Genomic DNA, 71046 nt, shown 5'->3' on the forward strand with positions numbered 1-71046 from the left:
AATGGTGAATGAAAAAAGGACTGGAAATGTCTGACTTATTTCCATCCGAACTCTGTTCGCCAGCCATGAAAAAACAACGATACAGAAGAAAAAAAATGCAGAGAAAAAAAATGTAACGGGAAGAAACTAGGGTCTGCTTGGATTTCCCTAGCTCTATGATACCATATCAAGAATGGTATAAAAGATTTTTTTTGTATTTTGATTGATCAGAAATCTACACAAGCTTTAAGTGAATATAAAAGGGGGAATGAGTTAAAGCACTACACGTGCAACTCCTGAATTTAAGCTTTTGTAAGGCTATACAAGATCCCTTGAATGAAGGGGACCACATGACATTCCTTGATAGAGGGCTTCACCGACTACCATTAGGGTTCTTATATTATTATTTCAACAAGAACCATATTGACCCACAATTTAAAGATGAAAAAGACATTTCCAGGCGGAAAAAGATCCTCGCCGGACCATCTTTACGAGTATTCGAGAGATTTTGTAATCATGTCCGTTCATCGTATATCGTGCGGTCATAAATTATTTAAATTTTAAAATTTTAAATTGATTATAAATATTACTTAACGAAAACTGATCGCACAATGTACAATGAACAGACATAATTACAAGATCCTCGTAATCTTCACAAAATGAATCCGGCAAGAATCATTTTCCAGATAATAAATTCAGAAATTTTGATTTCCCAATAAGAAAAAAGTAGACGGATAACATTTTTTTATTTCTTATTTTTATCAACAAAAATGATCGAGTAATCAAGGAAGAACCGAAGAAGTACATAAGAACAAGTGTGATACTGGTAAAACTCTCACAAACACAGAGAACTATGGAGGCGGCAGCTATAGTTTTATATCCATCACCACCAATTGGCCACTTGATCGCCATGGTAGAGCTAGGCAAGCTCATACTCACCCGCCAACCTTCTCTGTGCATTCACATCCTCATCACCACCCCGCCCTACCGCGCCGACGACACCGCCTCATACATCACCTCCGTCTCCGCCGCCACCCCTTCCCTCATCTTCCACCACCTCCCCACCATCTCCCTCCCTCCCTCCCTCACCTCCTCCCGCAACCACGAAACCCTAACCTTCGAACTCGTCCCCCTCAACAACCCTTACGTCCACCAAGCCCTCCTCTCCATCTCCCACAGCTTCTCCATCAAAGCTTTTGTCATGGACTTCTTCTGCGCTCTCGGGCTCTCCGTCGCCACCGAGCTGAACATCCCCAGCTTCTTCTTCTTCACATCCGGCGCTGCCTTCCTCGCCAGCTTCCTCTACCTCCCCACCATTCACAACATCACTGACAAAAGCCTCAAAGACCTAAATACCCTTCTCAACATTCCAGGAGTCCCGCCGATGCCTTCCTCCGATATGGCGAAACCGACTCTTGACCGAAGCGACAAGGCGTACGAACATTTCCTAGCAAGCTCAAGCCAGTTCCCCAAATCAGCTGGGATCATCGTAAACACGTTTGAATCTCTCGAATCTAGAACTCTCAGAGCAATATCGGACGGTCTGTGCTTGACCGAGAACATTCCCACGCCGCCGGTCTACCCCATCGGACCGCTGATTGTTTCCCACGGCGGTGGAGGCCGCGGGGCCGAGTGTTTGAAATGGCTGGACTCACAGCCAAGTGGAAGCGTGGTGTTCCTCTGTTTCGGGAGCTTGGGATTGTTTTCAAAGGAGCAGTTGAAGGAAATTGCGATTGGGTTGGAGAACAGTGGCCACAGATTTTTGTGGGTGGTCCGTAATCCGCCAGCCCAAAATCAAATTAAGGTGGCCATTACAGGCCAGTCCGATCGGGAATTGAAATCTCTACTCCCGGACGGGTTCTTGGATCGGACCAAGGACCGGGGGCTCGTGGTCAAGTCGTGGGCCCCGCAAGTGGCGGTGTTGAATCACGACTCAGTGGGTGGGTTTGTGAGTCATTGCGGGTGGAACTCGGTGTTGGAATCGGTGTGTGCCGGTGTGCCGATTGTGGCTTGGCCGCTCTACGCCGAGCAGAGATTCAATCGAGTGGTTTTGGTGGAGGAGATTAAGATTGCTTTGCCGATGAACGAGTCAGAAGATGGGTTTGTGAGAGCGGCGGAGGTGGAGAAGCGAGTTACGGAGTTGATGGACTCGGAGGAAGGCGAGGTGATGAGGAAGCGTACAAAGGCTATGCAAAACGAAGCACATGCGGCGTTGGGTGAGACCGGGTCGTCTGGGTTTGCATTGACTAAACTACTTGAAATGTGGGGCACAACTGGCTCGAGCAGTTCCACGAAAGCCCCCAGGCAATTCACTGTTTAATTCATTTAATGATCAGTAACTGTTCTTAATGAACAGTAATTAGCTTTTACATCTTCACCTCTACATTGAATAGTCTTGATAATAAACAATAAAATATTAATATTTTATTTATTTATAAAATAATACAAAATAACGATTAACGCGTTCACACTTATATGCTTGTCGATGTCGTGTGTCAATGTGGGTGACCACTATATATATCCCTCCATCACCTTCTCACTAATAGTAGGTGCAAATATTTTAATATCCCAAATCAAATAAAATTTGCACTTTTTTACCTTTCTTCTTCAATCTCTTTCTTTTTGCATATCAAAATCAAAAACCCAAATTTTCAAATCCAATCCAACTGAAAAACGGGTTCCAAATTTTGTCAATTGTGGGTTTTGGAGAAACAAAGAAAAAGAGACATAATAAAGGAACCCAGAAGAAAAAAGGTCAGAAATTTTACAAGATATGTCGTCTGTATGTCCATCCTCGTCACCGGCGCAGCCGGTTTCGTCGGAACCCATGTCTCCCTGGCCCTCAAAAAGCGTGGAGACGGCATCATCGGAATTGACAACTTCAACAGCTACTACGATTCGTCGTTGAAGAAGGCTCGTCGGTTGCTCCTCAAGACCCACAACGTTTTCATCACTGAGGGTGACATAAACGACAATCGCCTTCCAAACAAGCTGTTTGATGCAGTGGCGTTCACCCATGTGATGCACTTGGCGGCTCAGGCTGGCGTCCGGTACGCCATGGAGAACCCCCACTCTTACGTCCACAGCAACATCGCCTGCCTCGTGACGCTTCTCGAAGTCTGCAAATCGGCCAATCCTCAGATGTCCATTATTTGGGACTTGTCTAGCTCTGTCTACGGCCTAACACAAAAAATATAAAAAACGTGGTTGAAGTCGTCCTGACATCAGCCCATGTCAGACTGCCTTCGGGTGCTCGGGCCGGCACAAATCCACGGGCCTCTCCCTTGGGCCTGCTCGAACTCACTTGCCAGCCAACGTTGGGCTTCCTCCCCCGAGCAATCAAGCCCTGTTTCGCAACCTGTCCCTCGAGCACAAGCTCCCGCTGGAGCTGCTCTTAGACTCCAGGCTGTTGGTTTATGACTTTGTAATTGTATTTCCTACCATGATTTTCTTCTTGTCGGATTTTATCAACGGAATCTCCAATTACAAATAATAATAAGTTCATGTCAATGTTAATTGTATTTCTGACCATGGTTGTCTTATTATTTTTTGTTTTAATAAATTTGGTTTGCAACATGTTAAGAGGAAAAAAAATCATTTTTATCATAAATAATTTCTCAAATTAACCCCCTCTATCGAGATGGAACATGAAATAAAAAATGGATCAATATAGTATCTGAAAATGAGTGTCGTAAATCAATATGAATCTTCCGTCACAATTCTGTTAAAAATTCTGCTATGCAGTATTGGCACATAACTAGTCCCACAAATCTAATTAAATATTGCCATGTAGGTTAAAAATATTTTTATTTTTGTATAATTAAAAACTTAGGAAAAAAAAGAAGAGGCATCTTCTCCTCCTCTCACCCTCCCAATACCTGATACTCATCTCTTTTTTCTTTCTTTCTTAAAAACTAGCATTTGCCTACACACTTGATGTGTATGAACACATTTTTTTAGAAAATGAGGAGAGAGAGAACGTGTGACATCCCACATTGCCCAGGGAAGTGATCCTTATATGTATATTCCCATCCCTACCTAGCACGAGGCCTTTTGGGAGCTCACTGGCTTCGAGTTCCGTAGGAACTCTGAAGTTAAGCGAGAAGGGGGCTAGAGCAATCCCATGATGGGTGACCCACTGGGAAGTTGCTCGTGAGTTCCCAAAAACAAAACCGTGAGGGAATGGTAAGCCTAAAGCGGACAATATCGTGCTACGGTGGTGGAACGGGCCCGGGAAGTGGTCCCACCCGGGCCGGGATGTGACAATTTGGTATCAGAGCCTAACCTTGGTCGCGTGTGTGCCGACGAGGACGTCGGGCCCCTAAAGGGGGTGGATTGTGACATCCCACATCGCCCAGGGAAGTGATCCTTATATGTATATTCCCATCCCTACCTAGCACGAGGCCTTTTGGGAGCTCACTGGCTTCGAGTTCCGTAGGAACTCTGAAGTTAAGCGAGAAGGGAGCTAGACCAATCCCATGATGGGTGACCCACTGGGAAGTTGCTCGTGAGTTCCCAAAAACAAAACCGTGAGGGAATGGTAAGCCTAAAGCGGACAATATCGTGTTACGGTGGTAGAACGGGCCCGGGAAGTGGTCCCACCCGGGCCGGGATGTGACAGAACGTGTTTGTTTTTGGTTTATTTTTTTATTTTTTTATTTTAAATATTAGAGATATTTTAACATCACCTGTAAGTGAGGTTTCAATAAAAAAGTAAAATTTGGACCTGTGAAATTACATTATTGCCCATCTTTTTTTTTTTTTTTTTTTGTGATAGAAGCAAAAGAGAGTTTCATTAATTAATACAAATTTAAACATTCCCCTCCCACCACCAGTGCTTGGGTGGGAGTTCATCATCTTCTTCCTTTCCTTTTTTTTTTATTTATTTTATTTTTAAATTTATAAAGAAAATTATTTTTTATTATTTAAATATTTTTAATCCACACACTACTACAATATATGCTATCACCGGCGGAGGACAAACCGACGAGAAATCAAATTTCTGTCGAAAATTTGGCACAAATCCGACATTAAACAATGTAATGTCGCTTTTCAATAGCGACACTATTGCTAGCGTCACGAAAAGGCTTCAGTGTCGCTTTTTGAGCTTAATCCGCCACTACACAGTGTCGCTTTAAAGCGACACTAACATTAACGTCGGTTTAAAGCGACGCATACTTACACGTGCATCAGGTATTTAATTATAAAGTATGCAGTATACTGTCGCTTTAAAGCGACATTATATTAAAATTAAATAAATAAAATATTCCTTAAACCGACGTTAGATAACAATTAAATAAATAAAATATAAAATCTAGTAACGGTCTTAACCGACACTATATTTGTTAATAATAATAAAAATAGATGGACAACTGCATGCAATTTCAATTAATTCCAACTTAAGTAAATTATATAATCAAAATTATAAATTTTAAGATCTAAATAAACATTAATGAAAATAAATAACAAAAACAATAGTGCCAAACTGTACATCTAACATTTCACATAAAATCCAAAAAGTCGTCCGTCGTAACAAACATTAAATCCGACATTACAAACATAACATAAAAAAACAAAAAGATAGACCAATTATACTGTAGTATTTAACCGACAAGAAAAAGAACCAATTAAACTACCCAACCGAATCTGCGCCTGAACGTCGTCCAGATCCTTCTGCTTGAGATCCTCCATCTGATCCAAAAATCCTCGACAAGTCCACATCAAATCCAACACCTGCAAGCATTCCAGAAAACCCCCCAACTGGAACTTCAGGAAAAGATCCACTAGGAGCAGCCATCTCAGGTCGATATACTGGCACTTGATAAGGTGGCTGCTGCATGTATGGCATGGGCTGCGCAGGCATCGGATACACAGGATATGGAGGTTGCTGATTATGGCCAGCACACGGATATGCAGGGGGAGGCTGACTTTGGCCCGACTGTTGAGGAGGTTGACTCTGGCCTGATTGTTGGGTTCCCGGGCTATACGGTGGTTGTGGCTGAAATCTTTGAAAAAACCATGCAAACAACTGATTTTGCTTGTTCTCTAGGTCCGAAATCCGTTTATTATTATTTTCGTCCCTCATTTTCAACTCATTATTTTGAGTCATCAGCAACGCCATTGAACTCTTAGATGATCTCCTGGAGGAAATTGATGTAGAAGATGAAGAAGATGCATAAGACACCATATCAGGAGTCACACCATGACCGTATCCTCTGACTCTATTATACCTCTCAGGACCCATAGTATCAACATAAACTTGGGTCCTAAGATCTTCATTATCGTCTTGGCCCGACTCAATCAATGTTTGCACGTTGCTCTCCATTGTTGACTTGCATTACAATTTTTAAAAACAAAAATTCAATTGTAAAACAGAAAAATAAGCTATAGATAATAAATACTAATAAAATCAAATACTAACACGAAAAAATCAATTACCCCTGTACGCTCCGATGTTTCATCAATCCATGTTTTATCTTTTCGTGTATGACATTCACGAAAAAAGGTTACAGGATCTGCTTCTTTCCCATGCTTCTTCCGCTTTATCAAAAATAAAATTTCATACAAACAAATTAAGCAAACCTCATACTAAAAATAAATATAATTATTTAAAATTAATCATCTCTTCAAAATGTACAATCCATACATATTCTTCCCGCACTCTTGCAAAGGATTTTGTACCAGTAGTATGGTTCATTGATTTCAATCCCCGATTAATCTTATTTTTTTCAGCAACCTCCTGAAAAAAAACGAACGAAAAAAAAAAAGATTATATTAGGCAACTTTAAAGTTATAACGAAATAAATCGTGTAAGGTTTACCTTTGTTTTGTCTCTATTCCAATATGCCAACAAATCATCCCACTGGGCAGGAATCACATCAGGAGGAGGCTCGCTGCGCACCTCTTCTGCTCTTTTAGTATAATACTTTTTTTTTAACTTATTTCTAAACTCTTTGTGCGCATGCTCCGCAATCTTAAGCGTCATATGACGGATCAAAGGCATTTTTACTATATCTGCATCTTCAAAAAAAATATTTCCCTACATACATAAAAACAAAAAACAAAAAAAATCACGCTAGTCAAATATTATTACAATCATTGACCTATTCTTCTATTTTCAACTAAAAATAAAAACATCTATATATACCTTTATTCTATTCCAGAAAGCTTCCTTATCTTCTTCCGTAACCTTACGCCAATCTTTCTCCAACGGCAGATTTCTATAGTCCCTAACCTCCGCTGCTACATGTTTTGAAAAAGCACTAGCATTATCACTAATGCATTTTCCGGACGAATCAAACGAACAAAGTTGTTTCGTCCATTTAGGAATTGAGGGTCCACGCCTCCGTTGAGATGTACCTTGTTAATACAAACACACAATTAAAAACTAGGAAACAAATGTATATTTTCAGATTAGCAATAATAATAGTTCAAACACACAAAAAAAAAAAAAAAAAAAAAAAAACTGACACTAATAACAATTCAAAAAAGAACCAGCATCACCCTCGTCCTCTTCCAAATGAAGTTCCTCAGAACGTTGATCTTCACGGGAATTATCCATTGCAAAACTTAATGGAAGGAGAAGGAAGATGGCTGAAATGGGGGAAAGAGGAAGCCAGAAATGGGGGATAGAGACGAGAGACAGAAGTGGAACACGGAAGTGAAGGGAGACAAAGAAGATTAAATATGGATAACAACTTAGTGTCGAAATATGAACACATTACGTCGCTTAAAACCGACAGAATAACTGACTAAACCTCCCCACACGTAACCTGACATACTTTTGACAGAAAGCCTGCTATACTTGTCAGTGCAAGCCTATTGCGTCGCTTTAAACCGACGTTATCTTGCATAGCGTCGAAATAAGGGCCTAGTGCGTCGTTTAAAACTAACGTTAGTTTGCATAGCGTCGAAATAAGCACAGGTTTGTGTCGCTTAAAACCGCCACTATATCTGATTTGACCTATATTATAGCCTGACATAGTTTTGACAGCTAGTCTGACATAGTTTTCAGTCATAGGTCACTTTGCGTCGAAATAAGGTCACATTGCGTCGGTTTTAACCGACGTTAGCCTGACAGGTTTTCATAACGTCGAAATAAGAGCAAGTTTGTGTCGAAATATGAAAACATTTGCTTCGAAATAAGAATTGTCTGACAGAAAATTAGTCTTGAAAGTGTATAATTTTGCATCGGTTAAAACCAGTCCAAGCATGAGTTGACATGCCAATCACTGACAAAATCTTCCAACCCATTCCCTGCAAAAAAACCGGGAAACCTCCCGCCCAACATAAAAATAAAATTTTAACTTCCCAAAAAAAAAAGGAACAAGGATAAAAACAAAAACAAAAAAAAAATAAAAAAGTTTAACCCAAAATTAAAAAATAATTAGTTATGTTATCTCATATAATATTTTAATAAACAAATTTATTAAGTTGAATCAATTTTTTTTGCACTGTAATTGTTATTTTAATTTGTTGTTATTTTGATAATTTTTTGTTGTTATTTACTAGAATGGATTAGATGAACATAATTTGAGTTGTTATGAGAAAATGGAATGAATAATATTTATAAGCATTTATGTTAAATTAACAATATTAAATATAACCTAAACTTATAATATTTAGGAATATAAGAATATATTATGTTAAATTAATTTTTTTTGCACTCTAATTGTTATTTTAATTTGTTGTTATTTTGATAACTTTGATAACATTTGGTTGTTATTTACTAGAATGGATTAAACACCATTGAACCCAAATCAAAGTTGGAAGTGTGGTGATATGTAGAGTTGCTCCACATCGGAAAGTTAATTACCCTAGATAGCTTAGAAGAGTTGAGTCACTCTCTTGTTACTTATCGCTTCAACTTTATTCATAATATTAGAGCATAATAGTGACTTGGCGTACAAGTAAACTAAGGTCATAGGGAATACGAAAAATCTAACCCAAGAAGACTTGGAATCCTAATCAGATTCTCCTATGTACACTAACGTTGATCAATTGCTTTTGGAGCTTCCCAAAGAAACCTCCTATTTAAATTACGGTTGCCATTGTAATTAATATAGTTGATAATAACTAATATATATATATATATATATATATATATATAGTGGTTGTTGAAGCCTTGATCGAAACTGGAAGGTAGCACATGCAATGAGGAAATGTACTTGATCATGACTAATTAAAGAGGGCAAATGAAACATACTCGGAGTGGGTGATGCATGGAACATTATAAAACCAGTTTAATCGTTGTCTGCATATCTCGAGACATATTATTACATGCATGTTATAAAGGCGTGCGTATATTGATCAAGTGCAATGTAACATTCAGGAAACGCAGCCTATTCATTTGTACTAAATATGTTATTGTTAATTATTTTATAAGATATATGTAAGATAAGATGTCTACCTAAAGCACATGTTTACCTTATAGAACTCCACTGATCATAAAATACTTGTTGTATCAGTTTTTAATCAAGTTAATTAATTAACTCAAAGATTGTCAGGGTCATGAACTTGTAACATTTTGACCACGTACGTATATATAATTGTGTGCAACCGAATTAATTATAAGATGAGGACCTCAGGACATGAACGCAAAGGTGGAAGACAGAAATGTTGTTATCTTACATATAAAAACGCACCGTTTTTGTCCAAAAATGGAGATAGTAAGCCAGTTTGCATTGTGATGGCTGACAATGATATCATAGTAGAGATTATGCGACCAAGTTAAATGTATTTAGAGAATTTCTCAATATTTACATAAGTAACTACAGAAAATTTAGTTATAGTGGGACTACATAACCGTCGAAATTTTTTGTCCCGTTATTTCATCCCATAATGTTTGTTTATTGCGATTTTTTTCGTATACGATCTCGAATTATATACAAACATGTTTGACGGTTGGATCGTTGAAATTAGTTTTGTAGAATGCGTATCCTATCAAAACGATAGATTCACTAACACTTAAGAGTTCATTCATATTTTCATTAAGTATAACTTAAGATTTTGTGGTATCCACTAGTATAAATATTTTAATTTGAAGATCGAATTCATTCATTGTATTCATATAGGGGTGTAAAACAATTAAATTAATAAATAATTATATATAATTATTGTAGTTTTTAGGGGTGTAAAACAGTTAAATTAATATATAATTATTATATAATTATTATAGTTTTTAGGGGTGTAAAACAGTTAAATTAATATATAATAATTATTATTAGGGGTATAAAACTGCAAATAATAAAAAATAATTATATATAATTATTATTATTAGGGTGTAAAACATTCATTGTATTCGTATAGGGGTGTAAAACAGTTAAATTAATATATAATTATTATAGTTTTTAGGGGTGTAAAACAGTTAAATTAATATATAATTATTATTATTAAGGCTATAAAACTGCAAATAATAAAAAATAATTATATATAATAATTATTATTAGGGGTAATGCATATGATTGACAACAAGTATCTTGCGTCGAAATAGTCTCATATTGCGTCGAAATAGGCTAGGGTTGCGTCGGTTAAAACCGACGCCAAGTCTGACCCACACCATTAAATTAACATTGCGTCGAAGTAGTGTCATATTGCGTCGGTTAAAACCGACGCCAATTCTGACATACCTGAAATATGCCGTCGGTTAAAAGCGACAGAAAACAAGGAAAAAAAAAAAAAAACAGAAATATAATTTTATGATACGATATCATAGCATACAAAATAAAACAAAGTCTAATTAATACAAAAAGTAATTAATATATTTATTCCCTGTCATCATCTGTTAGCTCTTCGTCGGTATTGGCATGATTAACGAACCCGGTAGGCAACGCTAATGATTCAAGAAAGGGAGTCTCTTCCACGCCAACCCTTGTATGAAAATTTTCATTATCAAGAATTCGATCATCCAAGTTCGGCGTGGCATAATCATCAATAGCATCATTATCCTCTAATACGTCAAATAAATCTCTTGGCTGAGTTCGAACAACTACGTGCCAATCTTTTTCAATCGTGTCCTCCACGTAAAATGCCTGTAATGCTTGTGATGCTAGTATGAAAGGATCCTCTTTAAATCCCAATTGATTGAAATTCACCATAGTAAATCCATATTGATCAGTCTTCATTCCTCGTGGACTTTCACTATTAACCCATTCGCACTTAAATAACATCACAGCTCGACCCCTATCTCCTGCTTCAGTAGGACCACAATATTTGACCTCGAACATATCTACAACTCTGCCATAACAATTTACTTGCCCAATTGCTCCAGGAACATTTGCAGGTACAAAGACACCACAGTTTTGATTCTTATGCTTATCATCCACAGATTTTATACGAAATCTAAATCCATGAACAATGTGACTTTTGTATCTGCTCACAACCCTACTAGGATAATTAGCTAGCCAATGCAAGTCTTGAGATATCAATGTGTCATTAGCATCATATCTTGAATTCATCTGTAATAAGTATGAAGATAAAAATTGACAGAATAACTATAAACATGTTATAATTAAAATGCAAAACAATAAATAAATAATATGATTATTATATCAACTCACATGTTGCTTGAACCATTCTGGAAATTCTTTCTTGCTTAGCTCTTTAATTTGTCGCATAGTTAACCTTTCTCGACGATATTTAGTTTTCAAGAATTCTTCATGCTGCCTACACAATTATGTCCAATTTAGATAATTATTTTTTCAAAGTTAAGAAAACCAATAAAACATTAAGACGTATGATTAAACGTTCTTACCTTCTAAATGGGCTAACTTCATCACAATTATTTAGAATGTATTTATGGCACTGATCAAGAACATTTAGATTGAGCTCCACATTTTCTCCTGAACCCATATAACATCCTTTCGAGTCAAAAATTGATAACCCACCAGATACTCCACGTCCAATACCATCTTCATTTCGGCCTCTACGGGTACGACGAGATTCAACGTCTCTAAGATACATGGAACAAAATGACAAACACTCATCCACCAAATATGCTTCAGCAATAGAACCTTCAGGATGACCCTTATTACGAACATAGCGCTTCAGTGTTTGCAAATACCTACAATTATAAAACGAAATACAAATTATTATAATTATTAATTAAAGTTATGACTACAATTGTAAAAAAATTATAAAAATTTATTCATTACCGTTCAATTGGATACATCCATCTATATTGAACAGGCCCTGCAAGCGCTGCTTCATCTGCCAAGTGAACTGGGAGGTGCACCATTATATCAAAAAATGCAGGAGGGAATATTTTCTCAAGTTGACATAATGTCAAGGCAATTCTTGAATTCAGTTGCTTAAATCCTTCCTCAGACTCCTTCTTACTACATAACTGTCTGAAAATTGCACTCAACTCTAATAAAACCATAGTAACAGCTTTAGGCAAAACCGGGCGTATTGCAAGCGGGAGTAACTGCTGCATTAAAACATGGCAATCATGACTTTTCAACCCATGTATTTTTCGTTCATTCACGTGCACACATCGCGACAGATTTGATGAATATCCATCTGGGACCCGAATAGTAGACAATACTTTACAAAACGCAGTTTTTTCTTCTCTTTTCAATGTGAACAATGCTGGAGGTCGAAATGTTCTATTTCCTTCTCTACGTGGGTGTTGACTATGTCTTATGTTCAAGAATTCAAGATCTGCACGTGCCGCCAATCCATCTTTAGACTTTTCTATATCTAGCAATGTTCCCACCACACTGTCACATATATTCTTCTCGATATGCATAACATCAAGATTGTGTCTAATCAACAGATGCCTCCAATAAGGTAGTTCATACAAAATCGATTTCTTCTTCCACTGACTGTTACTACTTGTACTGCTCGAAGCTCTTCTTCTGCGTTGCCCAACTGAAGCATCCTTGTTTGGTTTTCCAAAAGTAAATCTCAATGTAGAAAGTTCTTCGAGACATTGTAAACCAGTCCACTGCCTTGGTGCACTACGATGCTCTCGACGACCATTAAAAGTGATGGTTTGCCTTCGAAACCTATGATTATCTTCAAGAAATCGTCGATGCCCCATATAACAAATCTTGCGACTCGCTGGCAAGTAAATAGATTCTTTATCATGCATGCAATGTGGACAAGCTTTATAGCCATGTGTACTCCATCCTGACAACATTCCATAAGCCGGAAAATCACTTATAGTCCATAACACGGCAGCCTTCATCGTAAAACTTTGGTTGGAAAACGCATCATAAGTGGGAATGCCCACCTCCCACAACTCATTCAGCTCGTCAATCAATGGACGCATGTATACATCAATCTCTTTACCAGGACTGCGCGGTCCTGGTATTAACAAAGACAATAACAAATTTGGTTGCTTCATGCACATCCAAGGTGGCAAATTATAAACAGAAAGCACCACAGGCCATGTGCTATGATCATTCCTCATTTTCCCAAAAGGATTAAATCCATCACTGGCTAACCCTAATCGGACATTTCGAATTTCTGACGCAAAATCCGGATATAAATTATCCAAATGCTTCCATGCGGGAGAATCTGAAGGATGTCTCATAAACTCATCCTTAGGACATTCAGTTGCATGCCATCTCATATGTTCAGCCATATGCTTCGACATAAAAAATCGTTGCAATCGTGGTTTTAAAGGAAAATACCACATAACCTTAGCTGCGACCTTTTTCCTCGAGCTATCCTCTGCATTGGTAATTTTATATCTTGATTTACCACAAACTGAGCACACGGTCAACTCTGAAGTATCTTTCCAATAGATCATGCAATCATTGGGACATGCATCAATTTTCACATACGACAGCCCCAAGTCATTTATAAGTTTTTTTGCTTTATAACAGGATTCAGGCAAACAATCCCCTTCAGGTAACATTCTTTTAATTAACTCCAGTAAAGTGGTGAAGATCTCGTCAGGCATTCCCGCTAAACACTTGATCTGATACAATCTTACAACTGCTTCCAATTTCTTAAACTCCTTACAACCTGGCCACAAATCTTGATCTGCCTCTTCAAGCAACTTAAAAAAAGTCTGCACCTCTTCTGGACGCCCTTCCCCAATAGGGGGTTCAGTAGATGGCCCAACACCTTCTTCTGTTAATGGTTGGACAAATACATCATTAAGAAAATCATGCATGCCAATCACCTCATCTCCTGTTTCTTCTTCTCCAATTCCCACATTTTGCTCTCCAATGTTTTGCTCGCCATGATGTCACCAACAAGCGTTTTTATAATCTTTATCCATATCATACAATATGAGATGTTCAACAATGGTGTTCCTAACAAAAGAATATCGATTACAACATCTTTTGCAAGGACATCTAAACTTATCAGGACCAACACCATTTGCAACTGCTTGATCCAAAAACAAATTAATTCCAGTTGTATACGCTTCAAAATTTCGGGGTATTGTCAACCAACTCTTGTCCATATTTTACCACTTTACGAAGGTAAAATATTACGTTGACACTAAGATGCCTACAATCTTTCAATCCCTATCATGTAGGCATAACTATCAAAATTTTCAATTTCTATCTTTCACCCCTCGAACTCTATCACGATTGCAATCTTTTAATTTTCAACACCTATTATAGTAAAAACAAATTAAAATAACAACAAAAAGTTATCAAAATTATGCTCATCTAATCCATTCTAATAAATAACAACCAAAAGTTATCAAACTTATCAAAATAACAACAAATTCAAATAACAATTAGAGTGCAAAAAAAATTAATTAATATATTCTTATATTCCTAAATATTATAAGTTTAGGTTATATTCTTATATGAAAGGTTATATTCTTATATGAAAGGATATTCTTATATTATAAGTTTAGGTTATATTCTTATATGAAAGGTTATATTCTTATATGAAAGGATATTCTTATATTATAAGTTTAGGTTATATTCTTATATGAAAGGATATTCTTATATTATAAGTTTAGGTTATATTCTTATGAAAGGTTATATTCTTATATTCTTATATTCCTAAATATTATAAGTTTAGGTTATATTCTTATTAGAGTGCAAAAAAAAAAAAAATTAACATAATATATTCTTATATTACTCAATATTATAAGTTTATGTTATATTTAATATTGTTAATTTAACATAAATGCTTATAAATATTATTCATTCCATTTTCTCATAACAATTCAAATTATGTTCATCTAATCCATTCTAGTAAATAACAACAAAAAATTATCAAAATAACAACAAATTAAAATAACAATTAGCGTGTAAAAAAAAAAAATTAACATAATATATTCTTATATTACTCAATATTATAAGTTTATGTTATATTTAATATTGTTAATTTAACATAAATGCTTATAAATATTATTCATTCCATTTTCTCATAACAATTCAAATTATGTTCATCTAATCCATTCTAGTAAATAACAACAAAAAATTATCAAAATAACAACAAATTAAAATAACAATTAGCGTGTAAAAAAAAAAATTAACATAATATATTCTTATATTACTCAATATTATAAGTTTATGTTATATTTAATATTGTTAATTTAACATAAATGCTTATAAATATTATTCATTCCATTTTCTCATAACAATTCGAATTATGTTCATCTAATCCATTCTAGTAAATAACAACAAAAAATTATCAAAATAACAACAAATTAAAATAACACTTAGAGTGCAAAAAAAAAAAAATTAACATAATATATTCTTATATTACTCAATATTATAAGTTTATGTTATATTTAATATTGTTAATTTAACATAAATGCTTATAAATATTATTCATTCCATTTTCTCATAACAATTCAAATTATGTTCATCTAATCCATTCTAGTAAATAACAACAAAAAATTATCAAAATAACAACAAATTAAAATAACAATTAGAGTGACAAAATTAATTAATTCGACTAAGTTTTTATTAATTTAACAAAAATAGTAGAATTTTATCTAAGTGCTTAAATTATAATTTTTAAATAAATAAACTTGTGTATTATACAATTTAAAAATTAAAGAAGTTAGGGATACAAACCTGATTTGTTGAAGAATTTCGACGTCAACAATTCTTTATGTACTCAACCAACTCCAATAAATTTCCTACAAAAATAAATTGTAACTAAAAATTAAACATAAGAAGAGAAAATAAAAATATTATAAGCAAGAAAAACTTACTGTTGTGAAGAGGAACAAATGAATTTTGAAAACCAAAGGAGAAAGCTGAAAGAGAGAACAGAGGAACAAATGAAGTTTGAAAACCAAAGGAGAAAGCTGAAAGAGAGAGAACACGGGAGACTTTGTAAAACTTGGAAGAACGAATAAGAAAAGTGCAAGAGAAGAAAAAGAAAACACGGGGGAATAAAGAGCAACAATGTGTCGCTTACAACCGACACTGGTTTTCAAAATATATGTCGCTCAAAACCGACGCAGGATTTAAAATATTAGAATTAGTGTCGCCTAGAAGCGACACCCATAGTTTATGTCGCTTAAAAGCGACACTATTTTATTTAAAGCGACGCCAGCACTTAAAAATATTAAAATATATGTCGGTTATAAGCGACACTAAATTTTTACGTCGGTTTAAAAGCGACATAGAAATTTTATGACGCTTATAAGCGACAGTAAATACGACGTCATCTTCAGTGAGTGTCGCAAATCTCTTTTTCGCCACTATATAATATTAAACCGACGCAACAACTGACACTATTAGGTCCTTTTGTAGTAGTGACATGTCAACATTTAATTAGATTTGTGGGACTCAATTATGTGTCACATCAACACCGTTTATAATTGTGATGGAAAAACGACATTGATTTAAGACACCCGTTTTCAAGAACCACATTAATCGATTTCCAAGAATCGCATTAATCGATTTTCAATTTGAGGCATCATCTTGATGGGGTAGATCAATTTCAGGACTAGGGTCAGCCCAGTGCAAGTAGGGCGATTATCTGGGGCCTTGGAAAATCAGGGGCACCAAAAATAGATGGCGGTATATTTAAATATGTTTTCATAAGAATATAAAATTACAAAATTTTGTTAAATGATGAAGAAGTTTAACAAGAAGGGGAGGTTTCTGCTTCTTAAAATAAGGAGGAAGTCGTGGGTTCAAAATCATTAGTGTGTTTTTTTACTTTCCAATTTTGATTAATTTCTTTTTATAAGAGTACGAATTACAAAATTTGGTCAAATGATCAAGAAGTTTAACCATAAGTGGTGGTTTCTGCTATTTAAAATTAATGAGGAGATCATGTGTTCGAAATGGCATGTGTGATTTTTTTTCTTACCAATTTTTACAAATTTCTGTTTGGTTGTTAATATTTTATTACGTCCCCTTCGATTATAATCACTAGTTATTAGCTATGTGGGTTGCAATTTTTAGACATTTATTCCAATTTAAGTTTAACCTTTAACAAAGAGTATGCTAGGTTGAACAAATTGTTAGACCACATTTGCAAACCATATGACATGGCACCAGAAGAAAATAAGCACGTTAATCAATACTTAAGTAATAATCAGTAACCACATCATATGGTTTACCAAATTTGATTTAAAAATTTAATCTTCCTAGCATTAGCCTTCAATAAATTAATGTATGTATGTCTTTACCAAAAACTAGGTTTAATTCGGTGCTCATTCATTGGTTATACTTATACATATCACTTAAAGACTCGAAAATATGTATTTTCAGTCTCATATTGACACTGTTAGTAAATAAGGAAAAATCTTTGATCTTTTAAACCTTTGAGCATTTCTAAGCAACTTATTCTACCTCAACAACAAGAAGAAAGCCTTCACCTTGAATCTCAAAAATCTCAAGATAGATCATGTCAAAGACCATTTGTGATAAAAACTTTAGCGGATGGTCGTGCTAAACTAAGTCATTCATTTATTCCCGGCTGTACACCAAAAAGATTCAAACTAAGCCATTCATTTATTCCCGGCTGTACGCCACAAAGATTCATGTTGTTAGTCACCACATACCTTAAAACGCACGTAAGCCATGGCGTCAACAAATTCATCGATGGCGGACATAGTTTTAACCTTTTCCTTTAATGGTTGAAGGACTGCGTATTGCTGTTTAATCTGTAGGACATACATCTTTGGAAAATTTACGTAGGACATATATTGGTAGTTGGAAAATAAGTATGGTTTTAAATAATATTTTCAACAGTTACCGAATGGGAATTGTTATATTGACACTTCAAAAAAAATTATGACGTTTTCACATAACAATGGATAATTGGTTTTGTATAACGTCATTCTGGCACCGAGAGACATGGAAGTTATTCTCTTGGCATGGACATAGTATATATCTCTGACTTGTTTTGTACATAACAATGGATAATTGGCTTTGTATAACGTTCTGGCACCGAGAGACATGGAAGTTATTCTCTTGGCATGGACATAGTATATATCTCTGACTTGTTTTGTACTATGTGTAACACCCTAGAAATTTTATATGGAAATTAACTACGGTGATAGGTTCAAAAATGTCATAGTTATCCTTTATATTATTAACCATACTAACATTTCTCTCTTTGACGATTTTCCACTAATATTTAATCTCGATTATTTTATGGCTGCATCTAACTTCTCGTTAGACTGTCTATGTATCATTCAGAAGGATCAAGCCAATCGTAGTTCACAACTAAATAAGAAAAGTAACAATTTGAAATCTTCTTTCTTACCCGTAAGGTAGAGAACCAGCTAAGAGTTTTCCTTAAATTTGAAATAAAACTAATTAGGCCACTAGACTACCTGCTTGTTGTACCGATGGTGCCATTAGTACAACAGCTCCCTTTTCCATCTTAATTAGACTTGCTACTCCTCACCATCACCAGCGAACGACGTCCAAATATCAATTCTCTCCTTAACTCTCATCTATCATCTTTCATCATCTTTTTCGTATCCCCTTTCTTTCCACGCTTCTCTCCATCTCTGCATAATCCAAACTTCAGACTCCAAACAGCAATTCTCTTCCCTTGCAATGGTAAGTAGCCCACCTCCCGTGGTAGCAATGGCAGCGTTACACATCTTCAAACCTTTAGCTTTCTGCAAAGAACAGGGAAATCTCTCCCTTCTGCACTGTCGTGACCCGTTTTACTTTCTCCGGTTTCCCTCTGCACCGATGGTGCATGTTGCTCCTGTTCCATATATCAGAATGACAGCAAAACAACACATCCTATTGGATGAATTGGTAGCCCGCACACATTTCATCTCAATGTGGACAAATGTTTACCTCCACTCCCCAACTCATGCCACGACTTACCTACATATCCCATTTGCATGTAACTTTATTAACACCTCCTAACTTAATCGGCCAGCAAGCTAAGGACATAGCTTAGTCATCTCCAATTCCACAAGGATTGATATCACATTTATATTTTAAAATTTTCAAGGTATTACACTATGCCTCTTGGTACTCTACTTTTTAATCTCACTTCGCCTTTGAAACTCAAATTACACCATTATGCCTCCTAAAACTTAATTTTTGCATCACTTTTCCATATTATGTCAATTTCATTAAAAAACATGTTTAGTCTCTAATTTTACGTGGCATGGGCCAAGTTGTTGAAGTAGGATTCTCTCCTCTCTAATTCTCCTACCTTTTCCTCCCCTCCTTTCTTACTTTTTTTTTTTTTTCTGACGTGAATTAATCGTGATCATTTAAATAGGAGAAGAAGGAAAAAGAGGGAAATTTGAAGAGGAGATAATTATACTCGTAAGTCCTAACATGTTTCTATTGTGATTGCCATGTGGTACACAGAAAATTTAAAAAATATCTTGATATTCTGAAAACTAAAAAAATATAAAAACGTGCAAACTCTTCCCTTCCCATTCCGTCACCGCCGCACCTTCCCTGTCTTAATCCAAACCACCCACCCAACTCAAATCGAAATCCACAACTCTGGCAACTTTCCAAAAAAATAAAAAATAAAAATCGATCTCTGGATTTAAAAACTAGGCACAAACCTCTAGCTAAATGAACTCCGTATTGCTACGTTACATTTTAGTTTGTTCGAAGATATTGATTTAAAGCTAAGGTTAGGAAGATCAAATTTTTAAACTAAAATATGTTGTAAACATCGAAATTTCGGTAAAATAAATGTTAACCAATGCATTAAAATTACAACCTTCACTCATTTCACCTAGATCATTCACTTAATTCACCTACAACGTCCACTCATTTCACCTACATCATCCACTTACTTCACCTACAACATCCACTTACTTCACCTATAACCACCACTCACTTCACCACGAAAATTTGTGGTGGTGATTCATTCTCAAAACCTATAAATAGGCTTCTCCATCAAGGTATCAAGGATCCGAAAATCAAGGAATTCACAAATACATTTCTCTACTCCCAAATTGGAAGAGAATTCTCCAAATCCTTGAAGCTTTGAAACTCCAAAGCTCTCAAGCATCCAAATTCCCAAGTATTCTAAAGGATCGAGAAAGCTCTCTTCGTTCTTCGCCAAATCCTTAAGGCCCACCTTCAAGATCAAGCCCCGAAGGCCCTTGAAGAAACTTCCATCATCCTTCAAGATCAAGCTCAATGACCATTGAAGAAACTTCCATCAAAACTTCAAGATCAAGCCCTGAAGGCCCTTGAAGAAACTTCCATCAACCTTTAAGATCAAGCCCAATGGCCCTTGAAGAAACTTCCATCAAACTTCAAGATCAAAGCCCCGAAGGCCCTTGAAGAAACTTCCAACCGTTCATCCAAGATCAAGCCTCAACGGCCCTTGGATCAACAAATCTACATCTTACGGAGATCGTATCTGAGGATCAAATTTGAAAGAGATCGTAACCCCAAAATCATTAAACACAAATATTATTTTTGTACACGTGTTCTTTTTTCAAGAATTTTTCGTGTTTACATATGCAAATCAAGATTTGGCTATTGATGATTTAATTATGGGTAATGCTAAAGAGACTAAATTTGTAAACTAAGTGTTGGAAACTAAAGGACATGAAAGTTGATAATTGGTTTATTACTTAAGCGTTGATAAACGTGTTCATTCATATTGGTGACATATCATTTAGTTTGCAAATTTAGTCTCCCTAGCATTACCCTTGAATTAGTGATTTACTGTCGATTAACGTGCTTCTTTTCTATTGGTGATACATCATTTAGTTTGCAAATTTGATATAAAAATTTGGTCTCCGTAACATTATCCTTAGCTTTATATCTTCACATGGTTGATGGTTTTTTAAGGTATGCAATTATCAATTTAGAACTTGAAGTCGAAACTCTTAAAATTTATTTGTTACTGTAAATAAACAACTCTTTGTGTCTTTAGAATATTAGAATCTCTCAATAATAGAGTAGTTCAATAGTGTTTGTGCATGGAATTGCGAAATGCTACATGGTTGACCGGCCAACAGTGACAAAATGACGAGAATGCGTTGAGCTGGTCACGGGGTAACGTCAAGAAATTAAACTAAGAGAAACTCATGACCGTGACATTGCACCGATTCATTAGAAAGGCAAACAAACTTTCCTTGTCTTTATTTTCAACTTCTTTCGGATTCAGATTCTCCTCGGATCCCTTCTATCTGTACCTTTTGGACCCTCAATTCTAGAGCTGGAGAGAGAGATAGAAAAGAGGGAAGAAGATGAACATGAAAAGATGGTCAGGAAAGAATTCCTAGTGGTTCAATTTCAGTTGAACGGACATGATTGAAAGTTCTTGAGAATTCGGATGAAAGGATCCATAGAGGATCCTATTCCAACTTCTTCGTGACTCCTTCAACTTCACCACCCGACAACCAAACCTCTCTTATCAGAATATACATGTTTAAGGCTGTGACGATCTTGGATTCTTCCCTCTCCTCTCTCACAATCTCGATGCACTGCGCATCATTTCGCTTCCTGAAGGGACCCGTGACACAAGATGTAGGGTCTCTGCTGATTAAATATTGTTCTAACTTCTACCATTCTACACAACAACCCACTCCCTGACCAATCAGCATCTTCATCATTTCACTCAATTCACTACGTACGGCTCCCATGATATATTCAGTTTTTATGCATGTGGTGTGCTTGATTTAGATCTCAATGATCAATTCAAACAATGAGACAATGATATGTTAAATTCTATCATCTATAATTTTGCAAGTCTAAATTTATAAAACGCCAATTCAATAATATTCAATTTTTTTACAATAATTTGTAGTTCAAATGATTAAAAATATTGTGTTTATAAGCGAGATTTTATGAATGAATTTTTTACCTTGGTATGGCTTGTATCAAAAGAAAAACCTAATTTTTGCTTTAAACTAAAATGAACAAACGAATATTCACTTTCAACCTATTTCATATAGTATTTATCGATCGACATCAACAATTATATACATCAAGCTCAAGAAGCTATACCTTTTATTTGTCCATACATATGGAGGGGGCTATTACAGTAGCCAGCTTCAGTTTTTTGGCAATTAAGCAAATAAAAATCAAGAACACAAGCATATATACTAATTTATTGTACGGTTTATACCTTAATATTTAACTGTAATTTTCCCACCTTCACTACTTTGATCTCGAAACCCTTCTGGTCAAGACTATCAAACAAAGAACACGATATAACACGAAAAACCCTAGCAGGATGTGAATATTAGTCCACCTCTGCCCTTCATGCAGCCCTCTCTTCTGCAACACGTCGCCCCCCGTAACCATGCAAACTTTACTATCACTCTTACTCTCTTGGTACCATATCAAACACTTTGACACAAGGCAGCCGTACTCGTTGATTAGAAGAGCATCGAGGGCATATTTGTACATGGAGAAAAAGTGCATGAAGAGCCAGTACTTAGGCATGTTATGTTGAGAGATGAAGTAGCCGGAGAAGAGAAAAAAACCACCTAAAAGTATTGTCACGAGCGAAGTTCCGGCGATGTAATTGGGGGCTAAAGAGCTCAAGAACAAGACGAACGAGTTCGCCATTAGAAGAATGATCCATATGACAAGAACAAAATAAGCAAACGTTTGCCAAGAACCGCAAAGACCCACCAAGAAATAGACTGAAACGGAGTATATGATCGCGATGGTAAGCAAGTACGGCAAGAAAACGAGAGTGTTGGCGATGAGGTAGGAGGAGAGCCGGTAGATTCCACCGGACGTTTCTCGGAGGAAGATCGGCCTTTCGTTGATGAAGATCGGAAGGGTTTCGGTGGTGGAGGAGAGGAGGAATGTAAGAGTGAAGGCGAAGAGGCCGAATCGCTTTTCGATTCCTTGCTTGTCGACTCCAATGTTGATGTAAATAGTTCCCAAAATAAGACCTACAAGAAGTGCTTCAAGAGTGTTAGTAAAAAAAAGCTGCCTTGTTCTGTAGATGATTTTCCAAAACCGGTTGTATAGAGCCAATATCTCTTGAATTCTAGAGCTTTTGTATCTAATGACTTGCCTAATTGCCTGCTTATCATGTTTCATAGGATCATTAGGAGGTGATGATGTGGTTGTTGTAGATGTGATGGGAGGGAGACGGTTCAGAATTTCCATGGTGTATTCCAAAGCATTGAGTTGTGGAGGGACAGTGAAGCCATTGGAGAGCAGAAAAGCTTCGAGAGAAGAAAGGGTTCCATGGTGGACAATTGACCCTTTTGATAGCAAGAGGATTCTATCAACGGTGGAGAGGATTTTGAAGCTGGGTTGGTGGATTGATAAGATCACAGTGCGATGACGTGAGGTGCAGATGGAATTTAGGGTTTGGATTACGTTGAAAGCGGAGGTGCTGTCGAGACCTGAGGTGGGTTCGTCGAGAAGGAGGATAGCAGGGTCGTGGAGAAGGCTCAGGCCTATTGAGACACGCCTGCTTTCGCCTCCTGATAGGCCTTGGCCGAGGCGGGTGTTGGACAAATGTGTGAGCCGGAGCTCGGTTAGAAGAGAGGAGACAATAGCGGCAATGTTTTTAGGATTAGGGTTGGGGACGAGGAGGCTTGCGGCAAAAGCAAAGGTTTCAAAGACAGTGAGGAGGGGAAGGCATGCGTCGTGCTGAGGGACATAGGCTGAGAGCTTGCGGAATGAGGAAGGGTTGACGGGGGAAGAGTTCAGGAGGAGATAGCCGCCTGTGGGTGACCTCCGGGCGGCTAAGATGTCTAGGAGGGTTGATTTTCCGGCACCGCTAGGGCCTACAATGGCGAGGATTTCGGACGGGTAGGCGGTGAGCGAGATGTCTTTGAGAATGTAGGTGGGGGTGGGGAGGACGCATTGCTTGAAGAGGAGGTGAAATGGGGAGAAGGTGGTGGTGGCTGTGGTTGGTTTGGTGTAGGATATGGAAGAGGCTGTTAATTCATAGGTTTTAGAGGGTGGTTGAGGTGGTGGTGCATCTGATTCCATGGAGTTTTAGCTGGTGGGGTTGGATATGGAGAAGAAAGAAAAGTTGGAATATTACTTGAAGAAGTGAGGAAGAGAGAGGGATGCATGTATACAGTTGAAAATTATTGTGTGACGATGATATTTTTTTTTTTTCGTTGAGTTTGGCATGTAATGTTGGTGGAGTACTATGAGTTAAAAGGCCAAAATTAATTAAATAGGTTGGGGATTGAAGATATGGATGAAGTCAAGTTGGCTAGCAAAGGTAATGTTTGTGTTTCTTCTGCACTAAGTTTGATTTTTTTGTTATTTAAATTAATCAAATTCAATTAGTAATTTCGCTCGTATAAAGGAATTTGAAAATTTTTTCGTTCAACTTCTCATTTTATTATGATGATTGAAGTTTTAATCTTATAAGTTATAACTATTGATATTGAACTAAAACTAGGAATTAGACATGCATGGAACTTGCTTTTTCATCTCACTGAATAAGAAAAAAAAAGGTTAAAATATAAAGTAATCTAAGTAAGTGCAAGTAAAAGAAATTTTGAGTAGTTGTGGAAGTCAAGTTGGAAAATTGGCCAATGTGTTGCATGAATCAGCATGTGAGCAATCCTTTTTTTTTTTTTTTTTTGTATATCACTCCAAACTCACAAGCCTACTTCTGTGCTCTCAATCTGTCATATGCTTTTGTCTGAGAATATAGTATCGAGGTTTGGATAAAGCATATCAGTGGGCTGCCTTCACTTGACAACATGCTTTGTATTAAATAACTGCACGTCCGTGAGTGCTACAATCCTACATGAAATGATATGCACTTGCATAATAATATATACTAGTTATTAGTTTGCTTCATGCATGAGGCTTTATATTATTTCCTTTTTTGTCAGTTGGAGCCTTGGAGCATGAGACATTATTGAAGGATGCGGATGGAAGAGATCCAGAGGATCTTGTTTTCCAAAGTTACGCAGTATGTGTGTGTGTGTGTATATATATATGTCACATCCCGGTCCGGGGCCGACCACTTCTCGGGCCCGCTCCACCACCGTAGCACGATATTGTCCGCTTTGGGCCCCGACCACACCCTCACTGTTTTGTTTTTGGGAACTCACACAAGAACTTCCCAATGGGTCACCTATCCTGGGAATGGTCTCGCGCGCTACTCGCTTAACTTCGGAGTTCCTACAGAACTCGAAGCCAGTGAGCTCCCAAAAGGCCTCGTGCTAGGTAGGGATGGGAATACATATAGGTACCGTTTGGTACGTGGGATGGGACGGAACAGAGTGGGACAAGGCGTTCTGTCCCACGTTTGGTGCGCCTAAAACGAGTGGAATGAGCTATTCCACGGGACTAGTTTTGGGTGAATTTTCGTTCCACCTCACCCCTCTGGAACGACTCGTTCCACATCCGTGGAACACAAAATTATAACATCTCCGTCTCCTTCTTCTTCCTCCTTGTTTCCATCTGAGGGCATCTTTGCTCCCACTCCGTTCCGTTTTGTCCTGTCCCGTCCCGTCTCGTCCCATTCCATTCCGTCTCGTCCCATCTGCATACCAAACGATACCATAAGGATCACTCCCCTGAGTGATGTGGGATGTCCCAATCCACCCCCCCTTAGGTGCCCGACGTCCTCGTCGGCACACCACGGCCAGGGTTAGGCTCTGATACCAAATTGTCACATCCCGGCCTGGGGCGGACCACTTCCCGGCCCCGCTCCACCACCGTAGCACGATATTGTCCGCTTTGGACCCCAACCACGCCCTCACGATTTTGTTTTTGGGAACTCACACAAGAACTTCCCGATGGTTCACCCATCCTGGGAATGCTCTCGCGCACTAAAATCAAAAGAAGGAAAGAAAAAATAAAAGAGATTAGGTTGTAAAAATTAATTACATTTTCAATATAAAATCAAGTGTACTTATTACTTAATGGAGCGAATCTGTGACATAATTGTTTTTACACAACTTTGACACAAGTTTTATGCGATCTACTTCGTAATGTATTTTGACGATTTGAACCGTCTATTTTTTAGAACATCATTCATAAATCATCTTTGCAAAAAATTAGATAAATCTAAAATCATTAAGATATTTATTGATAGTGAATAAAATAAACGAATATGGTTCTACAAAAAACCATAAACCCTTAATCCAACGACCATATGATTTTAGATTTGGATGATTTTTGAGACATGATCTTTGGGATAAGACATAAAAGATAGACGGTTCGGTTTATTGAAATAAATTATGAATAAATTATAGTTTTGAGTATAAGCACACAGTTTTTTTTTAGGAAAACAAAAATCGACAAAGGATCCAAAATATTTGAAAGTGGTAAGAATATCTCACTGTGAGTTGCGCTTTGATTTCTTCACTAGATAGTAAAGGATGTCCATTTGCATCTTTGGGTGGAATTATTTTTCCATTTTTATAATGTATTTACACGCACCCTCCAGCAAATTATCAAGCTTATATCTAAACCCAACCTAATAAACTTCAACAAAACTTCCCCAGAATCCACAATTTATCCCGTACGTCAAGCTCAAAAATCTATAGCAGGCAGGGCTTACAAATCCATGAAGGTCAAATATTTGATTGAAATACTGAAATATCAAATAACCTGGTTGGCGACCTTGATGGATATTTTGGCTTAAAATATAACTTAGCTCTTTTGCATCGTTGGATGGATTTAATGATCCATCCCAGAAAGATTTTCATGTAGTTGTAACTGGTAAGAGAGTTTATGAAACATCATTGCCTTCTGCGTGAAATATTATATATAACACAAAATTAAAGGATAACTCACACACATAAGAAGCTTCTATAATTTGTCTAACAAAGTTTAGTTTATCCTAAATAAGCTAAACATATTTAGAACAAAATGAAAAAAGAAAAAAAAAAGTTTGGGCAACTCAGCTGGAAAAGGTATAAACAACTAGCATGTAAATTTCATGTACGGCCATCATTCAAAATAGGAAACTGTTATTAGCGCAGAAAAAAATCTCATGTTGCAATCTCAAAAGTGTATTTTTCTTTCTAGTTATAGAAAATTTAGAGTGCAAAATGAGATTTTAGAGTGCCAATAATGATTCTTCTAAAATATAAGAAAAAAACTACAAGGTCCACAACCCTGTTATAAATAAATACACTTACCTTCTTGAAGTAAACCACACCACCTTCAAACCAAACCTACAACAAAAAGAAAGCCTCTACTTCCCATTCTCAATCTAAACCAGTTCCAGAACCATTACAACAATGACAACCGGAACCGAAGATTCTTGCCGGAAGCGAAATAGGCGCTTGATGTGCATAACCGCGGGATCAGATTTGTGTCTTTTAATTTGATCTATCTACTCTGGCATCTCATCTATATTATAAGGACCCTCACAAAATTAAAGAACATACTGTAATGTACAAAGTGATCCAATAGTGGAAGCCCAAAAACAAAAACCGTTGATGAGGTAATCAGAATTATAAGTCCATTTTCCAAATGGTGAGAATAGTAATTGCATTCACTCAAGTCTGATGAGACGAGAATGCCATGGGCCTAAAATCTGCTTACCAATTTCTATTATTTTTTTTTAATCAAAGTCCAGCACATGCCAAATCATATATATGCAGATTTCATTCTCTGTAGATAAGCATTGGTCGACCCACAAACAAGACACCGCAGAAGACAGCACATTATGCCGAGAGTTTTTCAGTGAAACAACACGGTCTTGTATTCCAAGTATCATAATACAAGTGTTTAAATACTTAAAAAATCACTTCTAAGTACTTGTATTATGACACTTGGAATACCCAGCCCTATTCCCGATACACTAGAAAATAGATAATGCTTGGAAACAAAATTTTGGAAACTAAAGAACATAGAAGTTAATGATTGATTTATTACTTAAGCATTGATAAACGAGTTCATTCTTACTGGTGACACATAATTTAGTTTACAAATTTTGTTTCTAAATTTAGTCTCCCTAACATTACCCGAGGAAAATTTCTCTTTGATGCCCCCCTTGTCAGTTGTGTTGAGAATTCATGGAATTATGCGAGGTCATACATTTGCCTTAATATTTTTATCCATATTTTGTAGTTTATACAAGCGAAGAATAAACCCTAATCTCCCCAAGCTAGCGCCCCCTCACCCCCAACGTCCTTCCAATTTTTTTTGCTCTTTATTTGGATTAATTTGGACCTTCTTCTTGATACGCATCTTTAATTTGACGATTTATATATGACATTATTGGTTTAGGAGTTAAGAAAGTCTGTCAATGTCAATTAAGTAGCAGGATTATCACTAATCATATATTTTGCCAGAATGCAAAAGCACATGGGCATCTTCAAGTTCAACCAAGAAGGCATCAGATTGGGAGAAGTGTTCGCTTCGACAACGACGACAAGTACAGTTGGACTGGACAAGACAAGAAAAATGGATTAAGATACAAGTTGGGAGCTAGGATCACCTCAAAAGAGAAGAATAGAAAAAGAAAAAAACAGCCCATGAAGGCTTTTGTAACAAAACAAAAAGTATGTGTAAAAAACTGAACCTGGTTTGTGACTGATCCAAACTTGATTTACCTCAAAATTTCCTAATTCAAGAAGAAAACTTTTTGGGGATTCTCAAGTTATATATGTTACATCTTAATGTTAAGACTTGTTTGAAAATATTTTAACATAATTGAAATTGTTTTCAAAACACAAAAAAATGCTTATGACAATGTTTGACAAAAAAAAGTTAAAAACGTTTCGCTTGAAGTGCTTTACATTTCAAATTAATACTTTTTTAAGAAACACTTGCGTTTATATTAAAATTTCAATATGCTTGTCATGGAAGCATTTATAACCGTCCTACATTATCTGTGTTTTTCTTTGTAATTTGGAGGATTAATTAAATTATATAGAGCTAAAACTTCATGGAAGATAACTCAGAAATGCACTTCATTGACCTTTAACATATTCATTCAACAATAATCATATAAAAATATCAAACAATAATTATAATATTCGGCATAATTGAAAAGATCAATCACGAACACGTCTTGGATCTCTTTCTCTGTATTTGCAAAAATTGATAAACATTTATTCACACGTCTTGGATCTCAAGAAACAAAGAGCCGATGGTGGTAGATTCTATATTGTGTAAAAATTAGCAAATATCTGCGTGCAATTCACTGTTATAAGAATATTGTTCCCCAGATACTTTATTTATATCATGAAGCTTAGCATCGAATATTACGTTCATGGTAGGGACCAATTCGCCGCCGTAGAAGACCAGCCACCAAAGGCCGATTGATTAAGTCAAATAATCCCAATTAATGTGATAACGATTGAAAATGACTGAAAATAACAACTAGGCTTTAGTATTTTACCATTTAAATTGTTAAAATATATTAGTAAGTAAATCTTATAAAAATATGTGTAAAAAATTATGTAAAAAAAATAATATCATGGATCTGTTCCCAATGTACATTATGATAATATTTGATATATGCTACCTTGGTGCGCCTGGAAATTGTGTCCTTGTTCGGATATTATAATTAGTTAGCTAGACTGGCCAGGGTGGTACTCTACCATACAAAGTTTCCTGAATTAAATATTGCCTAGTTGACGATTTTTTATGGACATTTTGGCTTTAAAAAAGAGAACCGAGTTGTTTCGCATCGTTGGATGAATTTAATCCATCCTAGAAGGATCTTCATGTATTTGTAACTTGTAAGAGAGTTTATATCAAACATGAGTTTTATTCATGATATATAAATGAGTTTTAAATTTAATCACTTAGTCCATCTAATTTCGTATTACTTCATCAGCATCGGCTCGTTGAAATTTGATACAAAGTAAATCTATAACGAGTTCCCTGATAAAAATGTAAATCACTTTGGCCTCTAAACATATAATAGGACCTTTTTGTTTTCCCAGTATCACGGGAAGCTTGTCATCCCTTCAAACTGCGAATATTTCAAACTTGAGCCAAGCAATTTCGTCCTAGTAATACCTGATGCATCATGCCTTCTACGTGAAGTATTACAGATTCACAAAATGTGACATTTCAAACTCATTTATCTGATTCTCTGTCTCACTTTGAGCTCAACACACACTGTCATTTGACTTAGTTGCCCAATAGGAATTAGGTTAGGTAATTGCTATATACTTTTGATTGCTAACTCACACCACGCCTTGCGATATCTAAAACCATAATTCTGAATCGAACTCCTCTCATTTTTATTAATTTACAGTATGTTTATTTATTTGGAATAACGTGATGGTGAATGGCTTTGAATATAAATCATTCTTTATCGTTATCTCTTACAATTTGTTTTTCAAGTATATCACAAATAAAATCCTTATGGCTCACTTTTTTATTGTATTTTATTTGATTGTTAGTAAAAAAAGAAAAAAAAAAGAACAAAAATACTCATTTCGTGCAAGTAATTATTACGAACGCTTTTCAAACATTAGAAGCTTTTATACTTTGTCTTACAAATTTTAGTTTATCCTAAATAAGCTAAAGATTTGAAGAAAAATGGAAAACGGAAAAAAAACACGTTAGGGCAACTCAGCTGGAAAAGGTGTAAACAACTAGCATATATCTTTATGCAGGGCCAACATCCAAAATATAGCAAAAAAAAAAAAAAAATTCAAGGTCCACAACCCTATTATAAATAAATACACTTTCCCTCTTGCAGTAAACCACAACACCTTCAAACCAAACCAACAACAAAAAGAAAGCCTCTACTTCCCATTCTCAATCTAAACCAGATCTAGAATCATTATGACAACCGGAACCGAAGATTCTCGCCGGAAGCGAAACAGGTGCTTGCTGTGCATAGCCGCTGGCATCATAGCACAAACCATCATCATAGTCCTTTTTGTGGTTTTCGTCCTCCGAGTCAAAACTCCCAAAGTCCGCTTAGACTCGGTTGCAGTCGACTCACTCGCCACAAACTCCAGCTCCTCTTCTCCTTCCTTCAAGGTTGAAATCAATGCCGTTGTTGCGGTAAAAAACAACAACTTTGGACACTACAAGTTCGAGAGCAGCAAGGCAACTTTCTCGTACAAAGGCACCGACGTCGGCGAGGGAACCATAGCTAAGGAAAAAGCTAAGGCTAAGAAAACAAAGAGGATTAATGTTGTAGTGTCGTTGAGTTCGAACAAGGTTTCGAGCCACTCTGAGTTGAGTAGCGATCTGAGGTCTGGGAATTTGACTTTGACAGCGTACGCTAAGTTGGATGGGAAGGTTCATCTGTTGAACGTTCTCAAGAAGAAGAAGTCTGCTGACATGAACTGCACCATAAATCTTGATACTAAAGCCAAAATGGTCCGCGTATTGAATTGCAAGTGATCAAATTATTTAATCCTTGACTTTTTTTTTTTCTTTCTTCTTTTCTTTTATTGCGTTTTCTTGGGAATTTTTAATTTCATCTTGATGGGTTTGGAGTTTCGTTGTTGTTGAATATTAATTTGTATTTCTAATTTTTTTATATGGAGGGGAAATATATATGTATGTTCTGTGCATGGGAGATTAATTTCATCTTTTGCACATTCTTTGTATAATATTGGTTTGAATTTTTGAGATGTACAATATTTGCTTGCAACGAATTTTTCATTAACTTTTCAACCTCTTGATAAGAAAAATATTATGCTCTCCTCTCTACATTCAAGGTCGATTTTTTTTTTTTCATAGTTTGATAAAGTTTGGAATAGATAATTATAAGGAGATTATGTTAACCAAATGAAAAAAAGATTATGTTAACCACATTAACATGTAACGTCAGATGGCCCGTTTGGCAGTAATTGCCTATGAAATATTGTCGCATACAAAAGTTAGACATGTTCAAGTGCATATATATATATATATATATATATATATATATATATATCATTATCAAACTTAAGAAGGGGGTTCTAATTTTTTATATACAAATTTATATATATATATATATATATATATATCATTATCAAACTTAAGAACGGGTTTCTAATTTTTTATATACAAATTTCTGTTGAAGAAACGGGTGGTACTATCCACACACACTTTTTTTAACCTTCCATACACATCTCTCATTTTTGGTTGTCGTATCGAATGAATTGAAAAGTTTCAAATGACAAAAATTAATAGGAGGTGTATGGAAAATAAAAAGAGGTAGGTAACCATCCGAAAGAAATTATGATACTGAAAAGTTGCGTGAATTTGATAAAAGTATTTAACTGTTTTAGCATTTCACATAACCAAACACACTTGGATTTCATGACCCATTTATAAATAAAAAAATAATATAAAAAAATATAAAACAAAAAACAAAAAAAAACTAGTTTTTGCAGGCTTATATATTTTAAACTTAAAAAGCAACTTACATAGAATAAATTAACAACAGTTATAAATGTCTTAGTTCAATAATACAATATCACGTAGAATAAAACATAGCATTATTGGATCCGAATTTCCTGACCACGATAAATTATTCTCCTTAAGTTGCTTCCATTGGAGCATAATTCCATAGTGGAAGCAATCATCTCAAGCTTTACATGTCCTACTATTCGGTACTTTATCAACGAATACGACACGCCTGTGGCTAATTTCCTTGGTAGTTATCACCGAGACATATGTACAAATTCTATGTCTTCTATGCAGTTTGGACCCATATCATGGGAGTTTTGAGGATTTAGTATTTCATGTAAGGCAATTAAATTATAAAAAGAAAGGTGAAGAAAGAGTACTTCTCAATCTCATTAAGAAATTTATTGGCCTCAAATACTGCCATTTTCCTCTTTGTCTAAAGCTATCTAAGGCAGATAATCAGGCTGCATAAATTTATCCTTTAAGTCCCCTCTAAAATAAGCACTCCTACAAAGAAGATGATACTTTATAATTAATATATGAATACCTGTTTTGGTTAAATATATGATCAATTTCAGCTCAAAAAGTTGATGATTTATGCCAGATCTGGACTGACTGGCTGCCATACCTTGCTTACTCTTCACCTCAAGCATCTTCAAAAAGCTCTTGCTTCATCAACACAAAGGGAAGAGTCAAGTTGATAAAACAATCATATGTAGGACCCTAATCTTTCCCACGGCTTCAATTTGACTGTTTGAATTGGATTTGAATTTCAACCTCCATATATCAAATAGTTCGCTCTAACAAAAAATACAAACATGGAAAATTGCACTAGTGGGTTGATCGTCTTCAACTCAGAGAGAAATTTTTATAAGCACTGATAACACAAATTATGTGGTGTCATTTAATGAGTTATACGTTAAGTGAAAAAATAATACTCTATAGGTCTGTAACTATATTCTAGGTACACCAAAAAATCACTCGGATCAAGAGCAATGCTAGTTAGGAAAACTAAATTTTTAAACCAAATGATGTGGTTGCTACGATTGGATTATTATTTAAATGTTGATTAATGTGCTTATTTCTTATTTTGGTGACATATTATTTGATTTGCAAATTTAATTTAAAAATTTAGTTTACCTGGCTTTACCTCGGATCAATATGATTTGCCTTATGTTAAAAGATATCTAAAAAGGCGGTGGATTTTCATTTTTTTTTTTTTACTTGTTCAAAGATAAGAGGGTATAGCCAAAGCATACAATATATTTATGTGACATACAACACATATATAAATGATGGATGTCTCTATCTAAATCACTATCTCCTTATTGAATACTGAGACACAAACGAACAAGGGTCATCCAAAACCCTAATATACACAAACGTTGATAGCAAAAGCTAAGCCCTAAACCAACAAACTCTGTAGTTCACCACAAACAGTAGTAACGTGTGTGTTATATGTGCTACTTGCAACTTATTTCTCGGACCACTTTCTCTGTCAAATTAATATTGAACGTGCAGTTCATCTCTGCAGACTTACTTTTCTTGATCATGTTCATCAAATAAACCTTTCCTCTTAGCGTGGATATTGTGTTAAGCGTCACAAACCCAGAACTTAGATCATTGCCCAAGTTTGAATTGGCCATTGTCACGTCCCCCGTTACAGTAGCCCTTCTCGTTGCCCTAGTCCTGGCCGTTGCCTTTGGAATAGCAACATCGCCGATCACTGTACCCCCATACACAACGGTTATGGAGCTCTCCTCAAATTTGTACCGTCCGAAATTAGGATTCTTGACGGTAGTTTCAGCAATGAACCTCAAGTTAAGCGAAGGGTTGGCTGTGTTTGTGTCAGTAGTGAGTTCTTCAATCGTGACAGAGCGAATTCGGAACTTTGGGCTCTTGACACGCATCACGGTGAGTGCAAACACCGTTATAACGACGATCTGGAAGACGGCGAAAACAGCAATGTACACTAAACATCTGATGCGTTTCTTTTTGCGTAAAGCTTGGGAGTGGTCTGTGGCTGACTCTGCATCGCTTCTGGCCATGGCTTGGCCATTAGCGTAGGGTGCGAAAGCGAAGGACTCTTGATTCCTTTCTGCCATATTAATTTGCTTAATTTCTTGATTAATACAAACAGCTTGAATTGAAAATTCCAACGGTGTTGGGAAGTGATGAAGATTCAGATAAGCTTATATAGCCTATTTATAGTTGAGATTGTCACATAGTTCGAAGTCATCAAGCATATAATATAATTTTTATTAAATAATGAAAATTGAGGTGGTCAAAGAAAACACTTTCCTTGAAATTGTGCTGTGGGTTGATTAAGCTCTCTGATTATTTATATATGGGTTTAGGACTCCATATCAGACGGTTTCAAACCTATTAGAGAGGGGAAAAAGATTTCCTACATCTAAAAATATATATTTACACACACGCGTCGTGTACTCTTCTATATCTATATACATAGTATTGTATATACTATAAAGTAATTCGAATGAAAATATTAAGAGTTGAAAATAAAGGTTTAGGTTAAATTTAGAACTCTCTACAATTTCACACTTCTCAAATCCAACTTCAATGCTTTATTATTCTTTATAAGGATATATTTATAAAATTATAAATGAGCGATAATAGGAAATAAATCAAAACTATCATTTTTCCACAAGACAATGAAACCTATACCAAATCAAATCGTATCATATATCAAATCCCTAATTAAATCATATCAAATCTTTAAAATACTTTTCTTTATATCTTCCGAGACCCCGCTTTGCCAAGAAGGAAATAAGATCTAATTTGAAATTTTGTAAATTCAACACCCATTTTCATGTGGTACCACACATTAGAAAGCTCGGCTAATCACAATCCATCAGAAATAACGTTTCTTTTCGAATGCCCAACTGAAACTAGCGCCAATCTTTTCGAAAACTCAGCTAAACACAATACATGGGAACTAACACATTTTTTCGAATGCCCAGCTAAAACTAACGCCCATCATTTCGAAAGCCCAACTAGAACAAATTCCTCTTTTCGAAATCCCGATTAACAAATCTTAATCCTTGGAACTAACGCCTCTTTCCAAAAGCTCAACTGGAACTAACGGTAATCTTTTCGAAAATTCAATTGGAACCAATGTCCTTTTTTTTTTAAAACGCAGCAAATAAATCTCTTGTTATGTTTGAACTAACACCTTTTTTCGAAAGTCCATTTGGAACAAATGTTAATCTTTTCGAAAACCCAACTGAAACTAATGCCTCTTTCGAAAGCCCCAACCACCAAATCTTTTTTCCTGCAATTTTTTCATTATTCTTGTTTTTTTTTACCATCCTCGAGGAGCGATAACAAAACCTCTCTCTTCTTTTTTCCTTCTTCATGGCAACAACAATACTTCAACTTCTATTTTTCTTCTAACAGTCATAAATAATCTTCACACAGGGAAGTGCTCACAACAAGGTTCAACTAAGAATTGAACTCTGGTTTGATACCGAGTTGAAAATAAGGGTTTAGGATAAATTTGAAATTCTCTACAATCTCACAATTCTCAAATACAACTTCAATACTTTATTATTCTCTATATGAAAGTATTTATAAGATTACAAGGCAGCAATACTAGAAAATAAATCAAAACAATCCTTTGTCCACAAGACAAGGAAACCTATACCAAATTAAATCAAATCATATCAAATCCCTAATTAAATCATTTCAAATCACTAATTAAATCAAATCTCTAAAATACTTTCCTTTATATTTTCCAACAATATATGTACCTAATTAGAAAGCTCTCGTATTAGGAAGGGTGGCATGGGATCAAGTATAAGCAAGATTTAAGAGTCTCGTACTTTTGTTAAAAGTGCCTTACGAAAATACACAACAGCAATTTTTCTCATAAAGTACAGAAGCTAATGCACAATGGGAAATCTTTGTGAGAAATCTACGTGTGAGACTAATTTGTAAAATGGTATTTTTCTTTTCATTTTAGTGAGAGTGGTATGTGTTTTTAATTTAGATAACATATTTGAAAAAATATATTTCCCAGACCAAAAAGACTAAACACAATATCTTTCTATATGAAGTTGTTTGGGCTCAAAATAATATTTTGGGCCGACCTTAGAGTCATTTTCGGCCCAGTAGCATTCATCTAGAATCTTGTCATGGGTCGTCCACTCAAGATCGGCCGAATCCTGTTTCGAGGAGGATTGGTTTAGATAAGGGTGAGGTGGTTGAACCCTAATGTAACAAGGAGTCTTAAAGCTAAAGATGTTTAGAATTAGGAGATGAATCTAGTTCGTTATGGAGCCTGGTTCAAAGTCCTATAGGGGTTAGGATTGGCTGAAACCTTCTCAAATTGGGTTGAAGAGTTCTAATCCGAGTACATTTCTAGTTCGGCTATGAAGGGGGTTCGCTACTATAAATAGAGAAGGAAATGCATCATTCAAACCCCTTCAAATCAACACAAAAATTGCCCTTTGCAAAGCTTCTCAACAACCCTGAGATTTTTTCCTCTCCCCCTTTCTTCCCGCCAACACATCTTCAGTTTGGATAAACAACACTGTGAAGGCAACCGGTGACATCTTCGGTTTGGATAGACAGCACTGGAATCGTAAAATCAGCCGACCGATGAGCACCTTCAGTTTGGATAGACAACACTGCTTTGAGACCGACTGGTTATTTATGCACTGGAATCATAGAATCAGCCAACTGATGAGCACCTTCAGTTTGGATAGACAACACTGCTTTGAGACCAACTGGTTATTTATCCAAGTCCCGGTCAACAAGGATTTTTGAGTCCTTGTTGGTAGAGGTCATCTCATCAGCCTTTTCGGCGAAGTAAGGTGTTACAGGTTACTAGGCTCGGCACATTGAACGCCGAGTTTTATTTTATGATTGGATATTCACAAGCACATTTTAGAGTACGGCATTCCGACGACCGAATCACATTTGCCATCAAGACATTTATCTCTTTCGAGTATTTGTGTCTGTATAGTCTGATATCAGTTCGGCGTATTTATACTCTCATGAATATAATTACCGAGACCGAACCCAGTGCCGATGATTTGTGAACTTCCCAGAACTAGCAGGCTTATCTTCAGGCTCTAGAACCCGAAGGCCAAGACGTGTTCCTTCATCGGCCACAGTTGTAAGATCGAGAAGTCAGCAGCACGCCCAACGCAACATCGACATATTACTCCCCAGCCAAACTCAACTGACAAGTTGGCATGCCCCGCACACAACCGAATGACGTAGTTAGCTTATTAATTACTCAGTCTGCGCGCAATGTATGCTTGGTAGTTTTTAGGGTCAATAGAAGTTCAAATCGCTACGATGAGGGATAGTTCCAGGATTTTAACATGGGATGGATTAATATAGACAGGTCCAGGTTCATGACATAGGTAATTCCTCGAACAGTTGGTATGCACGACTTCATATGACAACCAAACTTTCGAGGGATCAATCTTTATTCTACTAGACATTTTGGACAAATATAAAAACAAGGAGAAACATCTTGAGGTTAGGCACTGAAGGACAAGAAAATGATGGAGAAGTTGCAGGGATGAAGTTTGAGTGAAGGACGTAAAAGACAGCGACCCGTCTCAGGCTACGACTACTTATTCTTCATACTGGTACTGATAAGTGCATATAAAGATAAAAATACGTCGTTAAAACTGTTTTCATATCATGATATTTTCAACGCGTCACAGTTGAACTTATCATACCTAATTAGACGCCTTTGGGATCATTTCTTATCGAGTTGATGTCTGTCATTGACCTTTTCTCTTATGCAAGTTGTCCTACTTTTTATTTTTTCTGTCGAAGACTCGAAACATACTTTTCCTACTTCCAGAACCAGTAATATACAAGTCAAACACTCCACTAAGCCACCTAAACGGCCAAATAATAATGATTACAAAAAAACATTATCATTAACGTTTTTGGGCACCATCATACTAAATATTTTGATTAATTACTGTTTGGACCCGATTTTGCACGCAATTGGCTTATACACTCAAAATTGTTAGATAATGGAAATATTAAGAATTAGGGTTCGTTTGCGAATAAAAGTTGAATCAATCGCATAATTAATCTAGGTTCAAATAATCGAAGATGGCAAGACTTGGCAGCGGTAGAGTTTCGGCTAAGAATAATTCTGAGTAAATTTAAAGAATAAGAATTGAATATTATCGGAGTTATACCATGCGGTAGACTTATCCATCACGGAATTTATCCCTATAAATATAAAAGGATTTGCAACGTAGAGAGTCCCTTCAACTCAACAAACAACTCAAAACGCTCTACTCGAAAACTCTCGCTCTATGTGAAACTCTTCTTATAACCCTTAGAAAAATACTAACTATCCTAACCCTCTCGTTAACACATCTTTAGTTTGGATAAGTAAAAAAAAAATTTGTTGACAACCAGTGATATCTTCAATTTGGATTAGTAAATAAAACTAATTTGTAGACTCAAACAATTTAGGAGGATCTTCAGTTTGGACAAATAAACATTTCCTTTGAGTGTCTTTGCCCGTACAACCTAATATCGATTCGGCGCATGTATATATTCTCACAAATATAGTTGAAGCAACTGAATACGGTGTAGAAGATCTTGAACTTCGCAGTAAATTAAGCAACCTCGTCTTTCAGGTTCTACAAGACTACAACCCTAGGCTGAGAGGTGTTCCTTCCTTAACCGTAGTCGCTCAGGGTATAGAAGTCAACAACGCATTCGACACTACCATCACCACATCTATTCCACTGGTCTGACTGAGTTATGTCTCAAGTTGGCACGTCCGCATTTACAAAAAGGACGCAATTAACTTGTAATTACTCGACATACACACTACGTAGGCTTTGTAATGTTTAGGCCAACAATTACTAATTAGCATGAGGTGCAATCTGCAATGTCATTAGGCTTCTGGTATCCTCGTGCGAATTGTATGCTTATTAATAAAATAAAAATTGCTTTTGCAAGTGGTAATCTTGTTTGAAAAGTAATGAATCGTACAAGTCACCATCACGTGCCTGCGAGAAGTCCAACTTCAAAGCCGGCTTCCGCGTTTGTGACAAGAAAATGGCAAGACAGAGGACCTTTGCTGATCCCACATTCAAAATAAGTGCACTCTTAATCCTCCTTTCATATATCTATAAATACTTGCTAATCAAAACTACCAACATTATCTATCTTCCACTCACCAAACAAATATACAGAAACCCTAGAAAACAGAAAACCATAAAACAAAAACTTTGGGAAGCTACAAATTGAAAGAAATTAAAATGGCAGCTGAGAAAGAAGCAACATCTCCCCCTCCCTCGGCACCCCTGGCAAACAGCTACACTCGGAGCGACCAAGAATCTGCCGTCACAGCAGACCCAGCCGAGATGAAAAGAAACAAGCGCATGAGGTGCCTACTATACGTTGTTGTATTTGCTGTGCTCCAAGTTGTAGTTATCACAGTCTTTGCACTCACCGTCATGAAAATAAAAAGCCCTAAGTTCCGGGTTCGATCAGCCTCCCTTAGTCAGTACGAAGTTGACAGTGTCACGAACCCTTCATTTAACCTAGAAATGGATGTTCATTTTGGTGTGAAGAACACCAACTTTGGACACTTCAAGTACGAAGATGGAATTGTTGAGTTTGATTATAGGGGGACAAAAATTGGACAGACCAATGTGTACGAGGAACGTGCCAAGGCTCGATCGACTAGAAAGGTCGAGGCCTCTCTGGACCTAAGTTCGAATGGGCTGAACGCTACTTCTCAATTAGCGAGTGATATTAGCTTGGGGATTATCCCGCTTACGTCCACTTCTAGGTTGGAGGGGAAGATACATTTGATGAAGGTGATCAAGAAGAAGAGGTCTGCTTATATGAACTGCACCATGGACATCGTTCTTGCTACGCGGTCGATCCAAAATATTGTCTGCAAGTGATATTTCATACGTATATTTTTTATTTCATTTTTCATTTTTATTCTTGTTTTGTGAGATATAAGACATTTTGCTGCTATACATACATTATAGTCGGTCATAAAGTTTCCTATGTAATATTCTTTGTTGTGATTAGTGATTTGAGGTGTTAATTAATGTAAGTCCCGTATTGGGAAATTTAGAAAATACAATCTATAAGTATATGGTGCCACTTCTAATTACATTGAGGTCTTTTGTGTTAGAATTCAACATCTAGTAATGTGTTTAAGTTGAGGTATTATCGGTGCGATTAGGAGTGAGTCAAAGACCCTTATCTGAATATAATTTGGACTTTGATTGAACCCATGACGTAGCCCAAATAAAAGAATTCAGCCCTATGTACCTCTCCAATGGGCTCTAGTGGTCTTATGGGCCTTTCAATATATAAAAAAAAAAAAAAAAAAAAAATTTATTGTTAGGGTCCAAGAGTTTGGCCTTTCGGGCACACAACCTGCCATTTATATTCTTGACTTCTTCCAATTCATGGTTATTCAGTAGAGTTTTGCTTGTGCTTGGTTCCTTTAAACGAGTCATTCTTCCTTGTGTAAATCACAATTCATACATATAAGGAAAAAAATAATTGTTAGGGCCTAATAGTTTGGGTTGTCGGGAACATAGAGTTCGTTTGGATGTGCTTTTAAAATGGCTTAAAACGCTTATGGTGAAAATATTTTTTGAAACAATCCTTAGTAAAAATGTTAGTAAATCCTGAAAAAACACTTAAAGTGTTTCCTAGAATAAGCACATAACTGGTGCTTATTGTAGAAATCACTTAAAGTGCTTTTAGAACCCAAAAATGTTTTCTCTAAAAGCGATTTCAGTCATTTTAAAAGCACATCCAAACGAGCCCATAATCTGCTATTTTCATTCTTGACTTCAACCGGTTCATGGTTATTCAGTACAACTTTGCTTGCACTTGGTTCCTTTATTGAAACGAGTTCCTTCTGCAAACCACAATTGATCCGTATACAAAACTCACTTAGGACACAAACAGAAATATTTATGCGCACATCTAAAACAGTGATTACCGACCAAAAAACGATCGCTTCCTTCTAAAGCATGAGCCAGTATTTTGACACGGTGGATAGTGTTATCATATTGTTTAAACGTTCCAAAAATCTCGCCGATGATTGAGACAGATCCAGTGAACTGCAGCAAGGGACACGGATGCATATGACAATATCCGTGGAGGAAACACAGCAAGTCTAATTGTCCTCGGATGAAAATATGGTGTCGGGTCGGGTGTTTGTTTGTGTGGTGTTTCTTGGTGCATTGCATTCATCTGCATATAATTAATCACATTTCTTGATTGAAACACTTGAACTAAGTCATGTCTTTTTGCTGTTCCAACTTGTGCAAATGCAGTGAACGGCAGCCCTTGCCTCGACTTATCAAAATTTTTGTTCTAACTTCGGAAATTAGGAGTAATATAGGGACGACTCCAAGCAAACAAGGCTTCTTGCTTTGCAAGGGTTTTTTTTGGGGGGTTGGGGGGGGGGGATGAATTTTTTCATGCGCAGCTTTATCCTTAATTTACAAATAGACTGTTTCCATGACTTGAAAGCGTAACATATTGTTTAAAAATATGAAGTCTCATAATACACCACGTCAAGTATGTTGTCTCAGTAGAACATGAAATAGCTCTGATTGTAATAGTATCAAGAAACGCAATCTAAAAATCGATTGTGGTGTGTTGTATTGTGTTTTGTTCACATTGTTTTGAGCGTTATTGAACCATAATATAAATTTATAAGAGTTATGATAGCTCAGCTTGTACATAGCTACGTGACATTATCTCTATTGCTAATATATAAGTGTGGAACCATCATTTTAGAGCATAAATATTAATAGTTGTGCTACCATCAGATGTGGTTGATGCTTATAATTATATCAAAAAAAAAAAATTGCATCGACCTCCCATCTTTGATTATACGTGTTATCTATAAACTAAACTCTTTCATAAAATACAAATTTAGTCGATCTAAACTCTAAATGCAAAACCAGCTATACTTTGTATCCCGTTGAAAAAAAAAATGAAAAAGTTCATGATTTATCCTCTTTTGCAGATGCATGGTTCATTTCATTCAGTGGAACAAGTTTGGTGAGTCGAAGACAACTCAAAATATAATTTAATTAAAGTAGAATCTGCCCATCGAGAATGACTTGTAAGAAAAAAGAGACGTTAAAGGTGATGATCTCTTGTCATAAATTTTAGCATTCCACATGATATGGCATGAATAGTTTGAGACACTGACACCTTAACGTCCTCATTTCATCCAGTCACCAAACTTGTGACTTATAATTTCAAATTTCCAAGTTCATATAATGGCCAAAGGAACACTTCCACTTCAGTCCCATTCAGTCATACAGCTCCCCTTGATAATGGTCTCAATTGGTGCCCCGAGATATGTGGTTTTGTTGTTTGTCATTTTTTCTTCTTTGGCAGGTCTGCAATGTGGTTCGCCGTGAAGTTTGCATCCATGTCTCAAATGGGATTTTGGGGCCACAAATTTTGGTGTCTTTCTTGGCATTTCTTGCTCATCATAATTATGTGTTTGAACTGCAGTGCAAGTACATGCCTTGTTCCTTTGATTTACAGATATCATTTTATATAAATTTTAGGGTTTGTTATAATTTCGATCATGGATTCTAATATTAATTTCTATATTCCTTAATTTAGACAAAATCTAAACGTACAGAAGCTCTTAGAGTTAGTTGAAATGGTGCGAGGAGAGTGGAGTTAGTGACGGATTCAAAATTTGAATATTGGGGGATTCTAGTGTCAAGGTCTTGTGTTTTTTGGATAGACATGGAGTGCGAAGCGTACAAAAAAATTTCCCTTTATACACCAAGGTATTTCGTTGAATACATGGTGGGTGTGTTGTTGTCAGTCAAACTATGTTGTGCACATGTAACCAAATATCGACATATGCCAAAACAATCTGATGAGTGCTATCGAGAGAATTTGTCAAGTACTCTTAACGCAACCTATTGAGTGCTTTCAACATATGTTAGTAGACATTACATCAAGCATTGGATGGGCACCAAAGAAACTCATACCAAACAATCAAATGGTCATCATAAGACTTTCATATGTATATTAATCGCACTCTGGGTAAGACCACCTTAGTTACAACATACATCTGCCTTTGAGTGGAGTAATACTATAAAATTTAAAAATTATGACAGACAATTCAATTCCTTTCATTATAACTAAAACAAATAAAACTAGGGAATTTTAACGAAAAATCATATTTTACACTAAAAAGTCAATCCTGATACTATTCACTTCACTATTTATTTTGACATTTTTGTTAAAACTCAAAATTTTCAAATCATTTTCGTTAGTTTTCCAATAAAACTATTAGCATAGCATACAGGAAGGAAGAAATACAGTAAAATGCAAATATTTTGGAAAGTGGAGGGGTAATTTGTAAGTAGAAGAGGAAAAAATACATGCGACTTTTTTTAGCAGTTCCTTCCTCCCCTGCTGGTGCTGCAACAAGCAGTCAAAAGTTGAATAAAATCTGTCCATCCAACCTAGCGACCATAACCAGATGGGATGGGTGGTCAGAGAGACTGGGAGAGAGAGAGAGAGAGAGCATCTGCCACCTTCTGACTGCTTTTCTGTTGTTCACTTTGAAACGAAATCAGATTTTAATAAAAGCAAATAAAATGCTTCTTTTGCATTCCAAAAGCACTTTATATTTACAAAAAGCAGAAATGCAGTTGGAATGGAATTAACCAATTTTTCTCCAGGTTGGTGATGATCATAAATCCTCTTTCACAAATTCAATTTGTTTCGTAACATATACGGCTATTGAGCTTCACACATATATCCCTCGTAAAGAAAATTGAAATTTCATCCAATACCAATTTAAATATTAGATCTCATTTTTTTACTTACATGCAAAATTTCCTAGCATCCCATCTTAAAAACATTAATATCGAGACTTTATCAATGGCATATTAACAAAATGAACTTTACATTTCACTTTAAGAACACTAATATCGAGACCTGACGTATCAACAAAATGAACCTCTGTTTAATGGACGATGATTGTTTCCCTTTCACTTCCGGTTCTCTTCCGTACCTTCTTATTTTATGTGGTCATGATTAAATCACGTCAATATTTTATATATATTTTTTTTATAAAACTAATAAAACAAAAATTAATAGTAATATAAAATGTTAACGTAGCTTAACCATGATCACATTAATAGGAGGACACAGAAGAACACCAAAAGTAAGAGGGCAGACAATCCTTATCCCCGTTTAATAGCCAGACAATTTACAGGCAATAACCAAAGTTGATTTCCAATTACCAGTTTTTATGAGTAATTGAAGAACAAGAATCTGATTCCATCATCCGTCAATTTCTCCTGGAAAGTGGAATCCCCATACAAAACCAAAAAAATGAAAGATGCAAAAACTTATTGAGTCAAATCAAAATCTCTGGACCCAGAAGACAATGTCACATATCTTTCTGATTGATTTAAAACACCATTTTCTCTCACAAATTCAATTCAAAAGCAACATGATGCTGCTTGCTTCAGTGTAAAAAACCCTAAACCAAAAAGGATCCCTAAAATTCTCAGATCATGACACGTCACTGTACAGACAACAACAGGTGAACCCTATATGTTGTGCTCACCGGCCATCATAGCTCAAACGCTTGCAGTTAAAATACCAAAACAACCCTAACCTAACCTCATATTTTCGTTTTCGTTTCTTCCTTTGTTTTTACAGAAAACACAGAAAATAACAGAGAGGGTCATAAAGTTCCTCAGTTTTTCCCGCGTTTTACCCATTAAAATCCGACGAACAGAACTTCAAATTTCTTCTTCGATCGACATTCTTGCGGATTTTTCATGGGAATCACTTGCAATCCGTGATAACAGAGAAGAATCTGTAAAAAAAATTGTGAAGATTTTCTGTAAATTTCCATTAAAATAAATTTGGAATTTGAATTTCTTCGCTTTGATTGGTTAAATAAAAAGGAGGAGACTGATGTTTACCAGTAGAATATGATCTCATGGAGGAAGAATCACTGGTTGATCGCGACAGTGAAGACAAAGAATCTGAAACCAAATTAAAAATCGAAATTAATTCATAAACATCAAATAATAGATTAAACAAATGTTTAAAATTTGAAAGGTTTGAAACTCTCAATACCTCTAGAACTGAACGATCTCTTGCAATGTAGAATGGCGCTCTGAATCCCATCGTTGTGCAGCAGCAAGGAATCGTCCCTCCGTTGCACCGGCGGCGCCACCATCACCGTGGCAGACTTACTCTTCCCCAAGTTCTTACAGACAACTCTAAATCCCGCCGGAAAGTTCCCCTGCTTGTCCTTCTTCGGCGAACACATAGAGAATATCGGCATCGCCGGAGACGCCGTCGGTGAGTCTCCGGCAGGCTTCACCCTCTCAGTAGACCTCCTGGAAACCTTGGAGTACAGAGGTTTGATTAGATTCAGGTACTTCTGCAGAACATCCTTAGAAAATCTCTCTGTTTTCGAGTCTTCGGGCTTCAGATTCTGCAATCCCATTCCGTTTCTCCTGGAGCTGTTTTCTCGGGTGAGCTTAGGTGGGTTTTGAGCTTCTTCTCCGGCGAGCTGTTTCGCAATTACTCCTTTGATTTTCTGCTTCTGGGACTCCATCGAAACCTCCGACTCAGCTTTTTCCCCTGTTTTTTTATCTGTTTTCTGTCTGGGATTTTTGAACTTTAAAGCTCCGAACTTTGGGGCGGATTTAAGGAGAGCGATGGGGGACTGAGGAGGCCTGGAAACTGGCTCAATAGGGAGGATTTTTCTTTTGGAAATGGGATCGGAAGCGGACAGAGAAAGGGTTGGTTTGCCGCCGGCTGTTTTGTCGGAGGTGTTTGGTTTTGGTTTGAAGTCGAGGATGTTGTTTTCTTGTGAACTTTGGATGATATCAAAACTTAATTCCAAGTCGAAGAAAGAATCTTCCTCTTCCTCTTCGACCTCGTTGTCTTTTGCGACGGAAGGATTTGGATGTTTGCCGGTGGAGGCATTGGGTTTCCAGAACTTGAGGAAGTACAGAGTTGCCATGGCTTTGGAGGAGAAAGAAGGGAGGGAGGAGAGAGTGGAGAGAGAGGGGTTAAGGAAACGGTGGGGTTTTGAGGGGTTTTATACGAGGAACGAGTGACAGGAGGGGGTAACGTGAGGAAATGAGTGAAATAAACAGAAGATTTATCAAAAATTTCACTTCGTTTTATGGCGTTACGTCTGCAGCATCGAAAACAGAGGGGAGAGAAAGAGAGGGAAAACAAGCTTTTCTTTTGCTTTTTAGAGAGAGGGAGATTGCTTTTGTTTTTGTTTGGGAATTGCTTCTAAATAATTGAAAGTTCTTAAATAAATTTTTAGTAAAAATATAATTTAATTCTGAAAAAGTATTTAAGTTATTTTTTACAAAAAAAAAAACATAAAAAGTGCTTTTTTCAGATATTTTAATTGCTTTTGAAATATAAAAATATTTTTTTTAAATTGTTTTCAATCATTTAAAAACATTTGTCAAACGAATTTTTAGATAATCACAATTAACTCGGTGCAGTTATTTGCTAATTAAATAAACATATATAAATTATATTTGTATTTACAAATTCATAAACGAAACATCACGTGACAATGAAGGTTATACATGTATGTACAGATTCATACACTGTTTTACGAAACAATGAAGGTTTGATTTCAAACGATGACAATTATGAGATGATGCAGAGGTTTTCTCTCATCCAATGGCTGTCCCCCACTCGCCGGTCTCTTGCGCTTGTCGTCTCATTGTGACTTTGAACTTTGATTTGCAGAACACGTTGATTTTCTTGTTTGTTCCGCATAAGAGGACACGAATCCCTCTATACTTTCCCCCAAGCCAAAAATTCAATACTCCCTCTTTTCTTTTTAGTTGTTTTGTTTCAAAGAACTATAGTCCATCGTTTAATAGACGCGAGCGTAATTATATTGACTAAAATAAATGTATCTTAATATCTTTATGTCATAGTGGATAATAGCTAGTCAACTTAAGGGACAAAACAAACTTGTGGATAATAGCTAGTCAACTAAAAAGGAAAAATCAGACACAAGTTTTTATACTCTTGTAACTCATATTAGTTTTTGGTTGAGCATCGCTTGTATAAAATGAACAAAGTTCATCAACTTAATGAGAAAACCGAACAAAAAAAAAAGGAAAAATTAACGTCATAAAACAACTAAGTTATAAGTCCTTTACAATGTAAATAAAGCCTTTGAATTTGTTTTTAATTTTATTTCATGAAGATAAACTTGACCAAAAGAAAAGAAGAAAAACTAACTCAAAAGTGTGAGAAAGTTATAAATAGACTTGGTCAAATGATCTGTTTTTCTTGTGGAAAAAAAAAAGGTAAAGTGAAACGAGCTTGGTTAAATGATCTTTTTGGGACTTTTTTGGAGAAGAGCGTGATGGTGAATTGAGTACAGGGTGTAGTTCCCAATCTAACAAATCCAACTTCTAGAATCGAGATCCTCTCCATATTTTGCGGTCTGAAGTCGATGGATCGTGAAAGATAGATTGAAAAATTCGAATTACTCTTTTTAAATTTTACAATCATTGTTAGCTTATCTTATTGGCCCACCTTTCACAAATTAAGAGTCCAAATTTTTCCTTCTCTTCCTCTCTTAAACGGTATAAATTTTTTGATCTATCAACTTCTGGATTGCGAGATCTGAAAAAGATCTCAATTCCTTCTTCGGCATTGGATTTTTGGCATGGAGGACGGTGACGAGATTTCCAAAAAGAACAAGACAAAAGAGAAAAAAGAGAAAGAAAAATGAAAGAGAAAAGGCCAAAAAGAAAAGACTCCAATGGCTTTAACTTTGCTTTTGCAGAGAGAGAAGTCAGAGAATTGGGGTTCTTTGCAAGGCAAAAGCCTTGGGGTGCAGATGGGGCACGCTTCTTCTGCTTAAAGACTAAAGCTTTGACTTGTAAAATTGGTTTTGTGTGGTGTTGGACCCTCGGCCATCCTTGTGAATCAATGGGGGCTGCATTCTGCAGAATACTACGGAGAAAGGTCCTCACTTATTTTACTCTTTCACTTAATGTTTTACCAAAATCTTCAGGGTATGTGAGGTATTGAACTTCAAATTCATTAAAGCATGCAACGTGTGATTGATTTGAGATACCAACACACTAATAATGATATTTTCAATTGAGTTATGCTTCTTTGTCATTGAGAAGTAGCTCTATAATATGCTCTCTTTGAATATAAAAACTCGTTAGGGTATGCAAGGTGATGCTCTAAATTCCTTTCAGCGAGAGGTAGTCTTTCGACACTTTATTTCTCACACATTTTTTTTAATTTCTGACCGTCAGATCTAATGAATTAAAGAAGATCAATAACTAAAAATTAACAAATGTGCGGAAAATGTAAAAATAAGTGTGTGAATATCACTTTTCTCAGCAAAAATGCTATCTTGATCGTATTTCGAATTAATCAAACATTGTCACGTGAAAACAAGTAAAATGCATGCAATCTGTGTGATTGACTTAAAAAAACCGACACAGTAACAACTCTGATCTAAGCACGTTTCTCTAGTGGGTGAAAGTCATATTGAAGTAACTAATGCATAAGATACTTTCTTGGAGTGTACAAAGTTGTAGCATTAGGTCTCAAAAAATGACTTTGTTTTATATATTCTTTCCAACCATTTGAAGAAAATAAATTCTGGGTTAAGAGGATTGGGACATGTTAGAATCAGATGCTCCAACTGCCAAATTCTCTGTCACAGCCTTTCACAAGGGCAGGAACCAAACTTGTGCATCCCTTGGTCCTAAAACTGCTTCACCCACACCAATCTCCCTCTGAATTTTCAGCTCTTTCTTTAAAGGTAAATATGGAAGCCAACGACTAAATGCAAATATGTCTGTGGTTTGTGGTATGAACGACATAATATAAAAGGCTTAAGCTGACTCTGTAGTCTATACTTTTACTAATCATGATTTAATCACAACATTTTTGTCATTTACATGACATATAGTTTATCAGATTTGGAAATAATATATTAGTCGCGTAGAAAGGGGGAGATGAGCGTTTATATTTGTGTGAATAGACCTACATCTTCGCTTGTACACACCCTCAAGGTTTTTTTATGGTGTTTGTGAGGAGACGCCCTAACCTACGTTGCAGTGTCTATCTCCTAGTATCCCCCTAGCACTTTTTTTCTTTGTAGGAATAGTCGGTTTTTTCTCCTAGGTTAGTCTTTTGTATGGACTTTTTTTTTTTTTGGCATGCTTTGGCGGTTTCTCTGGTAATGCACTTTGAGTTTTAAAAAAAAAAAAAAAAACACATCACATGGATATCAATTATAGTATGTGTGAGTAGAGAGACCATTTTTTAGACTATATTTTACAAATCATATTAGATGACGGTTGATGGTTGGATTCCTTCTTTAATAAATGCAAAATTTTACACCCAGTGATTATTCTACATTCCGTCAAACTTTTGAAATCCCTCTTTACCATTTATTTTTCAGACCATTCAATAGTTCAGACTAGAAAAATTGTGATGGGTAAATTTATGTGTCAAATGATCTTTTGATAATGCACATCCTTGGTTTGGTTGGTGTTTCCCTTTTGTTCAAAAGAAAAGTAGGTGTTTCTATAAAAAATTAAAAAAAAAAAAAAGAAGAAGGTGAACCCCACCCATGATAAGATGTTAAATTTTTATCTTGTTGTCATCTCAGGTGGAACAAACTACGAAAAATCCTTAATGTGAGTTTTGGGTGTTGGGTTTTTGAGTGAGCGAGAGCTATTTCATATTTGTCTGCTAAAGAATTTTCATATGTGGTTGGCTAGTCAAATTATGCCTCAAAGAAATTTAATTATTGGTGGGGTCTTCATGTTTAATTGGTGTCTAATCCTAATCCCGCTGATGTTAACTCTTCATGTTTAGGAGTTCAAACCCTAAATTTTATATTAGTGTTTAAAATATCGGTATCGATGAACATATTTATATATAAATTTGTGGAAATGTTGGAGGTTATATTGATATCACTTGTCTTTGATGGAAATGATGGAAGTTTGCTAAAAACGTGGCAGTCTGCTTTGATACCAAATAGAATTATATTTGTTTATTTTCATGTATTTCATAATTTTGGATATAAATACATACAATCCTTGGTATATAAGAAAACAATAAAGGTCACAAAGTTGACCCGTTTCCACCACCCATTTCCACATCTTTGTCTGATATTTTCGATATTTCACGGATATATCCAACGTATCGAAGAAATTTTAAACGAGTTGATTGGAATCCAAAGTTGACCCAAACCATGCAGCCAGCAGCTTCTATTGGACTTTTACTTTTGTTAATTGGGCTACAAAGTTTATCTCCCCAAACTTATACTTTGGGTCTGCGGCCCAGATAACTCTCGTCAATTCTGTAGAGTGGGCTTGGGTTAATGAGACCTACTTCATCGTTTTAAATTTCTCCATCAATTTTGACCCAAATAAAATGAAATGCGTAGTGTTTTTGTTATCAACAATTGTCGTTTATCAAAACTGATGGATTGCTATGATAGTTAGAGCCGTTCTGTCCTCTCAAGTTCTTAATACACTGTATCTGAGTTTCATACAATGCAAATAAATAAAATGGACTATCTAACTAGTAGTGTGGTTGGTTAATGACTCGTTTGAAACTGCTTTTAAAATAACTAAAAACATTTATAGAAAAAATGCTTCTGCATTTTAAAAACACTCAAAATGCTTACATATGTGCTTCTTGTCAGAAAAACTTCAAGGATTCTTTTACATTTGCGCTAAAGATTGGTTTCAACATTTTTTTCATAAAACCACATTCAACCATTTTGAAAACAGTTTTAAACAAGCCCTAAATCAATCGGGAGAAGAAGGAGAGAAAGCATATTCTTCTGTGAGGTTCTGTTATTCTATTGACAACTATAGCCTATTGGCATATTCTTTATTTCTCCCAGAATCATCGTACAAAATAATTCAAATGATTGGCAACTCTTCTTCCAAAACATTTTGCTCTTTCGGAAGAAGAAGCCTTTCCGACGGCAGTGGATTTCAAATTAAAGCTAACCCGCCACCGCAATGTTGAAGCATGTCCCATGGCGGAAACCTGCCAACGTTAACATGAAAAAACGTCTCCGGCATCTTGATTGTTGCTTTGCCAACTCCAAATCGGTGGGTATCTCTCAACTTTGAATCTTGATTTACTTCAAAACTGTAACATCTATCTGCATATTTTCTAGGAAGTTTTAACGAAAAGACCGCGGTACTATTCATTTTACCTAAAAATCACATTTTTACACTAAAAAGTCAATCCAAATACTATTCACTTTACTCTTTATTTTGTCCATATCGTTGAAACTCAAAGTTTTCAAGCTCTTTTCATTAGTTTTCCATATATTTCTAAATCTGTATGTAGTTTATATTTATCTGTATTTCCATCTAATTTGTATTCGGTAAGATTTTTAAAAGAGTGAAACCACAGCAAACACCTAAACTTAAACTCTAATATTCCAATTGCTTGCCAATTCTTCATGATAGGTGTTCTATTAGCACTACATGTATTTAAAATATCGGTATCGGTGAAAATATCGATAGACAAATTTGTGGATATATTGTATATTGATATTGATATTGATATCGATTGTCTGCGATGTAAATGATGAAAATTTGCTCAAAAACATGAAAATTTAAAATTATTTTTTAGGAAATGTCATATAAAGCCACAACACACGTATGAATCAAGAATTAATGATTACATACTGTGTGATATGTGATATTTGAGAAGAAAAAACTTCCTTCTAATGACAAGTAATAAGATAATAAATTATACATAACCTAATTGAAATCTTCGTCATGAAAGCAATACAAGTTTTATTGAAGTAAACTAATACCATAAAGAAAGAATTTAAAAAATAAAGAATACATAAGCTCATGGATATTTCCTGCAAACTTTTTGCAAATTGTCTGCAAAACTGGATATTTCCTGAAAATATTGTGGAAATTTATTGATTTCTAGAAATATCGTGGATATGGGATGAAGTTTTGGACCTCACCCCCTCTTTCCATATCGTCTCCTGAATTTTTGAATACTTCTATGGAAATATCGACCATATTCAGGATATTTCAAATATTGAGTACAACAGACACATATACAACATTTTGAATTACTCTAATTACTAAGAGAAAGATCCAACTTATATGTAAGAAGACAATCACACAACCGTCTCAAAACTAGTCTACTTACTCTAATTACTTTGGTTCATGTATGCTGTGTATTTCGACATCTTTCCTCCACATAGAAAATTTCTTCAATGCTATGTGTCACATCCTGGTTCGGGCCCCTACCACATTCTGGATTCAACTTAACTGTAGCACGATATTGTCCGTTTTGGGCCCCTACCACACCCTCACGGTTTTGTTTCTGGGAACTCACACGAGAACTCCCGTGATGGGTCTCGCGTGACGGGCAGCATGCCTTGATTTCGGTCGGGATGTGTCACTATGTAATATTGAATGTTATGTGAACAAATAACTGAGATTAAAATTAGAAGAGTTAAATATTTGTATAAATTAAACGGCTAAAACACTTGTAGTATTGAATGAAACATAACCTTAAAATCACATCCCTTTATTTAATTTAATTTTATTGATTGCGTTTTCTTTGTCATTGTCCCTTTTTTTATTGTTTTAATTCGTTATGTATAGCAGATGGCGAAAAATAATCATGTCAATCCACCTTATTGTGGGTTTGATCTCCACTGATCACCTTCCCTAACAACTAACAATTCAACCCATTAACGTTAACTATCACGGAGTGGTCCAGTGGTTGGGACGAATTCTATATTCCTTAGTGAATCGCGCGATGGTGGCCAGAGGAGACTGAAATGCCTTTATGAGTCTTCCCCTCTTCCAGAAAGATGAACTTCGCCACCAACTGGTCTTTTTTATTTTTAAGAAAGAATAAAAAAACTACTAATGTTATCGTTTGTCAGAAAATTCGTTATGCATAAAATATAGTAATACTTTGAAAAAGAGTATGCACCAAATTCCTACGGTCCTACCAATTCCTCAATTGTGACATGAACATTTGAAATCTAAATTAGAATTTGATTGCACTTATTAAATTGTTGGAAAAATGAAACATAAATAGAAAACAATTAATTAATTAATTAAAATTGGTGAGTAATTAAATAAGGGGATGGGTCGCGCTCACGCTGCGATCACAGAAACACCAAAAGCTCCGGGATGCGAGATTTTCCCGCCCCGTAGTGCTTTCCTTGGTTTCTTCACCATCTTTCAACGGCCCAGATTTCACCTCCCTAACTACTCGCTCTAAAAATAATTTAATTTACGAAACACAAAGAACACTCTCTCTGATATCAACGCTCTGAAATAACACCTCCATTTGGACCATTTCTCTCTGTTTCTCTCTCTGTCTCTCTCATCGATCTGAGAATCCATGGCGGAGCCAGAACCAACTACCGCGTCGCTGATGGACAAGAGCTACAGCCACCACTCGTCGTCTTCGTCCGACTCCGACGACGACAAGAAGGCCAAGCACGCTGCCGCCGTCAAAACCAAGGTTGAAGACAAGCCGTCGGCGCACGATTCCGTTAAATCCAAGATTTTCAGGCTCTTCGGGAGAGAAAAGCCCGTTCACAAGGTCTTGGGCGGCGGCAAACGTACTATATTTTTTCCCTCTCTTAATCCGTTTATACATCACTAGCATAAATATTTTGCATGGATTTGGTGTTTTTTGTTTGGCTGATCGGAAAATGTGGGAAATCATGAAGAAACTGAAATTCTGAAAGTTGATTACGTTGATCTGATAGAATATTGATTATTCTGTTCGCCTGAATTGCATCGAAAGTGAAATTTTTCTTGAAATAACAAGAATCTTCGTTTGAGCGAGCTAATCTCAGTTTATTAATTCGATATTTTTCTTGAAATTTTAGAATTTTTGTTTAGTATTAGTCAATAGATATTCCTAACGGTTGTGATTAATCTTGAAAGCTATGAATTTGGGGAAGATTTGTTTGGCATTTTTTAATTTGTTGATTTAAATAGCTATAATAATTTGTTGTTTATGTGCTTTCTGATTTGTGTATACTGTATAGATTGCCAGTTGATGCAATAAACATATATTGATCGTGTTTCCTTATTTGGTCCTGGTTTCGAATGCGTAGCAATACGGACATGATCAGTTTGAATTCGGGAAATGGTGATTTGGTTGTAATAATATGGCCTAGAGAAAGATTTTCCATAACGGTTTTCCATTTGTGCGTTTATGAACTGAAAGAAGAAACTTGGAAAGAAAATGCCATCAATTGCGATCTAATGTCGGTCTTTTGTTGCAGCTGCTGATGTTCTCCTATGGAGAAACAAGAAAATATCTGCAAGTGTGCTCGGCGGTGCCACTGTTTTATGGGTTTTCTTCGAGTTGCTCGAATACCACTTAATCACTCTGGTGTGCCATTTATCGATACTTTCTCTGGCGGTCTTTTTCCTGTGGTCCTATGCATCCACCTTTATCAACAAGTAAGGCGTTGGGTGTTCTAGCTGTTTGTTTTTTGCATATTTGATCCTTGATGCAGTATCTTATGGTCTTGACTTGACTGCGTTCCTTAATCAGGTCGCCACCACAAATCCCAAAAGTTCAAATTCCTGAGAAGACTGTCCTTGAACTTGCCTCTGCTCTGAGAATTGAAATCAACAAAGGATTTTATGTTTTGCGGGATATTGCATCTGGAAGAGATTTGAAGACATTCCTTGGTGTAAGTTGATCTTTCGCGCATAGTTACGCTAATCTTTTGTTCATAGTTATGCTGTATGTTTAGGCTGTTATTGGATTATGTAGTCACTAGGTGTTGCTCGTCTAATATCAGGTTATAGCCGTCTTGTGGATTTTGTCGGTGGTTGGGAAATGGTTCAACTTTCTGACCCTATTCTACATAAGTAAGGATGTTTTCGTTTCAGTTTCAATTTAGTTTCGTGCCTCTCTGAATTCAGATTCGGGAAGCTTTCATTTCTATTATTAACTTTGTCCCGAACATTGAATGCCAGTTTTTGTGTTGCTGCACACTCTGCCGGTGATTTATGAGAAATACGACGACCAGATTGATGCCTTTGGTGAGAAGGCATGGATCGAAATTAAGAAGCAGTATGCAGTGTTTGATGCCAAGGTTTTGAGTAAAATCCCCAAGGGTCCAGTGAAGGAGAAGAAGAAGGATTAGACACGCCGTTACGATGTTAAGCGTTTACTAGGGTACACATTTTAGTCACTGTGTTTTTAGTGAAATCGTTTAATTCCGTTAGATTACTGTCATCATGCGTTGTGTTTTAGTACTGGTTACAGCTTACTGTTTTTCGCACAGTTTACTGTCCTTCGCTTAATGGTATATGAAAGTTTTAATTCTCCACGTTAACGTTAGTTTCTTCTAATTTTCTTATCAGCACCTGGGCAATGTTGCGTGTAGGTTCCAATTGCATAGCAATTCTTGTGGAACAAGTAATCGTCCAAATTATTAAATTTATTTTTATGTTTGACTATTTCATTGCAAAACATGATGTCCGCGTAATCTAAATAGGAATTGAATTGAAGAGTTGAAATCTAAAAACTAGGTGGCCCGGTGAAGAGAAATTAACATATATTTATGAGAATTGTGAGCAATACTCGCCTTTAAAGTAAAGAAGTTTTGACTAAAAGCTCACGGTATTGTTTATTTTAATGAAAAATCATATTTTTATACTAAAATGTTAATTTTGGTACTATTCACTTTACCCTTTATTTTGTCTTTATCATTAAAACTCAAAGTTTCAAGCTATTTTTATTAGTTTTCCTTTAAAGTAAAGAGACATCACTGTAATAATATATATGTGTAATACAAATCGTTCTCAATTTTTGGAATTGATTGATTTTGACTGCTATTACACCTACCCACAGCCTTAGTCCCCTATATTTATTTGCCAACAGATTCCTTGCCGGATCATTTTGGTGAGAATCATAGGGATCTATGAATCGAGTCTGTTCATCGTATATCGTATAGTCAGTTTTTGTCAGGTACAGTTTGTGTTTAATTTTAAATAAAAATATTTAAAATGATTTATGACCTTACGATATACGATGAACAGACACAATTCACAGATCTCCGGGATTCTCACAAAGAGGATCCGGATTAATTTATTTGTTTTGCTTGAACAAAAAATATATAAAAAAATAACCGTTAACATTTTCACTAGTAAGTGATAGAGAATGACAGTACTCGTTAATTTAAGTAGCTTAAAGTGCTTATTAAACTAGCCTTTTGTTTAGCGGTACTGGTATTAAGGTTGTAAACCGACTAGATACAACCCGAGTTTGTATCAAACTTGGATGGAATTAATTGGCTTTAATGTTGAATAAATCATCTTTTCGTCTTGAATTTTCTAAAATAATAATTTCATTTCATATAATAATATATTAAGAAAAAATAAAGCAAAATCTACATGTATAAAGAGCATTGCACTATCAAATAATTACACAATTTAAGAACAATGTTCACAAATGCTCTTTAAATTCAGTCCAAGTTTCCTCTCACCAATCTGAAATCCCACAAGCATCTCCAAATTCCACACACTTTTCACAGAACATGGACTAAAAAATCCCAAATAACTTTGGCTACGCTTACATTTTGTACACCGATATATACGTTCCTTGCGTTGTAAGGTTTCTTCCTCGCCTGAGCGTCGGAGCCAGAGCTGCTTCTAGCTGATCGTCACGCTGTTGCGAGCCATCGAACATTGTTGCTTTTCATGTGGAGTTTCCATCTTCCTCAATCCCTTCACATTCTTCCTCAAAGAATGAAGCTGATGACTAGTGCCTAAGTTGCCGGCTTCCCTGTCTGTATCAGTAGTTTACATGAAATAAGTCAGTTGTTGCTTCTTCCTCGAGCCACCCTCGCCATACAGTTCGTTCCACTGTTTCAGCTCACTCATTACCGATCCCTCTGATGCGAAACTTGCAGCGACCTGCATTACACCATACACATGTATAAACATAAAATGCAATAAGAACAAAAAAATGCGAGTTTTTTGGGGGATAAAAATGTGAAAAGAAGGTGAAGTTTGTGACCTGATTCTTTGCCTGCCTCATATCTTCCATGTTTAAAGCCCTCAGGGTAATTACGCGCTCCTCCTCTTCTTCTTTCGGTTCTGAAGCTTCTTCTGTGCTTTTTTCTTCTGCATCTTTCTTCTTCTTTTCCTGTAGTTTCAAGTTTGATCAAAATCGTTGAGCATTGCTTAAACCAGAATTGGGAAGAAAAAAAGAATATGCCGTTGCAGAGAAAGAGCATAAAGGTAGTGAATTTACCATATCCTTTTGTCTCTCCTGTTTTATAAGCTCCCTAACTGGTCGATAAGCTGCTGTCACGCACAAGTTCTGTTTTTCCAGGATTTAGTGTCGTGAGTTCATCGTACTAGTCACAATTTAAGGTAGGTTATTAATATTGTCAACTCGAAAACTAACCTTAAGATCACTTCCACTGTACCCTTCTGTCATGGTTGCAAGCTCCTTAAAGTCCAGATTTTCGACCCTTTCTTTCGAAAGAAGAGTTCTCAAGATCATTTCCCTGTTCTCGACTGAGGGAAGGCCAACCATGACTCTGTTGAACGCAGAAAGTAGATTTAGATTTGGCAGACGGTGAAAAAGAATGAAGAAAAATCTGTATGTAACAGAATGTCGATCTATACCTCCGCTCAAATCGCCTGATGATTGCTTCATCAAGGTCAAATGGTCTGTTGGTTGCGGCGAGAACAAGAATTCTCTCCCCGGTCTTTGTCAAAAGTCCATCCCAGTGTGTCATGAACTCGTTCTTAATCTTCCTCATGGCCTCATGCTCCCCAACTCTGGTTCGCTGCCCGAGCATGCTGTCAACTTCATCCACGAAGATAATAGTCGGGGAGACCTTTGCTGCAAGTGTGAATAGAGCTCGAACGTTCTTCTCATCTTCTCCAAACCATTTTGAGGTGATCGTGGACATCGACACGTTGATGAAACTTGCTCCTGCTTCACTTGCTATGGCCTTTGCCAGCATTGTTTTTCCAGTGCCAGGAGGACCGAAAAGCAATATGCCTCTGCAAGGCTTCAGAAGGCCACCTTTGAAAAGGTCTGGTCTTCGAAGCGGGAGCATGACCAATTCCTGAAGTGATTCTTTGATATCATCCAATGCACCAATATCTGCAAATGTGACTCCAATCTCATTTGCAGGGATAACCTCCGGCCTTATGCGCTTCTCAAATTCATTGTCAGGTGGTACTTCCTGCACAAACACCACGAATTTTTGATAAGACAACGAAGATCTGAACAAAATAGACACGGTGAACCATGTGGATTTTGTGGATAGTACTGCAGGACTTGAACTTACTACTTTAGGCGGAGGTGGATTCTCACTGTCCTTCTTCACCGCAGGACCAGATTTCTCGGCTTCACCTTTGTTTTCCGGTGCTGCTGTTTCAGACTTCGATTCAGTCTTTGCACCAGCAGCCTCTTCCCCTTCGGTTTTCTAAAATTCAAGAGAAATGATAAACCATTAAGCCATCAGAATTTACTAGCAGTTCCATTTAATCCACCACTCGAAATGTAAAACATCAAGAGGTTAAAAATGAAAGTAGAAGAAAAACCTTATTGGAATCGGCATTGGTCTCCAGTTTCAGAGAATCTTTCCCGCCAGATTTTCCCTCCTGGAATATACTCAATCCATGGGACAAACTGTTCCAGATTGAGAATCGTATTAGATAGAGAAAATCATAAAACAGTCTGTTTTGCAGTGAAATATAACCTAAGAAATTATGAAACTGAGAAATCAAGCATACAGAAAATTTGGTATCTACCTCCTTGACGATATAACAAGCTTTCCATTTCGATATTCTGGATCCTTGTTTTGCATCAAATGATAAGATAGCGCCGAAATCACAATCTCTTCTATGTAATTGCTGAGTACCATTGTGTCTGCATGGCAGATTGAACCAAGATCGTCACATTCAAGATCATTCGCCGCAAGCACCTCGGCTATGTGATTTTTGTTGTCTTGAAATTGGATCATCTTCATGTCTTCTTCCAGTTGAGATTTCCAGCTGACAAGATGAGTCTCGTCTTCTGGGGGTCTGATCTCAATATTGTAGGGGAACAAAACAGCAAGCTTCTCATCGACTTCTTTGCAATCATCTTCAGCGTCTACCATTCGGGAACCAAGTATCAACACTGACCCTGAAAGTCTCTTCACCATTTTGTTGAACAAATTGTATAACCGCCGTGATTGGAGAAAAAGCTTCTCGACGTCCCTGATGTATAAAATGATGGAACCAGTTTCTGATATCGAAGATAAGACCTGTACGAGAAATAAGATTCATGCCTATTAGTACTATACTAACATTTTCAAGCGATCATACCTTGTATCTAACCAAAAGAAAAGACATTACCTTGTAAAGTGACAGCAGAAAAAGTTTCTCATCGAAACACCAGTTGCTCACGCGCTTGAGAGGAACTGAAAAAAAACGAAAGAATGTTACAGAATGATAAGCAATTCCACACATACCTAAAGCATAAAGTTAGGTTCTCAAACAGCCGGTATTTTACTGTATGAACAAACCTGAACTTGGTGAAGCAGATTTGAAACTCATGCTACTCATATCAGATGCAGAAGAGGCATTTCTTTGAAGCGTTCGAGTTGGCCCTTCTGTTCCCCTGCGGGTGTGAGATAATGGTGTTTTAGAAACGACACTTTTCATAAACATCAGGACACTTGATTCAAGAATCAATCACCAAATACTATACCTTGATTTGAGATCAGAAGAACTGCTTTGCCGAAATAACGCACCTGTAAAAAAACAATTAGTTATAATAGCAGTGAAGTGTGGAGTGTGGACATTACCAATAGTCACTGAACTGAGGACATGAGCAAGAGATAGGATTTGACCAGAGGAGCTTTAACGAAAAAATATAGCTATATTTCCTTCGTACCTTTAGTGTCCCCGCGTGAAGGGAGCATTGAGAAGGAACCGAGCAAATTGGACATTTGCTCCAACGTAACCTCTGAGATGGACCTCTTATGATGCTACAAAAAGAATGCAATGAATCAGGCAAAAGAAAGAAAAAAAAATCCAATGGAGCAAATTCAAACTTTTCCTTTCAAAAAAATTTTAATACTTTGACAAAGATACATGAAGTGCAGGAATGCATAACATTGAGTTTAAACAACATATGGATCCCGGTTTCATCACTTGCTAAACTTAAGATCTACGCTAAGACTTTGGAAAAGAAAGAAACATGATTAGTTTCTCAGTAAGAAGCAGAGAACGCTTACTGATTCTCTTTTGGCACAGCCGTATTTACTCTGTATCTGCAAACATGTAAATTTGACAGTTATTAGTACTACTGTATTACGAGCCAAATCTAATTCATGTAAACATGTAAAGACAGACTGATATAGTACTGCTGTATTACAAATATTTACCTTGATCGAAAAATCAGTTATATCCAACAGCAGCAACTTCGACTCAAAGTAATGCGCTAAAGCCTTGGCGAGCATTTGATGATAAAGTTCTTTGGGAAACAAGAGATGCAATTAGATTAGCTTATGGAAAAGGTTAAGGTACGAGTATTTAAGTGGAAAATCCCAAAATCGGATAACGTTTCTAAGTAGCCTACCTGCAGGTCCTGAGAGCAAAATAGCTCTACTTGCAGGTGAAAGATTCCGGGTGTGCTTGGATAAGTCGGAGTGCTTCAGATGAACATATGCAGCACTTGTTAACAACATCCGAGTTCTCTCTCTGTCATTGCCATCATCGAAACATAAATTGTTGGATATGATGAAAGAAAGAAACAAGTTCAAGTATTAGAAATCAGAATTACATCACTTTCGTTTAAAGGCAAACCCACATCATGATTCCATCTTAAAATTATGTTTCTGATAACTTAAAGGACAAAACTTAATGGGTTGATCCAAAAAAAAAAAAAAACAGTTAAAAAAATCGAATCGAGAAGACTCAACATCCAACACAAGTCACAAGCAAGCAAAGATTGGATTCAAAGGCAATTTTGCAGAAGTACAATATCCATGTCTGAATAAACTCATCACCAAAAATTTAATTAAATAAAAAAACCCAGAAAAATTACATAGCCATTATATTAAAAGCAGATATAATCAAACTTAATTAGTCAAACAAAATTTACCCAGGAAGAAGAAAAATGAGAACTTGTGCAGAAAAACCCAGCATTTATGGATTGTATTATTCACAATTAGGCAAAATACTGAACTTTAATTACATATAACCTGGAAAATTAGATATGAAACACAACCATCTTCCATGTGAGCATGCTCAAAACTAAAAATTGTGGTAATTGAGTTAGAAAATCTCCAAAATTACCTTAGGTAATAAGGAAACTCCTCAAATGTGACTTTGCTGTCTCTGCCATCTACCACCTGCCTCATCAACTCCTGCTCAATTTGCTCCGCCGTCACCTCATCCGCCGAGCAATTGCCGTTTACCCATTTGCTCACAGCCTGCCCGGAACTCAATCCCAGCCCCACCCCAACCCCAACCCCAACACTCAGAGCAGACAGCAGAATGTGCTTCTGTTCCATCCTTCCACCAATCCTTTTGAACAAAAGCCACCTCCTTCACGGCAGAGATCGAAGGCGGGGCCTTTTCACCAGACTTACCGGCGAGACACAGAGCAAAGGAGATTGAGATTCAACGAACGGGGCAGAGATTCATCAACTTTGGGAAAACCAGGAAGATGGTTTGGTGGGATTTCTTTTTGGACAATCAAGGAAACTTGGAGAGAGAGAGAGAAAGAGAGATTTGTCGTGTGTTTTTTGGGGTGCGTATGTATGTGTTTACACAACACACGTCCGAATACAACGTTTGTGCTGTGGATTGCTTATGTTGTTGGAGCTCTGCAGCTATTTATAGCATGCTTGTTACAAATGGACGTTAAAGGCTCCTCCAAGAAAAGAAAAACCACATGAAAACGATGGAATTATAGTTGGATTCTTTTTTCACCTCTGGTACTACTAGCTGTTTTTTGACTGACCGGTCTCCTCCCAATTCTGGCGGCTTTCCCTCTTTTCTTTTCTTTTACTTTTCAATTTTGCTTTCTCTTCCTAATGACTAACCTCTAGCGATATACCTACGCGTGTGACAATTTGTTCGTTTACATTTTACTTTATTATTGAAAAAATGAATCACATGTGTTTTAAAAAATAATATAAAAATGTCAGTTAGTATTACGGTTTAATGATATTTCTTTTTACTTGTAAGTGAGAAGTCTTAGTTCGATTCTTGCCAATGATGAATTTGAATCACATTATTGCTAGCCTATTATTAAGCTTAGCCCACTTTCTTACCTCATTAGTGTAGATAATATCGTTTGTTCAAAAAAATGAAAATAAAAATAAAAATAGATATGTCAGTTGGGTTTTTTTTTTGTTCTTTCACTTTTTTTTTTAGTTTTACTTATTTTAGATATTATTTTTTTATTAAAATATATTTTGAAAAATAATGAGCGTGACCAATCACAGCCCCATTACATGGTTTTTTTTTCTTTTTGTGTGATTATTATTATTATTATTTTTTTTTTTTTTGACCTTTTGAAATCTTAATGGAAAAGCAGTAATTTTGGTGTTATGAAAGCTTCATTATTTTTACCTTTTGAAATCTTAATGGAAACGTAGTAATTTGGGTGTTATGAAAGCTTCATTCTTTTTACCTTTTTTTTCTTTCTATATATATTCTTATTCAAAACAAGACATAAATAGATTGTCACATCCAGCCCAAGCACCCACCACATCTCGAGCTCAACTTCACCGTAGCACGATATTGTCTACTTTGGGCCCCGAATACGCCCTCACGATTTTGTTTCTAGGAACTCACACAAGAACTTCCCAGTGGGTCACCCATCATGGGATTGCTCTCGTGCGAACTAGCTTAACTTCAGAGTTAAGATGGAACCCGAAGCCAGTGAGCTTCCAAAAGATCTCGTGCTAGGTAAAGATGGAAATATACATATAAGGCTTAAAGGATCCACTCCCTTGAACGATGTGGAATGTTATAATCCACCCCTCTTAGGGCCCCGACGTCCTCGTCGGCACACTTCCGGGTAAGGATTGGTTCTGATACCAAATTGTTACATCCAGGCCTGGGCCCCCACCACATCTCGGGCTCAACTCCACCGTAGCATGATATTTTTCGCTTTGGGCCCCAACCACGCCCTCATGGTTTTGTTTTTGGGGACTCACTCGAGAACTTCCAAGTGGATCACCCATCCTGGGATTGCTCTCGCGCAAACTTGCTTAAATTTGGAGTTCCGATGGAACTCGAAGCCAGTGAGCTCCCAAAAGGCCTTGTGCTAGGTAAAGATAGGAATATACATATAAGGCTTAGAGGATCCACTCTACTGGGCGATGTTGGATGTTACCTAGATAATTTCTATTTTGTATTTTATTTTTTAAATAATTGAAAGAAGTGGATGAACAAATAATTATATAATACTAGCATTTGCCTACACACTTTGTGTGTATGAACACTTTTTTTAGAAAATGAGAAGGAGAGAGGGAGAGAGAGAATGCAGGGGGAGTGGGAGGTTTTTGTTTTTTTTTTTTTTGGTTTTGTTTTTTTTTTTAATATTGAAGGTATTTTAATTTTTAACATCACCAGTAAGTGAGGCTTTAATTAAAAACAGTAAAATTTGGACATGTGAAATTACATTATTGGCCATTATTTTTTTTTTTGTGTGATAGAAGACTAATTTGTCTTTTCACCCTCTTTTGGTTGACAAAGAGGATTTTATTAATTAGTAAAGATGTTCAGATACTTTATAATTTATATGTAATTTTATTTTACATTTTATATATCCAATATAATTATATAATATTTTAAATATAAATAAATATTTATTCATATATTATATAATAAATTTAATTAAAACTAAATTACCCCCCAAAATTTTCCCCCAAACCCACTCCAACCCAAAGGGAAAATTAGGGCTAAATGCTAAATGCTAAACCAAGGCCAAATTCCTCCCAAAATTTAGCCCAGAAATCAGAGTGGACTCCACCCAATATTTATTGGAATTTAAATTTTTTTAGATTAAAATGTTTATAAAATTAATTTACGATAGTCTACATATTTATTTATTTTTTAAATTTAATTTAACAAAAAAAAAATAGCCTAAGTTCATTCTTTAATAATCTCTGGCTAAAATTTTAGGCTAGAATGGTTGGAGCAGAAAAGTTGTTTCTGGGCTAAAAGCTAAATTTTCCGGACTAAAATATTTAGCTTTTAGCCCAACCATTGGAGATGATCTTAGAACTTGATTTTGCATACACCGAGAAATGTCTCGTGGTTGAGATAATAATAATAATGCTGCATCCATATGTTTACCACTAAATTTAGGCAGGAAAAAAATTTAAGGGATATTTTAAGTTGTGTCAGCTAGCATGGGACTCGCAATTTGCAGATTGCAACTGTGCAGCTGAGTTGTAATTTGGTTGGGTTCAACAACCTTATCATTTTTAATTTCTTTTTGTAACATTTTCTTATTTTTGGAACATGCTCAATTATTTTCTTGGGCACATATAACTGTACCTACCTTGGTGTGGGCTCAAGTTCTCAGTGTTTTAGTCTGTGTTGAAAACACAACACGATATATTAAATGTTAAAATATAATTAATTACAGATTTTTTTGAAGTTTCCAACCAATCTCATTATTTTATTAAATTTGATATACCAAATGGTATTCCTTCACCCTAAAAAATCTCCCATTAATCTACACGTTTGGTTGTACATTAATGTCTATTATTAATACATGTTTCAAACAAATCTAGTAATTTAATGGACTGTAGTTCAACTGCCAAATATTTTTCGGAAATATTTATTGATATCTAGTAAATGTATTTTGATATGTAACGCCCTGTAATTTATGGTGTTTTTATTTTTTCAATTTTGGGTGCTTAATTAGCACATCCAGTTCGTAAATCATTGACGTTAATGTGTTTGATCGAGTACAACTATATACATTATCTATATTATTTGTATTGTATGTATAGTTGACACACCCCGACCGAGATCAGGGCGTGCTGGCCGTCACTCGAAGGTGACGTAGCCATGTGCGCGTGCGGAAGCTATTAAGAAGGTAATATAAAAGTACGAATAATTAAAAACCTAATAGCATACAAAGTACTAGTGTATGTGAGACACAATTCAGAGCAAGTCTACAACAGTCCAAAAGGAAAAGATACGACATAATTACACCCGAAGGTGACCCTACAATGGTGAGTGTCTGTCAGAAATGCCGGGACGCCCTCTGGGATAAACCATCGAACTTGCTAGACCACTAGAACCTGGAGGGGCGCAAAAACAAAAGCGTGAGTGGGCAAAAACAAAGTTCTTTGAAAACTCTTTAGCAAAATACATTCTAACCCCTCGCCGTAAAACCTGTATACTTCCCAGAAAATGAACATATATACGTATGTATAGATATGTCAATCATGCTCCATGATATGCCATTCATGCTCGAGAATATGCCATTCATGCTTGAGAACATGCCACAACAGAATCTCATAATCAAATATAAATGCTCAAGCGTAATTCACATCAATAACATATAATCTGGCAGCCGGGAGTCACCTAATGTGACATGTACCGCTGCATATAGAGCTCCAATCTCAACTCAATATCTGAATCTGCACACAAGTCGGAGCCACCTAACGTGGTCTGTATGACAAGACTGGGTGTAATATATATACGCTCTAGTGCTACGATCACATGAAGACTATGCGAATAATCGCGGGTCGCCTACGAGTCGGAACCACCTAATGTGGTCTGCACGACAAGGCTTGCACCTAACTTGGATCCAAGGCGAGCGTGTGGTGCGGGTGAACATCACGTGAAGTACTATGCCCTGGCCCTGGGCGGGAGCACTAACACCGGGGGTGCAGATTATGAGCTCTCTAAGCATTTCAAACTACGATTGCATAATAAACAGGAATGCATAACCACATGAATACCGCTTACCTGGCACTTACCTGTGCGTCCACAGCACCAAATACACATTTATATATATGTATGTCGCTACTAATGCATGTGATGATGCATAAGTATTAATAATAAAATGTATGGCATAAAACAATTACTCTTTTCTATTTAATTTCTGGGAATTAATATGTATATAGGTATATACGGAAAACAAAAGCCCACTCACTGATAATTAGAAGGGTCGTAGCCCCCCCTGCCTCGAGTGTGTACGCTCGTCCTCGGAAAACGAATCACCTATACGCGACCAAGTTACGAAAACGTTAATTTAAAAGCACCTAAGCAACTTCTCGTAATAACTTCTCATACATTGCTCAAATTGGACAAATGAATATACCAACGTGATCTACACAACCTCAGGATCACACCCATATTTTTAGAATAATTTTTGGACCACGCACGCGCCCCCACGCGCCTGAACAGGCACGGACCTACGCGCCTCCCACGTGCGGCCACGTGACCTGCACACTGACGGTGTCAACAGACGCCGTCAGGAATATTCCGTCAAATCTAACCGGATACCGTTAACGGCGTCAGGAATATTCCGTCTCCTTCTCCAATCCGTTCCCGATGCCGGCGCCGGCGACCGTCGCCGGAAACCTGCAAATCACTATATCTCTCTCGTTTTTCCACCTTTTTCCACGTTTCTTGCACCAAAATGAACCCTAAAGCTAGTAGAACATGACCCAACAAGTTTTAAGGCCTAAAATGTCGAGATTATACCTGTCCAAATCTCCAAAACTCGGCCAACTTCGAACCTAGCCTTCCCGACGTCCAAACTCGTCCAACGAACTACTCCCAAGCTCCTGGGAACTTCACAAACACAACTACAAGCTTAGAATCTCCTAAAACAAGCTGGATTAGGTTTGCATGAACAGTGCATAATTCGGACCACTTCGAAACGACGTGAAAATGGTAGTTTTCTTACCTGGAATTGGTTTGGTTGTGCTCCTCACAACCTCACGAGTTCAATGGTGAAATTTGTTTCCTCAATGGTTGATGTTTTGAGTGTGTTTGTGTGTGGTCCGTAAGTTTGTAGAAGGAAGAAGAAGAAGATGGACTCGGGGAGAGAGAGAGAGAGACTGAGAGACAGAGTGACAGAAAGTGAGGGAATGAGGGAGGGAATCCCGGGAGAGTGAGGGTGATGTGTGAGTGTGTGTGGTCCTACAACACCACACCACACAACACTAATGTGATAAAAACGAATTAGGGGGTAAAATTGTAAATTCACACGTACGTTTCGTTAGTTTCGGGACGGGATGTTACAATAGTATCCAGTTTAGTAATTCTCCATTTGTGCTTACAATTTTTCCACGATAAATGTGGAGATATTTGGTTTATTTTTTTGTCAAACAATAGAATTTGTTAGATTAGTTACGGACGAAGTTTGAACACACACCGTCATGCAATGATTCAACACCTTTCAACCACTGTTAAAACAATACAGTATTTATTTGTGGATTAAAATGATATTTACTTTATTTCTTTTTAAATGATATTTATTTACAAGCTCTTGATTGAGGAAATTTATTTATTCAGTATCAAGATGAGTACATGGTAAGAATTAAGGATGAATTCTAATTTGTTAGGTCTGGGGGATTAAATACTTTAACATTTGAGCTAAAAGTAACAGACGTTGTCTGAATAAAATTTAATAAATAATTAGGTACAACGAAAGGCCCCAAAAGTTTCAAAGATTACCTAACAATAAAATGTGAATAAGAATTATATAATTAATTATAATCCAAAAGAATCATATTATTAGTAATCTTGTACCCTTTATATTTTTTGAAGTACTTTTAAATAGCTAAAAGCTCTTCTTGTGAAAATTTTATAGAATCAATCCGTATAAAAAATGAAAGTAAATTTTAGAAAGCACTTAAAGTGCTTTGAGCAAGAACTACTATTATGCCTTTCTTGTAAGAAAACACTTTAAGTACTTTTAGAACTCAACATTTTTGTTAAAATTATTTTTAATCATTTTAAATAAACTTCCAAACGAATTTTAAATTTTTTTATTCAATTACTTTTTCGTACGATTTTTTATTTATATATTTTTTAACTTTCGGTCACTACTTTTGAAGGAACATGACCTAAAAAGTTATTTTGCACGTTTCTTCGTTCTTTTGAAGAAATATTATGGTTTCAGTATACGTAGTATTTAAGCTGCCACTACATGAAAGTGCTAAAAGACTGAAAAGGGGCGGCTGCCACGTTTTGTTAACTTCGTATATCCATACATTGTTTCAAAAGAAGAAGAAGAAAAAAAAAAAAAGTTACAACCCCCATGCAAGCTTAATTACAATCGTGAAATCATTTTGATAGATATCATTATAAATTGAAGTATTTGGAGATATTATGTTTGCTTAATCATCAATTTTCATACACTACATAAATAATTAAGGGATCCATTGACTGTTTCTTAATTTAGTAAATTCTCAATTTATGCATGGTGACAATAAACCAGCAAAGGAGGGAGAAAAAAGCTTGATGACATAAATAAAAGTATTAAAATAGGTTCAATGATTTGTATAATACTTCCATGCAAACCATATAATGGACAAAAATTTTGCCCACAAACTCAAAGAGGATGATTTTTTTTTTTTTTGACAAACGATAGTATTTTATACTAAATTTAAGAATTTGATTGTAGAGGGGACATCGCATTATTCTAGTTAATTTGGCTAAATTCAAGTATGTCTAAACGACAATCGTCAATGTTCAAGAATATATACGTATATACAAGCTTGCATACGTAGGTTCATGAAAACTAAAATCAATTGGTTTAGTTTTGTTTATTGTTATTGGTTAACATTAATATTTGAAGAGAAAACAATCATTCTTGATTTGAAAATCAAAGTACACATGATGGACGAACGAACAAACGGAGTACAAAACGAATAGATTGCTCAATTAACTAAACGGAATAAAACACTACATTGTGTCTAACGCTAATAATAAATGAATACAAGCACTTCTAGATACAGTGAACTAAATCTAATCCTAATAGGGAAGAAAACAAACCCTAATTCCAACCCTTGGCCCAAAATCCAAACGAACCCTAATCTCACATTTTTCCAACGTCTAGAACCCTCCATATAAATTCTGCCCGTCCTACTTTTCTTGTTGTGTACTTTTTTTTTTTCCTGTCAAACTTCTTGTGTACTTCACTGCTTTATTTTCTTGTTTTTTCTGTGATGGGTGAGTGGGGATCCATGTAATGTACTAGTGTATTGTAGCTAGCTTGTTAAAAATGCGAGATTATTCGGACTAGGATTCTCTTATTTTATTTTTTCATCTCCTTCCATCTATTATTTTCATATTTTCTATTTTGTCTTTCTCTTTTTATAAAAAATTAATATAAGATGTTAACGTGGCTTAACCATGACCGTTCATATAGAAGGAGAGGGAATGAAAGAGAAAAAAAGAGAGAAAATAATCTTACTTCAGATTATTTTGTGGCGTCAATTCTCCCATGTACAGACATGCAGGCAAAGACAGTGACTAGTACCGTGGTACGTGATCGTGTGAACTAAAAACTAAAGAAACTGATGGCTTTTACGGTTTTTACTTTTTGGTAAAGTTTTAGGGTTTTTACTTTGTTTGCACATACAATCGCCAAAAAGAAGCGTCGTGGAAAGAGCAACTGAGCAGTAAGAGCTCTTATCATCAACTTATCAACTGGGGCATCATGATATATAAGACCATCTTTCCTCGCAGGTTTTAGGGCAAAACCAATACTGCATATATGTAATACATAGGTCAATTTGTTGCAATAAATGTATTTTTGATATTTAGTTGTAAAAATGATCAATTCCCATTATATCACTATTGTGTTGTTATCATGTTATTATTTATAGCGTTGATGTATCATTAATATGTCTTCATTATTGAAAAAATATTATAAGACGGATGATGTGAAATTACGAGACAAGTCGCATAGATTCCTATGAGCATCCATCTTATCTTTCTTGGTCCTTGAGGGCCTTTACACCTCAGCAGCACATGCTTTGGTTCGCAAATCTTTTGTCAACATTTCCATTGGTGGGTTACACGCAATGCCACTTTAGCTTTTCATTACTTTTTGCCCAAGTATTCACTCAGTCACACACCACGGTCCACGCCCCGAAAAGCTGCTTTCATTGTAAAGCAAAATAAGAGAAAAATATATATACAACTGGAATTGTTATTAGGATTTTGAAAATATTATTTTACATTTATTATAACTGTATTTTTTTATAAATGTATTTTTTTTAATTATAAAAAATTTAGATTGTCAAATGAGATTTTTAGAATGCTAATAACAATTCCTTATACATTTAGCAGTTATGGTGATCATGGTCGCGTCAACACACATTCCTTTGTTGTTCTTTACAATTCAA

General features: G+C 36.2%; 10 protein-coding genes across 11 annotated transcripts; 5 read left to right on the plus strand and 5 right to left on the minus strand.

The window, feature by feature from the left end:
* Positions 1–595: 595 nt before the first annotated feature.
* On the plus strand, positions 596–2440 carry LOC137734951 (UDP-glycosyltransferase 88A1-like). The gene has a single exon (XM_068474294.1). It carries the CDS (start codon positions 833–835, stop codon positions 2297–2299), a length of 1467 nt encoding a protein of 488 aa, XP_068330395.1. The 5' UTR covers positions 596–832; the 3' UTR covers positions 2300–2440.
* Positions 2441–2763: 323 nt separating this feature from the next.
* LOC137734547 (UDP-glucuronate 4-epimerase 1-like) lies at positions 2764–3177 on the plus strand. The gene has a single exon (XM_068473793.1). The coding sequence runs from the start codon at positions 2764–2766 to the stop codon at positions 3175–3177; it is 414 nt and encodes a 137-aa protein (XP_068329894.1).
* A 7565-nt stretch (positions 3178–10742) lies between these two features.
* LOC137734548 (uncharacterized) lies at positions 10743–14104 on the minus strand. Its single transcript, XM_068473794.1, has 4 exons — positions 12132–14104; positions 11732–12040; positions 11538–11643; positions 10743–11435 (listed from the first exon to the last, which is right to left on the minus strand). Exons 1-4 carry the CDS (start codon positions 14102–14104, stop codon positions 10743–10745), a joined length of 3081 nt encoding a protein of 1026 aa, XP_068329895.1.
* Positions 14105–22265: 8161 nt separating this feature from the next.
* Positions 22266–24478, minus strand: LOC137733144 (ABC transporter G family member 4-like). Its single transcript, XM_068472304.1, has one exon. It carries the CDS (start codon positions 24288–24290, stop codon positions 22485–22487), a length of 1806 nt encoding a protein of 601 aa, XP_068328405.1. The 5' UTR covers positions 24291–24478; the 3' UTR covers positions 22266–22484.
* Positions 24479–31034: 6556 nt separating this feature from the next.
* On the plus strand, positions 31035–31604 carry LOC137734549 (late embryogenesis abundant protein At1g64065-like). The gene has a single exon (XM_068473795.1). It carries the CDS (start codon positions 31035–31037, stop codon positions 31602–31604), a length of 570 nt encoding a protein of 189 aa, XP_068329896.1.
* A 2459-nt stretch (positions 31605–34063) lies between these two features.
* Positions 34064–34705, minus strand: LOC137734550 (late embryogenesis abundant protein At1g64065-like). Its single transcript, XM_068473796.1, has one exon. The coding sequence runs from the start codon at positions 34703–34705 to the stop codon at positions 34064–34066; it is 642 nt and encodes a 213-aa protein (XP_068329897.1).
* A 5169-nt stretch (positions 34706–39874) lies between these two features.
* Positions 39875–40528, plus strand: LOC137734551 (late embryogenesis abundant protein At1g64065-like). The gene has a single exon (XM_068473797.1). The coding sequence runs from the start codon at positions 39875–39877 to the stop codon at positions 40526–40528; it is 654 nt and encodes a 217-aa protein (XP_068329898.1).
* Positions 40529–45146: 4618 nt separating this feature from the next.
* On the minus strand, positions 45147–46696 carry LOC137735191 (membrane-associated kinase regulator 5-like). Its single transcript, XM_068474590.1, has 3 exons — positions 45741–46696; positions 45584–45646; positions 45147–45474 (listed from the first exon to the last, which is right to left on the minus strand). Exons 1-3 carry the CDS (start codon positions 46636–46638, stop codon positions 45398–45400), a joined length of 1038 nt encoding a protein of 345 aa, XP_068330691.1. The 5' UTR covers positions 46639–46696; the 3' UTR covers positions 45147–45397.
* A 7188-nt stretch (positions 46697–53884) lies between these two features.
* Positions 53885–56113, plus strand: LOC137735290 (reticulon-like protein B1). 2 transcript variants are annotated; one of them, XM_068474703.1, is made up of 6 exons: positions 53885–54276; positions 54952–55132; positions 55227–55368; positions 55480–55549; positions 55658–55859; positions 56048–56113. In XM_068474703.1, the coding sequence occupies exons 1-5, from the start codon at positions 54054–54056 to the stop codon at positions 55825–55827; spliced, it is 786 nt and encodes a 261-aa protein (XP_068330804.1). In that variant the 5' UTR covers positions 53885–54053; the 3' UTR covers positions 55828–55859; positions 56048–56113. The 2 variants fall into 2 exon arrangements, with proteins under 2 accessions (XP_068330804.1, XP_068330803.1); XM_068474702.1 differs by lacking the exon at positions 56048–56113 and having other exon boundaries at positions 53886–54276; positions 55658–56013.
* Positions 56114–57031: 918 nt separating this feature from the next.
* LOC137733627 (uncharacterized) lies at positions 57032–62507 on the minus strand. Its single transcript, XM_068472764.1, has 16 exons — positions 61997–62507; positions 61278–61399; positions 61084–61172; positions 60934–60969; positions 60591–60684; positions 60405–60447; positions 60220–60314; positions 60050–60114; positions 59462–59958; positions 59252–59339; positions 58996–59133; positions 58322–58890; positions 58098–58233; positions 57942–58010; positions 57705–57833; positions 57032–57601 (listed from the first exon to the last, which is right to left on the minus strand). Exons 1-16 carry the CDS (start codon positions 62212–62214, stop codon positions 57488–57490), a joined length of 2502 nt encoding a protein of 833 aa, XP_068328865.1. The 5' UTR covers positions 62215–62507; the 3' UTR covers positions 57032–57487.
* Positions 62508–71046: the final 8539 nt, after the last annotated feature.

The sequence above is a fragment of the Pyrus communis genome, chromosome 5, assembly GCF_963583255.1.
Source record: "Pyrus communis chromosome 5, drPyrComm1.1, whole genome shotgun sequence".
NCBI classification, from domain to species: Eukaryota; Viridiplantae; Streptophyta; class Magnoliopsida; order Rosales; family Rosaceae; genus Pyrus; species Pyrus communis.

Coding starts and splice junctions, on each gene's coding strand:
- LOC137734951 (XM_068474294.1), top strand. CDS start 833: ATGGAGGCGGCAGCTATAGTTTTATATCCATCACCACCAATTGGCCAC.
- LOC137734547 (XM_068473793.1), top strand. CDS start 2,764: ATGTCCATCCTCGTCACCGGCGCAGCCGGTTTCGTCGGAACCCATGTC.
- LOC137734548 (XM_068473794.1), bottom strand. CDS start 14,104: ATGCATGATTTTCTTAATGATGTATTTGTCCAACCATTAACAGAAGAA. Junction 11,644..11,731: donor GAAGTTAGCCCATTTAGAAG/GTAAGAACGTTT, acceptor ATAATTGTGTAG/GCAGCATGAAGAATTCTTGA. Junction 11,436..11,537: donor CAGAATGGTTCAAGCAACAT/GTGAGTTGATAT, acceptor TACTTATTACAG/ATGAATTCAAGATATGATGC.
- LOC137733144 (XM_068472304.1), bottom strand. CDS start 24,290: ATGGAATCAGATGCACCACCACCTCAACCACCCTCTAAAACCTATGAA.
- LOC137734549 (XM_068473795.1), top strand. CDS start 31,035: ATGACAACCGGAACCGAAGATTCTCGCCGGAAGCGAAACAGGTGCTTG.
- LOC137734550 (XM_068473796.1), bottom strand. CDS start 34,705: ATGGCAGAAAGGAATCAAGAGTCCTTCGCTTTCGCACCCTACGCTAAT.
- LOC137734551 (XM_068473797.1), top strand. CDS start 39,875: ATGGCAGCTGAGAAAGAAGCAACATCTCCCCCTCCCTCGGCACCCCTG.
- LOC137735191 (XM_068474590.1), bottom strand. CDS start 46,638: ATGGCAACTCTGTACTTCCTCAAGTTCTGGAAACCCAATGCCTCCACC. Junction 45,647..45,740: donor GAGATCGTTCAGTTCTAGAG/GTATTGAGAGTT, acceptor ATTTGGTTTCAG/ATTCTTTGTCTTCACTGTCG. Junction 45,475..45,583: donor CATGAGATCATATTCTACTG/GTAAACATCAGT, acceptor TTTTTTTTACAG/ATTCTTCTCTGTTATCACGG.
- LOC137735290 (XM_068474703.1), top strand. CDS start 54,054: ATGGCGGAGCCAGAACCAACTACCGCGTCGCTGATGGACAAGAGCTAC. Junction 55,133..55,226: donor GCATCCACCTTTATCAACAA/GTAAGGCGTTGG, acceptor TTCCTTAATCAG/GTCGCCACCACAAATCCCAA. Junction 55,550..55,657: donor TCTGACCCTATTCTACATAA/GTAAGGATGTTT, acceptor ATTGAATGCCAG/TTTTTGTGTTGCTGCACACT.
- LOC137733627 (XM_068472764.1), bottom strand. CDS start 62,214: ATGGAACAGAAGCACATTCTGCTGTCTGCTCTGAGTGTTGGGGTTGGG. Junction 60,448..60,590: donor TTCACGCGGGGACACTAAAG/GTACGAAGGAAA, acceptor GTTTTTTTACAG/GTGCGTTATTTCGGCAAAGC. Junction 60,115..60,219: donor ATCTGCTTCACCAAGTTCAG/GTTTGTTCATAC, acceptor GTTTTTTTTCAG/TTCCTCTCAAGCGCGTGAGC.